The 72,089-nt window shown below is 37.7% G+C and overlaps 1 protein-coding gene across 1 annotated transcript; it reads left to right on the top strand.

Moving 5' to 3' along the window:
* Window positions 1-14,786: 14,786 nt before the first annotated feature.
* GTF2A1L (general transcription factor IIA subunit 1 like) lies at window positions 14,787-66,237 on the top strand. The gene is made up of 10 exons (XM_045885033.3): window positions 14,787-14,915; window positions 15,333-15,521; window positions 18,068-18,169; window positions 18,578-18,701; window positions 27,214-27,269; window positions 29,299-29,383; window positions 30,438-31,024; window positions 56,954-57,214; window positions 58,150-58,239; window positions 65,992-66,237. Exons 2-10 carry the CDS (start codon window positions 15,501-15,503, stop codon window positions 66,097-66,099), a joined length of 1,434 nt encoding a protein of 477 aa, XP_045740989.1. The 5' UTR covers window positions 14,787-14,915; window positions 15,333-15,500; the 3' UTR covers window positions 66,100-66,237.
* The last annotated feature ends 5,852 nt before the right edge of the window (window positions 66,238-72,089 follow it).

The raw sequence follows: 72,089 nt of genomic DNA, 5'->3' as shown, positions 1-72,089 counted from the left end.
GATGGGAAAATGTATCTTAACAACCTCTTTACCTGCCTTTTTTGTAAGAAAGCTGCCATGTGTTGAAATTCAATTTTTATCTAGCTAGAGAAGTTAAATCTCAAAAGGGCATCAGGAAATAAACTTGATGGCAGCCAGATCAGTGGGCACCGCGTTAACCACTACTGGAATGAACAGGGTTTGGCTCCATTTCTGCAGGAACAACAAAAGAATCAAATGGCATAAACTGATTATATTTGTAATCAGATTCCTCAAATTCCCATCAACCAGTTCTTTCCTGTTTTGTCTCAACTCCACCCAGACTACCCTGCCCGCTTTGTGTGTAGACACACCCTGATTCCACTAGCTTGTGCTGTGTCTCTCTCAGACCCTCTTCGTGCTTTTACCCAGGCTTCCGAAGCACAGGGCTGGGTGTATTTGATGTGTAGTGGTCAGTATTTAACCATTCTCGATGGCAGTTTCATGGGGCTCAACCTCATTCCCTGTATATTTTCCTGGTTTACATGAAACAAGAGATTTTTTCTGATTATAATTGTATTAATACGTTCCTGCTTAGAACTGGCATCTAAATATGAATTTGACAGTATGTTAATTTTTAAAGCAAGACAGGTTGCTAATCAGAAAGCAAATAGGAGTTGAGTTGCCAAGAATACCTTACAGAAAAGCTGCAGGTACCATTCTGCCTTTAAAATCATGTTCTGTCTATAAGGAAAAGGAAAACGAATTCGACTAGTTAGTTGCTCCATCTTTTAAAAGATTAAAGTTTATTTCCCAGAGATTTCCCGGGAATGAAATGCAAATTGCCATTAACATCTGGGGTTGCAACTTTCCCCTCATCTTCCCCTCCTCCCTGCTCCAGAACAGTCTGACAAACCTCAGGTGGGAGGACGGCATATTTAAATAATATGGTTGTGTGTGCTGACATTTCCCTGAAAAGCCCATGTTGTACTAAGAATTGCTGTGAATTCCACGTAATGAAACTTGTGGTATACTTTTAAGACAGAAGAGGGCGCTCGCAGGCAAGCTGCCGCTACCCAGAGTTAGAAGAACCCGCATTTGAGTTTGGTGGTGCTTGTATTATGATTAATAAAAAGATCTTGGGGGCATTTTGTAAAGCATTTCAAAGCATTGTGAGTCCAGTGGAGTGTAATTAAAATTAATGCAGTAGACAAACAATTTAAGTACTCTTAATGCCCTGTCTAAAAATGCTGTTGAATACAATTTTACACATCCTAGAGATTTAAATACCATGCTTATCTCTAAACGTTTCTAAGTACTAAAGACACAGAAAAATGGTGCCTTCCTTCTCAACAGATTTCAAACAATTTTTGTTTAATGAGAGTTAATAAACTCTAAATCTGCTCACTTTAAAATATTTATATTACAATGAATCCATCCTGTTTGACTTCTGATCTTTTTTTTTTTTTAAAGATTTTATTTATTTATTTATTTTGAGAGAGAGAATGAGAGACAGAGAGCATGAGAGGGAGGAGGGTCAGAGGGAGAAGCAGACTCCTTGCCGAGCAGGGAGCCCGATGTGGGACTTGATCCTGGGACTCCAGGATCATGACCTGAACCGAAGGCAGTCGCTTAACCAACTGAGCCACCCAGGCACCCTTGACTTCTGATCGTTTAGTGGATGTATATCAACTTGCATGTGGGCTGTAAAAAGCTCTAGCCCAGGATTGTACTTTTAGGTTCTGAGGTAAGCAAATACATGTTGCCAGGAGAATATTCCATACCGCCTTAACTCAGGGATAAGCCTTCACCTTGTGTAGTTCTCAGAAACCAGTAATTAACATTGTCTTTATAAGATGGGCTCTGTCTTTCAGAAATCTTTCTGGGTGGGTGTTGTCATTTTCTTATAAAGCCTGTTTGAACAATATATTTCCAAAAATCTTACAGCATGAGTAAGTATATGAATGTGGCTAAACACTTCAGGTGTCCCCGAAGGTGCCTTCCATACTCTGAAGTACAGAAGACTGGCTTGACATTGGCTGCATTAAGTGGTCACTTTGAATCACCTCAAAAAGCTATGGGACCATTGTTCCAATTCATTGTCTTGCTGACTCTAATGTTTATTGTGTGCTTACTATGTGCTTGCATTTTTCTAGGCACTGGGGATAAGCAATCACAAAACAACGAATTCCTGTAGAGCATATTTAATTGGGGGGGGGAAGTTGGACAATAAACAGTACAAATATTGTGATGCAATCATTGCTGGGGGTGGGGGCGTGAAGCAACAGAGTGGCAGAAAATGGAAACCTGTTTTAGATAGGTTGGCCAGGGAAGTCCTCTCTGATGAGATGATGTTCTAGCAGAGACCTGAAAGAAGTGAGGAGGCGAGTCACCAAGATCTCCCAGAGGAGGGTGTGTCCAGCAGAAGGAAATGCCAGGGCAGAGGCACTGAAATCTGAGTGTGCTGGGCCTATCAGAGAAATACTGAGGAGGGCAGATGGCTGCTGGGTGGTGGGAGCAGATGGACAGGAGGATGGTTGGGGGAGAGATCAGGGAGGTGGGTGGGTGAGGGAAGCAGATCATGCAGGGCTCTGTGGTCTTGGGGACGGACCTGAATTTTATTCTGAGTGAGACAGGAGACACTAGAAGGTTTGTGCAGGTGAGCAACAGGAACTGAATTACATGTTAAGATGATTGCATGGATGTAGATGGGGTTAGTGACAGAAGCAGCGTGTGGTTGGGAGGCTATTGCAGTAACCCAGGTGAGAGGTGATGGTGACTAGGAGTGGTTTTGGGGGATGGACTATGGCTGGACACGTCTGAAATACAGAGCCAGCAGTGTGTGTTGATGGATTGGATTGGCTCCCAGTGCGGGGGAAAGAAGGAAACAAAACTGACTCCCGGACTTTTGGCCTGAGCAACTAAAAAAAGGGAGCTGTCTTTTATGGAGAAGAGGAAGAATGTTAGCAGAGAAAATTTGGGGAGAAAGATCAGAAATAAATGCAGGTTTGGGTGTGTTGACTTTGAAATGCCTATCAGACAGACATCCAAGTGGATACACCAGGCAGGAAAGAGGGTTGGGCCAGAGATGGGACATTTAGAGACACTAGTACTTAAAGCTGCAAGACTGGGTAAGACCACCTAAGAGTGAGCATGAAGAGTAGAAGTGATCTGAGCAGTGGGCTTTTAGACTCTAAAGTTTAGAGGTCAGAAAAACGAGGATGATCCAGTAAAGGAGAGGGAGGAAGAGGAGCTAGCTAGACTAAGTGTAATCAGCTGCCTCAAATGCTGCTGATCTTACAAGCTGAGGAGTAAGAATTGGCCATTGAATTTAGTAACGTGGAAATCATCGGTGATGTTGACAGACAACTCAAGTAGGAGTGGAGACGGTGAGTAGTTGGCTTTTTTGAGGAGCTTTGCTGTAAATAGGAACCATAGGACAGTAGCTGGTGAGGATGAGATCTTGCTAACACCGTCCCCCTTAAGACCAAAGTCTTGGTCTTGGTCTTAGTAGTGTCTGTAGTTTCCATCTTTTTCGTCATTGTTTTCTTAAATCTGGTTGATGTTGACTCTTGCTAAAATTTCCCTTCTCTTCCTCATTGCCAGTACTTCTCAAAAATAATTCCTTGTCAACTCTTCGGTCCCATGTCATCTGAATCTTGCGTTGTTTCAATCAGGTGCTTTGGATGCGCCCGCTTGCGTGCTTCAGAGTTTCCATTAACTGTGCGTGTGGTGTTGAAGGCATTACGCAGCCATTGCTTTAATCGTCTCTTGTTTTGCTGTAAAATTTTTCTTGCTTAGGTTCCACCAGACAATGTTATTTCATGTTGGTATGGAGATCTCACTTCAGATTTTGTTATGAAATTTAGAACTATTATGAACGAGTTACTGGTTTCACAATCTTGTGAACACCCACCAGATTCCTCCAAGTTCCCTGCAGGATGAAAACAACACAGCCATTTATTCAGTAGTTTTTATATTTACCCAACGGTTTTGTACTTTGGTTCTGTGTTACAGTCTGGTGTAATAACATTCTATGTAAATAGTTGTCCAGTAACTAATACATGAATTTTAATAATACAGAAATACCTGCAGTAGGTACAATCTAGGCAACTGCTAATTTGATGTTTTATTTGCTTAATTCCTTCTTCAGTTTTAAAATAATTAATGATTAAGATAGAAGAATAAACTTCAATTTTAAAGGTCCTATTACTTAAGTACAATAAATATTTCATGTGTGAAGTAACCAAACAAAAACTTCCCAAGCAAAAATATTATATCTTGCCATACACACTCTGTCTCACTCTTTTATTCTTATTTATTTTCTAGGTTTATTTCTTTATTTTTAAGTAATCTCCACACCCCACATGGGGCTCGAACTCACAACCCTGAGATCAAGATTCTCATGCCCTTCTGACTGAGCCATTGGGGGAGGGGTCACTGTTTTACTCTTTTAAATTTAAAGACACAAATAGCAACTCCAAATGGTCACGCAGAATGACAAAAATGAAGTAACTCAAGTTTCATTTTTTCATCTTTACGATCATTGTTCGTTGTGAATCGATGGTTTACACCCAGGAATCTGTAATACCAAAGGGAATGAAGACCCGAACTGCACCTGAAGCAAGTTTGAACGACTCTGGACTGTTATGAATTCCCAAAATGAATATGGATATCTGAGTCCACAAGTGTCCTGGGTCCAACTGTATAACTCGGGGTTTCTCAAATTAACTTCTATGTAGACTACAACGTTCATTAAATGCTAAGAAGTTAGTATGTGCTGATTTGATGTTTACATATGTATTATTAAAACTCAACAGTAATTGTAGGAATTGTTTAGAACACTATACCCATAGAGTTGGGGGGGGCATTTTATCTCAGACATTGCTTTGGATTGCCAGCATGTAGTGATAAGAGCAAGCAGACTAACTTTTAGTCATTTTCATTCTTGTTTGTAGATTTTCTACAGACAATGCACATCTCATTGCTTGCATCCGGGGCTGACCCCTCCCTCTCCCACCTTTGGACTACCCCTGGGTGGTGGATGTCTGTATGTTGGCAGTGATCCAGGAGCAAAAGGAAAATGGATGGTGCTGAAGACAGAGAGAGAGAGAGAGAGAAAATTGCTAGGATCATATCCCACGGGCTGGGTTCTGAGGTGTCAGGGAGGGGCTGATATGGATAAGGGCATGCACAGTTCGCCCATTGCAATAGGAGGGAAGGCAGAGTCTATGGGTACAGATGCGAGTGGGCCTCTTATTTTTTAGTTTCTTTTCCAGAAATGGAATTTCATTCAGAAGCTTTTCACCCTCCCACAGAGGGTGGGTGTCTCTGACTCCCTTTAAGGGCCCTTTAGGAGGGACTTTAATTTATTTTCTGAAGAGTTGGGTTGTGTATCTCAGTTTATGAGTTCTTTACTAGTAGTAAGGCTTGGATATCAACTATACTGTCCCAAGTGGGGAAATTCGTGTGATTTTGGTATTGAAGATTATTAACCCCCCAACAGAACAGTTGTTCTGATTGGGGAAACCCAGTTGGGAACACTGTAGAATTTACTCTTTTTCTGCTGCCCGTCTCTGAGAGAGATGCTGGGGGTCTGTAAGTGGCTGTGTGGGGGTGGGAGATGGTGCTGGCAGCCACGTTTGGCCTTTCTGTGGGGCTTTATTTTGATATTTTCACACTGTTCAGACAGAATTTCACCCAAAGGTCCTCAAGTGCCATGAAAAGGACAAGGAAAGAGCATCTTTGAACAGTGGCATTGTTAAATGCCAAGAGCCTGCCTCTCTAGTGGATAATTTTGAGACCTTCTGAAACACTTTTCAAAGGCTTTGCTAAGTACTTATTGTGGAAAAGGACAAATTCTATATTAAACTCACACTGGGACCAGAAGTGGCCTTGGGTAAAATTGTGAACAAGATGATGTTTGTCGCCCTCTTTTTATTGCCCTTTCCCTGTCAGTGCATTTCCACCCCCTTCCGGTAAACTTGCTGAAGTCTCTTGGGGTCTTCCTCCTCTCTCCCTCTTTGCCTTATGTGACTGAGCACCGGGAAAGGATACACATCGGTAACTTCTATCTCGTTCTTCCCGCAGACACGACCTCTGCTGCAGGCTTTGCTTTGCTTTGCTTTCTTTCTTTCTTTTTTTTTTTTTTAAAGATTTTATTTATTTATTTGAGAGCAGGAGAGAGAGAGAGCACAAGCAGGGGGAGGGGCAGAGGGAGAAGCAGGCTCCCCGCTGAGCAGGGAGCCCGACTGTTGGGGCTCGATCCCAGGACTCTGGGATCACAGCTTGAGCTGAAGGCAGATGTTTTATCAACTAAGCCACCCAGGCGCCCCAATTCTTCCTTCCCCCACAGACTTGTAACTGCTCTTCTGCTTCTAGTAGCTGTCCTCCAGTCCAGGCTCCACACTGCAGTCAGTGGGGAGCGCCCGATCTGACACTGACCAGCCAAGCTTAGCTTTGCCTCAACTTGGCTTATTCTCTGTCCTCTGGCCAAACTGACCTGCTCTCATTTCCTCAAAACCCACCATGTCCTCCCTCACGAAGTACTCTCCCTTTATCCCTTCCTTTATCCCTGGCTCGTTCCACAGTTTAAGTTGAGGGGTCCTGCTCCAGGAAGCCTTCCTGATTCTCCCTGTTCAAATTAGGTGCTCCTCATGAGTAATTTTTCGTACTAATCTCATTACATTGTAATTGCTTGCATATTTTTCTTTCCTCTCTCCCCGTCTGGGATTTTGATTGGGGTGCCTCTGCCCACAGTAATTTCCCATTTTCTGGGAAGAAACCCAAAGACGGGTGGTGGTAGGTGATTGTTATATCAGTGTTAATGCTATGGTGTCGATCCCTTAGCCAGAGTTTATGACCTCTATGTCGAATAAAAAATATTGAATGAATGAATGGAGATATCACTACTTCTCCTATGGATAGTTCATTTTGGTCCCTATTTTTTTCCGCTACAAATAAGATAGAAATTCTGTTTTATAGCAGTTTAATGATAAAATCAAATCAATAACATTTAATGAATGTTTTCTGTAGTGGAAGTACTATGTTAGGAACTCAGGGGGCATATAAGCATAATAATACACAGCTTCAGTCCTCAAGAAATTAAAAATCTATCACACTTACAAATATATTTTTTCATAATAAACACATATATCTTCAAGGAGTTGAAAAAGTGTTTGTTTTAAAATTTGATTTAATCTTATTTTTAAAAGCCGCTGAAAATTAAGAGGAAGCACCTTTAGGCTTTAACATCTACTCTGTGCCAGGGGTCGCGTGTTTTTTCATTTAATACCCAACATCCAATAAAGTGGTATTTTTGGGTGTGAAATGAGTGTATCTGTCTTTTGTTAAACATATTTTGGAACCGTTTGGTAGCTTCAGAAGGCTTTCTTCCTGCATCTGAAACAACACCAGGCACTTAATTTCCTGGACCTGCCCCACAAGGATAAAATGCAATTCTAAGTTAAAATGAAGTGTTACTGTTTGGTGGGTACAGAGTTTCAGTTTTGCAGTATGAAAAGACTTAGAGAGATGGATGGTGGCGATGGTTGCACAGCAATGTGGATGGACTTAATGCTACTGAACTGTGTACTTAAAAATGGTTAAGATGGGAGACGCCCAGGGGACTCAGTCAGTTAAGTGTACGACTTTTGGTTTTGGCTCAGGTCATGATCTCAGGGTCACATGATCAAGCCCCACGTCGGGCTTCTGCGCTCAGTGGGGAATCTGCTTGAGATTCTCTCCCTCTGTGCCACACCCCCACTCATTCACCTGAGCTCTCTCTCTCTCTTCTTCTCTAAAATAAATAAATAAAATCTTTGAAAAAATGGTTAAGATGGCAAATTTTATGGTATGGGTGTTTTACCATAATTAAAAAAAATTAGATCCACCCTAGAGAAGAGAGCCTCCCCTGATTCCTTGATCCCTTGTAAGAGTTTTCTTGATGACTAGGTCTCATAAAATTCACCAGTTTTAAGTGTACAGTTCAAAGATTTTTAGTGCATTCACAGCATTGTATAACCATCACCCACAATCAATTTTAGAACATTTCCATCTTCCCCCAAAACTTCCTTGAGCCCATCTTCAGTCACTTCTGTTTTTCCTTTTTAAAGATTTTCTTTCTTTATTTGAAAGAGAGAGAGAGAGCACAAGTGGGGGCTGGGCGGGGAGAGGGAGAAACAGACTCCCTGCTGAGCTCGGAGCCCAACATAGGGCTCGATCCCAGGACCACGAGATCATGACCTGAGCCAAAGGCAGACGCTTAACCGACTGACCACCCAGGCGTCCCTTCAGTCACTTCCTATTTTCATCCCAGCCCCAGGCAACTGCTAATCTAATTTCAGTCTCTGTATATTTGCTTTTTCTGGATATTTCACATAAATAGATTTGAACAATATAAGTTTTTTGTCTCAGGCTTCTTTAACTTAGTATCACGTTTTTGAGGCTTATCGATATTGTGTATCTATGTTCATACAGGTTCATGCACATATCAGTGCTTCATTCCTTTTTATTGTCAAATAGTATTCCATTGTATGGCTATACCACATTTTATCTTCCTATTTCTCATTTGATGGGCATTTGGGTTTTCCCCACTTTTTTGCTATTATCAACAGTGCTGCTATGAACATTCATGTATCAGTGTTTGTGTGGACATGTTTTCATTTCTCTAGAGTATGAGTGGAATGGCTGGGTCATGTGGTAAATTTATATTTAACTTTTCAAGAAACTGCCAAGCTGTTTTCCAAAGTAGCTGCACCATTTACACTTCTTCACGTTCTTGCCAATGCTAGTCTGTGCCTGTCTTTTTCTGTTTCTTCCCTCTATTTTTTATTTCTCTTTTCTTTTCCTGCCTTCCTGTTGGTTACTTGTGCATTTTTTGTTTTAGAATTCCATTTTGATTTGTCTATAGTATTTTTGAATGTATTTCTTTGTGTAGCTTTTGTTAGTGGTTGCTCTGGGTATTATATTATACATACATAACTTATCCGTCAACATTTTTCCAGTTCCAGTGAATTGAAGAAAACTTATCTTCCTCTATCCTCCTCCATTGATAATAGAATTTGAGAACAATATGAGGCAATGTTATAATTTTTGCCTCAACTGTCAAACACACTCAAAAAGCCCAGAGAAGGAAGTCTATTACATTTAACCATTTTTACTTTTCTTTCTTTTTCTTCCTCCCTCCCTCCTTTCTTTTCTTTTCTTTCTTTTTCTTTCTTTCTTTCTTTCTTTCTTTCTTTCTTTCTTTCTTTCTTTCTTTCTTTCTTTCTTTCTTTCTTTCTTTCTTTCTTTCTTCTTTTTCTTTCTTTCTTTCTCTCTCTTCCTTCCCTCCTTCCTTCCTTATATTCTTCCTTTTATCATTTCCTTTCTATTTCAAGAATTTCCTTTAACAATTCTTTTAGGGTAGTTTTGCTGGTGATAAATAATCTTAGTTTCTTTTCATTTGAGAATATTTTGATTTTTTCTTTTTTCCCTGAATGATGTTATCACTGCATTTGGGATAGTGAGTTAACAGTTCTTTCAGCCCACTTTCTTCTGGCCTTTATGATTCCTGACCAGAAAGACACTTATATTTCAATTTGTCTGTTTTTCTCTTTGTTGTTCAAATTGGGCTATTGTTCTATTTTCAAGTTCATTGATCCTTTCCTTTGTCCTCTCCATTCTGCCGCTGAGTCTTGGATTGGTTTCCTAGGACTGCCATAACAGACTCCTATGAATTGAGAAACTTGAAATAACAGGAATGAATTGTCCTAGTTTGAAGTTTAGCTAGAAGTTTGAAATCAGGGTGTTGACAGAGCCATACTCCCTCTGAAACCTGTATGGGAGAATTTCTTCCTTGCTTTTTCTAGCTTCTGGTGTTTGCTGACAATCTTTGGTGTTCCTAGTTTATAGGTGCATCCCTCCACTATCGGCCTCGGTTGTCATGTGACTGTTTTCTTTCTGTGTGTCTTTGTCCTTCTTTTAAAAGGATATCTCTTAAAGGATCTTAAGCCATCTGCAATGACTCTATTTCCAAATAAGGTCACATTCTGAGTTACTGGGGTTTGGACTTCCACATACCTTTTTGGGAGATATAATTAACCCATAACAAGCCCATCCATAGAATTTTTTATTTTGGTTATTCTATTTTTTGGTCATAAAATTTCTGTTTGGTTCTTCTTTATATCTTCTATTTCTTTGTGGAGACTTTCCATGTTTTCGTTTTGTGAAATTCATTTCATTTCATTTCAAAGTGGTCATTAAATTGCTTGCTTAATTGCCCATCAAAACAGTTTTAGGAAGACTGCTTTAAAATCCTTGTCAGAAAATTCCAACACCTTAGTCATCTCTATGTTGGTGTCTCCTGATTGTCTTTTCTCATTCAAGTTGAGATTTTCCTGGTTCTTGGTAAGACAGATGATTTTCAGTTGCTTGCTGGACATTTTGGTTATTATGAGACCGAATCTTCTTTAAATTTGTTTTGGCAGGTCTCCTAGGACACCGGGTCAGTGGGGGAAGGTGAGAGTGCCATCTTGCTACTGCCAAGTGGAGGGGAAGGGCCTGGTCTCCTCTCACTCAGCCTCTGTGGACACCCCAGGGGAGGGAGGAGCTCTCATTACTGTTGGGTCGGGGAGAAGCTCAGGCTGCCCCCCAGGCTACCACTGACATCACCCTGGCTGAGACAGGGAGCGGTGCCTTGCTGCTCCTTCTCACCGGGCCTCCACGGGTGCTGCAAGGGGCAGGTCCCACTATTGCCAACAGAACCTTCTCTGACACAACCCCAGTGGGTGATGGGGATGTCTCATTGTAGCAGGGTGGCCTGCAAGTCCCAGTGTCCCATGGGGTCTCCAGTGACATTGTGGGAATGGCTGTACCTCATTACCTGTGGGCAAGAGTGGAAGTCTAAACTCCTTCCTTTGCCTTCGCTGACAGGGGTGGGGTGGAGCCCATCTTTTCTGTGTGTTTGACTGCAGTGTTGTTTAAGAATTTTCTGTCTTGTTGCCCCTTTCCTGGTCCTTTGGCTAGAAAGAGAAGGGTCTTGTGCTTTTTTTGTCTGTGACCTTTGGTATTTCTGGTTTGCTTACTTCACCAGCACCCAGTTTAGGATACATGAGGCAAAAAGAAAGCCAGGGAATTCACTACTGTGCCATTCTCTGGGTTGTAAAGTCCCTAACTGGGCTGGGCCCTTCTCTCTACCATTCAGGGTCTTCTTATGTTTGTTTTATATATAAAATCCAGAGGGTTTTTTTTTTTTTTTTTAGCTCTATTTAGCAGGAGGAATAGGAAGAAGTATGTCTACTCCATGTTTTCCCTGCCTCTCCTGATATTTGAGGCACCTAAGGAAACAATATAGAATATTCAAGATGCTGCCATTTACCTCTTATAAAATGAGACAAATTAGGTAAGAAGAAAAGTACAGTTATTGTGGGAACAAAGCTAGTTTGTTCTAACCAAATCATAGCCTTAAGCTCAGCTTTATTCGTCTTCACTTCTATCTTCTCTAAGTAGAAATTTAGGTTGGAAAATTCACTGGAGACAATGGATATTATCCTCGCTAATATTTCATGTTCATGTATGATTATACATATTGTGATTTAAAGAATGAAAATGGAATTATTTGTTAGCTAGGAAATTACTGAATCCTTATCAGACCCTGATGAGAATGTTGAAAAAGTAGCCATGGGGAAAATTGTGTTTGAAGTCATCCTCCACACTTTCAGTGAGTTAATTATAATCACTAATTTTCATACGTACATAATGTATACATCTCTTTAATAGTAAAATATTTTGAAAGAGGCGGTAATGCGATCATTAAGAGTGTTCCACCAGGGGATAAGGTCACCAGTTGGCCATCGCATTGTGAAACAGTCATTTTAACTGAAATCCTGTTGGAGTGGGAAGGGGGAATTTATTATGGAGAAGCAATATCTGATGTTCACATAATGTAAGTTGATTTTGGATTACAAAATGGAAAATGTTACAAAAGTACAGAATGTAAATAAATCAGAACTACCAACATTGTAACCATTTCAAAGTTACAAGGTGAGGCAGAGATTATCTGCATTTTCATTTCCTGGAAGATGTGAAGGATGAAACAGGCAGAGAAACACAACACTGCTGAGTTCAGTGCAGTGGTTGCAAAATGTTCAGAAACTAATTATGAATATTTGCTCCCTCAAGCCATATAATTCATAGACTAACTTGTATTTTTCATTACGGATTAAATATATAATTTAGAGTCTGTACAGTTACTGAAATGCCCTGAATTTGACTGTAGAATTTAATATGTAAAAGGTAATGGTAGTATCACTGAGACCTCCAGGCAAAAATAATGAGAATATACAGAATACAAAGAAATTAATCCAATTATTAGATTTGTTTAAATGTCGCAAAACTGGTGTGTGTTATAAATGAAATATTATGTATTATAGTCTGTAAACAAAGCACGGGAAAATGAAAATCTGATGCTCTGAATTGTGATGGGCAGCTAGGGAAGAGCTTTGTGCTTTGCTGCAGGTGTAATTTCAAAGAACTGAGTGCTCAAGGAAGGACAAAGGCCTCAGCATTCCTTTTTTATTTTCTATTTACTAACATAAAAAATAGTCACTGAAGCTTGGGGATCTTGAAATTTCAATTTTAGCATCAAAAGTGTTTTGTGTATGCAACACACTGCCCTGATGGGCTTGAAAAATTGACGAAAGAAATATGACCATCACATGACTATAAGAGTTTGCTTGTTTGATGATAACCTGGGATCAATGCCACCAAATATCAGTCTTTAAAGATTCTTTTACATACTTTTCAAATGCTTTTATGATTGATGAGGGTATTCAAAAAACTTTAAACGCTGAGATTACAATGAGGGAAAACTAAACCTTCGCTAGTCACAATCCAGTCAGACAATGGGTCCTGTATTAGTTATCTCATGCTGTGTAACAAATTATCCCCAAATTTAAGCTTAAATTGGCATGCATTTATTATCTCACACAGTTTCTCAGGATTGACAATCATGAAATGCCTAGAGGGTGGTTCTAGTTTAGGGTCTCTCAAAGGAATGCAGCCGAGCTGTCAGTTGGGGCTGCAATAAATAATCTGATCACCCAAAGGGGGAAGGATCGATTTCCAAGGTTACTCGTGTAGTTGTCTACAGACTTCTGATCTTTGCTGGCCATGGGCTTGAGTCTCAGTGCCTTGTCACACAGGCCTCTCCACACGCTACCTGAGTGCCCGAGTGTCCTCACAACATGACCTCTGTTGTCTCCCAAAGTGAGTGATCTGAAGGAATCTCAAGGAAGGAAGCCACAGTCAGTTTTAACCTCATTTAAGAGTGATACAACATCACTTCTGCTTTATTCTATTGGCCATCCAGACAAACCATAGTACAATGTGGGAGGGGACAACACAAGGTTGTGAATGCCAGGAGGTGAGGATCATTGTGGGCCATCTTGGATGGTGGCAACCACAGGTCCAGAGCAGGCTTACAACTTGGATTCACCTAGATTTCACCTAGAGGTTAAAGTATACCTCCTCTAAAAGCCATTGTTTATTATTGGGGAAAAATTACATCTGAGTCTACTGGTGACCATCCAGACAGAGAACAAGGGGCAAATGGAAAGCTGCTGACATTTCTCTGCCAAAGTTACATAACCTCTCTGTGCCCTGAGTCTACTAAGTATACAAAAGCATTAACAATTCAACTCTAAGTCACACTTTTTATGGGGACTAAGGGCCAAATTTAGTTTCAAAAATATGTATGATCTATGGTATAGCCTTGAGAAAGGTACAATATATGAAGAAGTAATATAAAAACAATGCGCTGTTAGGTGATTACCAATCATATGCATGTAAGAATAAGGTCTTAAAACTTGACTATGAAAAGTTAGAAAACAAGAGACCCTTCAGGTTTCTTATTTCTCAGCTTGAATAATTTAATTGGATTTTATAATATCAGTAGAAATCAATGACTGCTTTTAGCTTTTCTATTTTGGGTGACAGATAAGTCATTTTGAATACTTCTGGTAGTAAACTGCCAGGTAGAGGTACAATCATTAAAAGTTACTATATAAAATTCTTGGCATTTTGTAAAGGAAATCTCAGATGGTTTTTAATTTCAGAGTCTACTAAAGGGTTTCATATAAATCAGCTGCTTGAAACTCACAAATCATAAGGTACCTGACCCAGGCAAAGCAAATACAGAGTGGTAGGGCATAAAGAGCTCTAATGAATTTATACATACAAATAAATAAACAGCCAATTTTAAACTTAATATGATTTTTTTTTAAAGATTTTATTTATTTATTTGAGACAGAGAGAATGAGAGACAGAGAGCATGAGAGGGAGGAGGGTCAGAGGGAGAAGCAGACTCCCTGCCGAGCAGGGAGCCCGATGCGGGACTCGATCCCGGGACTCCAGGATCATGACCTGAGCCGAAGGCAGTCGCTTAACCAACTGAGCCACCCAGGCGCCCAAACTTAATACGATTTTTAAATCATTAAATAACCTAGCCATCTGGTTAAGTCAGGACCTATCTGCAGACTAGAAAGGCTATTTAAAAGGCAGAGTAGTGACAATAGATGACTTTTTCTTAAGACTCCACATTATCTATGCTTAGATTTACTCTCAGTCCTAGTCAAGGTATGCTCCTAAATGCTCTACCTTTCAGGGGGGAAGGGAATTATTGCAGGTCAAGAGATGGTGATTTTTACCTGAGGAGGAAAAGGAGTCTGGGTAGTGCCTGGTGCTGACTTTATTTTAGCAGTCGTTCTCCACCTAAGCTGCATAATAGAATCAGAGTCTCTGCGGCGAGACTCAGGTGCCAAATGTTTATTAAACTCTCCAGGTGATTTCACTGGAAGGCCAAAGCTGAGAATCTTCGTCTTGGGACAGTGAAACTCATTTCAGCGACCATCAGAATCATCTGGAGAGCATGCTGAGATTACAGAATGCTGGGCCCCATCTCTAGAGCTTCTGATTAGGTAGGTCTGGGGTTGGCCCAATAATTTGCATTTTTAACAGGTTCCCAGATGATGCTGATTTGCTGTCCTACACTTTGAGAATCAGTCACAGACGAGTTGGCTTTTGTTATATTTTTACTGGAGTTCAGCTGTGCGCGGGGCGTAGTGGGAGGGGAGAAAACTGGTAGAAGGAGAGGACAGAAGCGGCTAGTCTCCCCACTTCCCTGGCCCAACCCCCGCCCCCTCAAGCTGAAGGTGAACTGGAATCTACCACTGCATCGCGTCCCCCCTATTTTCTCAGTCTTTACTTTACAGACTGAGGAAATAAAGTTTCCTCAGGGGTCCGTTGAACGGTCCAAAGCTGTTTAGATCGCACTTAATCAGCCCGGTTCAGCCGGCGTCTTTGCTCATGCACACCAACCTCTTCCCTCTCTCCAGGGAAGCCTGCTCCGCCCACCAGCTTTCTCTCCTCCCCTGCCCCGCCCCCAGCGTCCCTGCGTCGTTGCGCAGGCAACGTGCAAGGCGTTCAAAGCGAGCGGCGAGGAGGCCGCGGTCGGGCACCGCGTGTCGCGCAGGCGCGAGGGGAGAGGCGCCGGAGCCGCTGCCATGGCCTGCGTCAACCCCGTGGTAAGGAGGACCAGCGCGGCCCCTAGGCCTGAGCTCTGTGTGGAGGGAGGGCTGGTCCAGGTGTCACGGCAGCCCAGTCCTGCGCACACATTTCCCCCTCCTGGCCCTTCACGGCCTGTCAGAAACCCTCGCCTCAGTGGCCGCGGCTGTTCTCCTCCGCGTTGGCGGAAGCCGATGAGGCCCAGTAGCAGCTCAGCGGAAGTTGGGATCCGCCCGCTGGGGGAACCACGGCCTCCTCCTCCGCGCGGGCCTCACCGCCCTGAGGTTGTCGGGCGGAGGTGGTTAGAGCTGAAGCTCACGTTAACCCTCCCAGTTCCTGTGGGTTTAGAAAATTCCCGAGTTCGGTTGTACTCCCACTGTAATTCTTACTTTCGGTATGGCCTTTGTTGATTGGGAGCTGTGTTATTTACCTGAAGTGACAAGTGATGTGATACTTCGTGTGACCCCACGCATGTTCTCTGAGGTCTCTCCGACCCCCATTTCCCCATCCTGAAGGCCTAGGTATACAATGGGAATTAAACACAAACCTTGGTCTCCTACCCTTAGTGAGAATTGACAGGCTAAAATGGCGCTTGTGAAACGCTCTATCGATTTTAAAAAGCTGAATTAAAGAGAAAAACGAGGAGTCCCCTTTATTTTCAGTTCACCTGAACCAACTTCATATTTGGTGAAAGGCAGTGGGCTTGTCCGGGTCTCTCATTTTACGGGTTCCATGTACACATCTGCAGCATAAAGGGTCCGTTTTTAGAGACACGTTATTTCAGTGTGTATCCTTTTTTTGATAATGTATTTTAAGATATGTAAAATACTCAGGCTTGAATATAATTTTACCCCGTGTACCGTTTTATCTGATGGTGAACTTTACGGAGGGCTGTGTGTGTTTTCTTTTAAAAAAGAAGAGGTTAAGATGTACTTCCTGGACTATGCGTAGTTCTAATGAAGGTAACAGGGAGAGGGTATAGAGTCTAACCTTAGTTCCAGAAGAGGAAGTATGTTCAATACCTGTTTTGCTTTTGAAAACTTGTGTTCTCATGGTTTATTTTTGACAGCTGCTTTTTTACTCTGAGGGTGGATCTCAAGGAAGTTTTTAGCTCTAGGAGTTTTTTCCTCTTGCTGTAAATGTGATCCAGCTAGCTGGGATGAACACTGAAGTAGCACTTTATATGCCTTTATCGGGGTAAACTGAGAAGAAGCAACTAATCTGGGGCACTTAATCTTAACGGGTAGGCCCGTGAATAACGTGTTACTGATTGGCCTATTCAGAAGCTTACCCAGGATCTTTAGAGGGATTAGTTTTAAGCCTAACTACTCTTGGTGTGAGCAGGAGTGTTTAGAGTGTTTACTGGGTAGTATGAAAGAGCAGTCCTAGAATGCCACAGTTTTTATTGCCAATCTTGTGGAAGGGTATGGTTCATTGATGTTCTGTGTACGTTCTGTTAGGAATCCATTTTGGTGCAGTAGTACTTTTGCTTGACAGTGGTTCACGATAGTTTTTGGACTACCTGTATTTTGGAAGGGGGATAGTCTTTGGTTACTCTGTTGTAAGTGCTTGTCTCAATCTTATGGCTTGCAACTTAGTCACATATGTGGAAGTAATATAGTGAACTCTAAATTTTAAACTCCTTTGGCCTCTGAGAAAAAAGTAAGTTGAAGACAGTAGGTTCGTTTCCACCTGCCTTAAATGAATTTATTCTAAGCGAAATAAGTCAATCAGAGAAAGACAATTATCATATGATCTCACTCGTGGAATTTATGAAACAAAACAGAGGATCAGAGGGGAAGAGAGGTAAAAATAAAACAAATGAAACCAGAGAGGGAGACAAACCAGAAGAGACTTGTAATCATAGGAAACAAACTGAGGGTTGCCGGAGGGGAGGGGTGGGGGATGGGGTAACTGGATGATGGACATTAAGGAGGGCATGTGATGTAATAAGCACTGGGTGTGATACACAACTGATGAATCACTGACCTCTGCCTCTGAAACTGGTAATACATTATATGTTAGTTAGTTGAATTTAAATAAAAAAATAAAAGGAGGGGGAAGTTAAATTCTTTTTTTTTTTTTTTAAAGATTTTATTTATTTATTTGACACAGAGAGAGACAGCAAGAGAGGGAACACAAGCAGGGGGAGTGGGAGAGGGAGAAGCAGGCTCCCCGCTGAGCAGGGAGCCTGATGTGGGGTTAATGCAGGGCTCGATCCCAGGACCCTGGGATCAGGACCTGAGCCAAAGGCAGACGCCCAATGACTGAGCCACCCAGGCATCCCGGAAGGTTAAATTCTGACAGAAAAACCAAGTAACTGTAACCTACCATCTTGATGAATTATCATCTCATATTTGATTGTAGTTCTGTAAGTCAGCCTTGTAGATAGCCTGAGACTATGGGTCAGAATTTATGGACAGCTGAGACTATACTGGGAGTAGATTGCACTTAGTAAAAATCCTTATGGTGGTTTTTCTTTAAACCATAAGAAAGTATACACTGTATGTATACTGAATACATTCAAGCTTGAGAGTGTAAAATGTTAACAATTGCTTTTTTGTAGCCTAAACTCTACAAATCTGTAATTGAAGATGTAATTGAAGGAGTGCGGGATCTATTTGCTGAAGAAGGTATAGAGGAACAAGTTTTAAAAGACTTGAAGCAGGTTTGTAGACAATACAAGTTGACCTTTCTGTTTTCTTTTTTTTTTTTAATTTTTTTAAAATTTTATTTATTTTTGAGAGAGAGAGAATGACAGAGAGAGAGAGAGCATGAGAGGGGGGAGGGTCAGAGGGAGAAGCAGACTCCCTGCCGAGCAAGGAGCCCGATGCGGGACTCGATCCCGGGACTCCAGGATCATGACCTGAGCCGAAGGCAGTCGCCTAACCAACTGAGCCACCCAGGCGCCCCATCCCTTTCTGTTTTCTCAAAAAACTGATAAATTACAGTTTTAACCCCTTAATTATAGTTTAATGTTTACCCATTCATTGTGCCATCAGCTGACATTTTATTATAAAGTTAAAGACCTAGATATCCCATTTTTTTTTTTTAACAAACTTTTTTTTCTCCACAGCTCTGGGAAACAAAGGTTTTGCAGTCTAAAGCAACGGAGGACTTCTTCAGAAATAGCGTCCATTCACCTGTGTTCACCCTTCAGTTGCCAAACAACTTGCACCAAACATTGCAGTCATCAACAGGTTGGATATAGCTAGTAAATTAGTACTATTGTGGTCTTAAGAACAAATTCTCATTTGTGGTGGCTTTATATTAGACAGGGTAATGTTCTTAAGGTGAGAGGGCTTGGACCTCAAAACCATTACTATTAAATGAACACAGAATGAGCCATCATCCCATAATTATTGGCGACAAAATTAGGTTATTCAAGCTAGCTTTTCAAAATATTAAAGTCCACAAGGATGACCAAGTGTTACTTCAGAGGAACAAGTTACATTGTTTGTGCTATTGGGAGTACCCACTAGTTATTTCAGAGAATTTGATTGGGTTGAGTCAAGGAGTAACCCAGCCACCGTTGCTGAAAAAGCAGAGGGAAAGATGGGTGGTTGCATGCTTGTGCATTCTTTATCTTTCTCTTGCTTGTTGTATATATTATAAATCTGTTATTGTATTGGAAGCAAAATGGAGAGTTAACAAGAATATGGAGATTATCCAGGCTACTTCACGGTTTGGATATTACATAATGATGGCTAGAAATTAACCCTGCGTACTTTTCATTTCTTGGACTTGAAACTTCTGCTTTTGAGGGAAATAATTTTCCATATTATGTGTATCAATTTAAACTGGAAAAAAGTGGCTAAGAAAAAAAAATGATACTGTGCTATCTTTCTAGCATTTATTCCTTCTTTTCTGATTCTTACAATTTTTATGCTATCCTAATGTGTGTATGTGTGTGTGTGTATGTATGTCTACATCCAGCACACACACACATAGGTTTTATTTGGTTTAGTTGAAGTAGATTAATGTCTGCCAGAAGTGAGGGTAGATTTTGGATTAGATTTTGGATTGGATTGTCAGTAATAACTAGACTGTTCATTGCACACTTGGGAAAATTCAAAGGAAAATCACATGGGCCAAGGTGAAGAGAAAATAGTAAGGAGGCTAGTATCTTGTTTATTACAAAAGAAGAGAATAACTTAAAAAAAGAAATAAGTTAACAATGAATATTGAATTACCAGACTTAACTTTTATCTAATGTTAACGCTTATAAAGTATAACGTTGCTCTATAAGAATTAGCCACAGCAGTTTTAATTACTAAGTTGACACACTGAAACATTTTACATCAGTTTCTAGAGTTTTGGTTATGCTTTTGTTTTTAACTTAACTATTTTATTAGGTCATCCCTTTTATTTCTCTATTTAAATAACATTTTTTCTTTATTGAAGAACTTTAAAGAATTTTTTTTTTTTTAAACCTCGGAGTGACTTGGAGGGTGGCCATGTGGAGGAATGAAAGACTAGACTGTTTTTTATCAAAAGCAGTTAACACTGCTCAGGTTCTTTGTCATTCAAAATTGCAATACTTGATTTTGCCGCAAGATGGTAATATTACCAGTGATTTAAATCACAAAATAGTCTTGCAACTAATAAGTCTAGCTGGCTTTCATTCTGTACTGTATTCTTATTTTCTTTCTTGGAAGTTAGAATAATAGAAATAATTACATTTAAACAAGACAGTTTTTATTCTTTTCTACATCATTTATAATGAAAAGGTTTAGGAGGCAGTACATGTATCCTTTAAAAACGCATTACAGGCCTTGTTTTTATCCCTCTTCATTTCTAGGTTCCCTATAATAAGATTCTTAAAGTAAATAGCCTCATAAAATTGAAGTATTTCTTAATTATATCTTCTCATTGTAGGCTTTTGAAAGCCTGATTAAAATAGCCTAAACTAACTTCTACAGCCTTTTTATCTCTTGATAACAAGTTCAAATTAAATCTACAATGGAGTGAGTTATTTGCCTTTGTTCTATCTTTAAAGCTTTTGCCCTGTCATATTTTCTTTGACTCTATTATCCATTTGCTTAATAATTTCCTGTATCTTCAGTTGTCAACTTTTTTTTTTTTGGGGGGGGTCTCAGGACCCCTTTACACTCTTAAAACTTGAGGACCTTGAAGAGCTTTCTTTTATGTGGGTTGTTAAGTATCTATCATATTAGAGATTAAAGCTGAGAAATTTAAAAAATGTTTTATAAATTCAAAAAATTCATTATATGTTAACATAATAACATATATTTGTTAAAAGTAACTATTTTCCAGGGGCGCCTGGGTGGCTCAGTCATTAAGCGTCTGCCTTTGGCTCAGGTCATGGTCCCAGGGTCCTGGGATCCAGCCCTGCATCGGGCTCCCTGCTCGGCGGGGAGCCTGCTTCTCCCTCTCCCACTCCCCCTGCTTGTGTTCCCTCTCTCACTGTGTCTTTCTCTGTCAAAAAAAAACCCCAAAAAACTATTTTCCAGAACAAAAAGTATTTAATGAGAGGAGTGGCATTGTTTTTCTTTTCTGTAAATCTTTTTAATGTCTGGCTTAATACAAGGCAGCTGGATTCTCATATCTATTTCTAAATTCAATCTGTTGTGATACGTAGTTTTGGCTAAAGTATATGAAGAAAATCTAGCCTTCCACGGGTGTATAATTGGAAAAAGAGGGGTATTTTAATAGCAATTTCAGGTAACTTGATACTATACTAAAACTCAACAAGTGGTAGTTTCTGAGAGCTTAGTTACAAGGTGGAATCTGAAACTTAATCAGTGGACTTTTTGTAATGTTAAAGTTCACTGGTGTGTCTTGCACTTTGAAGGACTCCTTAACCTGTGTGTGATTTTTGTAACATACGTTAGTTATTTGGAAAATATTGTTTCACTCAGTTACGCACTTGACACTTTCATTATACAAGATAAAAAAAATATGGGGCGCCTGGGTGGCTCAGTTGGTTAAGCGACTGCCTTCGGCTCAGGTCATGATCCTGGAGTCCTGGGATCGAGGTCCGCATCGGGCTCCCTGCTCGGCAGGGAGCCTGCTTCTGCCTCTGACCCCCCCCCCCCCCATGCTCTCTCTGTCTCTATCTCATTCTCTCTCTCAAATAAATAAATAAAATCTTTAAAAAAAAAAAAAAAGATAAAAAAATACTATTAATATCACCACACATTTCATCAGAAAAGTATTGGGAAGCTATCAAGCTCACTGTGGTGGATATAAAGTTTACAAAATTAAGATTTTTAGTTGAAAGCTTGAATTTTACCATTGCCAAATAAAGATTGTCAGTTTGTTTTTCTTGAAGTGATGGGCACACTTGGTTCATTTAAAAAAAAAAAAAAAAAGACTGCCAAAGAGACATGTCTGAATAACCATAGTTTGTGTCACTTATTCTTTCAAGTAAAAATAGTGTTTCTTGAAGAGGTGAGATCAGCTCTCAACTTAAATAGCAGCACCAGTTCTTTTCCATATACTTCCTTGTGTATCTGTATGCTGCAGAAATGCTTTGTGTTCTTCCCATTTCATCCCACATTATTAAGAGGAAGTATCCTTGAGGGTTGAAATTTCATAAAAATAATTCTTTATGGTTACATTCAGGAACTTCTTTAGTGAAACTGTTTTATTGTTGCTGTTTTTTTTTTTTTTTCTCTTTTTTTACTGTGAGTGAGCGGTGATGGAGAACAAATAAACTGACCACTAGTCAGGTTTGGTAATACTGCCTTAATTCATGCTAAGGTGCCTTCACTTTTTTTTTTTTTTTTTTAAGATTTTATTTATTTATTTGACAGAGACACAGCAAGAGAGGGAACACAGGCAGGGGGAGGGGGACTGGGAGGTAGAGAGGGAGAAGCAGGCTTCCCACTGAGCAGGGAGCACGATATGGGGCTTGATCCCAGGACCCTGGGATCATGACCTGAGCCACCCAGGTGCCCCAATTACTTTTTTAAAAAATTTTTTTAAAGTAGGCTCTACACCCAGCATGGATCCCAACACAGGGCTTGAACTGATGGCCCTGAGATCAGGACCTGAGCTGAGATCAAGAGTCAAATGCTTAGGGCACCTGGGTGGCTCAGTCTGTTGAGCCTCCGCCTCTTGGTTTCGGCTCAGGTCATGATCTTGGGGTCCTGGGATGGAGCCTTTCATTGGGCTCAGTGGCGAGTCTGCTTGAGATTGTCTCTCTTCCTCTCCCTCTTCCCCCTTTGGTGCACATGCAGTCTCTCTCTAAAAAATAAAATCTTTTAAAAAAAAAAAGAAGTTGGAAATTTAACTGATTGAGCCACCCAGGAGCCCCAAGGTCCCTTCACTTTTACTCATCAGTGCTCTGCACTGTAAGCGCAAATGTCAAAGAACAAAAAAATTGAGAAGTGAAAAAATAATTTTTATTGTCTTGGTATTATAAAAATATTTTGACCTTGTGAACACATTGAAAGGGTCTCATGGACCCCTGGGGGTTTGCAAGAACTGCTATTCTATTCTTAGGATGATTATATATAGTTTATAATCCACTTTTTGAAAAAGACGTAATGTTTTTAGAACTTTACATTCACAACAAATTTAAGAGAAGGTACAAAGATTTCTCATATACCTCTTGCCCCCATTCATGCATAGTCTCTTCAGTTATCAACATCCCCCACCAGAGGGGTACATTTGCTACAATGAACCTACATTGACATACCATAAACACCCAAAGTCCATAGTTTGTTACTGCTCTTGGTGTTGTATATACTATGTGTTTATGCAAATTTATAATGACTTGTATCCATCATTACAGTATCATACAGGGTATTTTCACTGTCCTAGAAATCTTCTGTGCTTCTCCTATTCATTCTTTCCTACCACACCAACTCAGGGCAACCATTGATATTTTTATTGTCTCCATAGTTTCACCTTTTTCAGAATGTCCTATAGTTGGAATCAATCATGTAGTATCTAGCCTTTTCAGATTGGCTTATTTTACTTAGTAATATGGTATTAGGATTCCCTCATATCTTTTTGTGGCTTGATAGCTCATTTCTTTTCAACACTGAGTAATATTCCATTGTCTGGATGTGCCAGTTTAATTGTTCACCTACAGTTTGCCAAGTTTTGGCAGTTAGGAATAAAGCTGCTGTGTGGAGGTTTATGTGTGGATGTAAGTTTTCAGCTACCAAGGAGAGTGACTACTGGGTTGTATGCTTAGTTTTGTAAGGAACCACCAAATTGTCTTTAAAAGTGACTGTGCCATTTCACATTCCCACAAGCAATGAGTGAGAGTTCCTGTTGCTCCACATCCTTGCCAACATTAGGTGTTATCAGTGTTCTGGATTTTGTCCATTTTAATAGGGATGTAGTGGTATCTCATTGTTTTAATTTGCATTTTCTTGATGACTTATGTGGAGCATATTATATGATTATTTGCCATTTATATCTTCTTTGACGAAGTGTCTTTTAAGGTCTTTGGCCCATTATTTAATTAGGTTGTTATGGTTGAGTTTTAAGAATTCTTTGTGTATTTTGGATAACAGCCTATTATCACATATGTCTTTTGCAACATTTTTTTTCAACCTGTGTCTTTTCATATTATCCTCTTGTTTTTTTGAAAGGAGTTTTAAATTTTAATAAAACCCAGCTTATCAGTTATTTCTTTCATGGATTGTACCTTGGGTGTTGAATCTAAAGTCATTGCCACACTCATGGTCATCTAGATTTTCTTCCATCTTCTAGGAATTTTGTAGTTTCACATTTTACATTTAGGTCTGATCTATGTTTAGTCATTTTTTTTTGAAGGGTGTAAAGTTTATGTCTAGTTTCATGTTTTTTGCATTGGATAGCCAGTTCAGCCATTTGTTGAAGAGACTATCTTTGTGCCATTGTATTGCCTTGGTTTCTGTGTTAAAGATCAGGTTGACTATGTTATATGGGTCACTTTCTTGGCTCTCTGTTCTGTTCCATTGATGTATTTGTCTGTTCTTTCACCAGGTAACTCTTGATTACTGCAGCTTTCTAGTAAGTCTTGAAGTGGGGTAGTGTCAGTCCTCCAACTTTTTCCTCCTTGAATATGACACTGGCTCTTCTGGGTCTTTTGCCTATAATCCACTTTTGAGAGAGAAATGGGATTTCATTAATAATAACCTCAGAATAATAGGTGTAAACTAGGACTGTCCTGGGTTAACTGGGACATGGAGTCACTTTGTCTATGATTGTCCTATTTCTAGAGCAATTCAAATCTGTGTTATTTGGTCTTCATGTCACATAGTTTTTTGATGAAACTATCATCAGTCATTGTGGGAGCAAGAAAGGGAAGAATAGGAATTTTGAGAGGTTTGTGATACCTTTCATCTTTGAGCATTCAAACTCCTTCAGATACAAACTATATGTCCAGTTCTTGAATTTAGATCTGGTGAAAATTTCAGCAATGCTGTTGGTTCTTGATGTAATTTGAGGAATATTCAATTTGGTTATCAGAGATGGGCATATGTTAATGAGTAGCCACAAAGAATATTGACCAGTCTTTGCACCTCTTGAGTCATGTGACTTGGATATTAAGATTTGTAATGGTTTAAAGCAGGACCAGGAATTGTGAAGTTAGTAACTGCCTTTAATGTAGCAAAGACTTCTTGTTGTATAGGAAAAAAATAGCCTTGTAAATGTTATTATGTAACATTATCTCTTTCTTAATTTACACTTATTAAATTACATTTGTGGGATTGAATTCTTTCTATATCGTAAAGCTATTGTTTGTGAAATTTAATATTTCTAGAATATATACATGAAGACCAAAATTCTAACACTATTAGTTTGTTTTTTTTTTTTAATTTTATTTATTTATTTGACAGAGAGAGACACAGCGAGAGAGGGAACATAAGCAGGGGGAGTGGGGGAGGGAGAAGCAGGCTTCCCGCCGAGCAGGGAGCCCGATGTGGGACTCGATCCCAGGATCCTGGGATCAGGACCTGAGCCGAAGGCAGACGCTTAACGACTGAGCCACCCAGGCGCTCTCTAACGCTATTAGTTTAAGTAAAGACACATATTCAGTTAAAAGTTAATTGGTTATTGAAACCATCTTGAATATTTTAAAAAGCGTGTTTCAGGCACATATAATGGTATATATAATTTGTGAAAGTATGCAAATGGTGCATTTAGTATCAAAATTAAGTAGGAGCTGCATGAAATTTCACTATAAAACTGTTCAATGCTTTTACTCTGATGACTATAAAGAAACTCTTAAACTCTTATAGCTCTATTTGATTTATATAAGATTAGAGAATTATCCTTTAGGATTTATTGCAAGGTATTTAAAAGAGGAGGGTTGTTGCTATTTTTCCTCAAGAAATTAATTTAACTGCTTTGGACAGCATGTTAACAGATTTTTATTTCCTCTCCGGCTATGGCTTCAGCTGTACTAGCTTAAGCTTCGCTCACTTCAGCTAATTAAGACTAATACCCTTGTGTTCCTGCCACACCAGTTCTTTCTAATTTAGCCTTTCTAAAAGAATGCCTGTTAATAAGCAAAGCCATAGATGAACAGAGGATAAAAATAATTTTCTGCTACATTAATCATCAGTCTCTGTAGCTTCACTTCTGTTGTTGTAACGTGGGAAGAATGGTTAGTTTAAAAAAAAATTTGCTCTTCTGAGTGACTTGTTCATGATGGAGCCATTTTAGTGTCAAGCAAATTTTGGGGACAATTTAATGTGGTATGTGAAAAAACACCATAATAAACATTACATTTAATATTATATGTGCTGCATAAACACGCTAAAACATTCTCTTTTTTATTAAAAGGCAAAATGATACTATCATAGTCATGTTCAGCTAGATAAAATGAACCTTGAGGTAAACTTTAAGGTTACATTGATCAACTGAGGTCTTTCTACTATAGTTACTATTTGTTCTTTACACTTATTTTTTAATGCTTCCCTTTCCAACCATTAGGTCAATATTTTAGCTGTATTATAAACAAAGAGATAGCATAGAAAATTGGTAGGTAATAAAGAAAAGATATGTGAGGTTGCAACTTTAATGCAGGTTGGGGTGGTCTTTTCCTAGGAATTTGTTCTCGTAATTTTTTTAGTAGTCATACTTGTTTCATGCAAAGACTTGTGGGGACGTGTTCTTACTCATTTATTCCTAAAACTGTGTAGTTGTGCTGGCTTAGTTGGCTAAAGTATTGTAAATAACTTTTTCATGAAATGAATGAATTGGAAATTCTTTTGAGCCTATAAAATTTAGAATGGTTTATGTTGGGTTACATTCTTTGCTCAATAGTACAGTCTTTGGGAAATGTGCTACTTGAATAAATACTACTTTTTCTCCCCTATCAAAAGTTGTAATGGACATCTAGTGCTACATCGACTTAATAAAAATAACCTAGGTATTTTCTTACGGATTTGGATTTCTGTATACGGTATACTTTGTAACAATGAAATATTTTCTTTCGGTACTTAAAACAGGTTAGTTGTAAAATCTTTATCTGAAGTTTTTGGGGAAAAATATAATTAAATTCATTTATCTCACTTGCAGTTAGGAAGTTTAGAATTCATGGTCAGACATGTTAGTGATGGAAAACATTTTTTTAAAAATTTTATTTTATTATGTTAATCACTATACATTACATCATTAGTTTTTGATGTAGTGTTCCATGATTCATTGTTTGTGTATAACACCCAAGCTATACTTAGCAGTTTTATTAAACTGGCAAATTGTAACGAATGTATAATGTTTATTTTGTTTTCTATACAGCATCATTAGTTATTCCTGCTGGTAGACCTCTTCCCAGTTTTACTACAGCAGAACTGGTATGTAGCCTATTTGATATATATTTTTAAGTATATGCCTTACTTTCAGTGAATGGTAGCAGGAGGCTGGGCATAGATGTAATTCGTAATCCCCCATTTGAATGAGAAAAGATATAGTAAGGGATGGGGAGACAGGAATAACTTCTAAAACATACATGTTGCAAAAACTGAGGAGTTTCAGAATTGACATTTTCTTTACCAACTTTTCCTGTCTTCCAGAGCAGTTGTTAGCAGTAGTATCTATAAATACTATTGTTAGTATCTACAAGTTCAGGAAATTTCTGAAGTTAAATTCTATGGAGTTTTAATACATAGTATAATGTTATATACTAGGTAGATCCTAAATAGATGATGTTGATACTTTCTGATTTTTTTTTTTTTAATAAGTTGAGCCATATAATAGTTCTTTTTATTTAAGTGGAGTATTTTGGTCATTTTTTATCTTTGTGTTGTAGAGATTTAGAGTATAGGTTTCTCCCCAAAGATTTGGGGCAGAAAATAAAATTACAACTTGTATATAGAAAATTGAGTAGTTTTCAGGTGGGGAAAAATAGCACTTTTCCTCTTTTACCTTTCTCCAGTGGTATATAATCCATTGTTTTTCATCTTCTTTCAGCCCACTTTCTGGCCCAAAAGGTTTGGTGGGCCATTAATTTCCATTTCTTCATTAAAAACAAAACCACACCCCTTACCAGGATTTTTGGAAAGAATGGTGTTGCTTTTGATAGGAGACCAATCTGCTGAAAAATGCATCTGCCTTTGAAATTCTAGGGACTACTTTTTCTACTGGTTAAAGAAATAATACACTTCTAAATAGTAAAAACAAATTTATAAAGTAGAAAGTGAAAGAGCCCTGAAATATTGTACCCCAAAGATAACTGTTTTAACTATTTGATGTATATCCATCTAGCATTCTTTTGTGAAAATTACATTAATTTTCAGGGTAAAAGTAGGCTCATTCTCTGTGCTGGTTCTGTAATGTTTTTACTTAGTAATATAGATGGATCCTTTTCACTGCCAGTTATATATTGACCTTAGTGGGTGTATCAGTTTCATTAACTGATATTTTATTAAGGGACATTTAAATTATTTTTAGTTTTTTTTCCTAATATAATTGATTATACTTGTAGATAAGTTTTTGTGTATTTGTGTGATAATCAGGTAATGAGGAGACATTCCTAGAAGCGGAATGTTTTCAATTGGGTTATATATTATATAATTGCCCTCCAAAAGGATGGTACATACATACTCATATAAGCAGTGGTCTGAGAAAACTGGTTTTTATCACATCCTTACCAACACTGGGTGTTACTAATCAATCTTAGAAATTTTTGTAGGTCTGGTAGGCAAAAACTTTTTTGTCTTTTGACTTAGCATTTGAAAAAATTAAAAACCCTGAGGTTTAATTCTTTTTTTAAAAGATTTTATTTATTTATTTATTTGAGAGAGAGAGCACAAGCAGGGGAAGTGGCAGGCAGAGGGAGAGGGAGAAGCAGGCTTCCCAACGAGCAGGGAGTCCAAAGCGGGGCTTGATCCCAGGACCGGGAGATCATGACCTGAGCTTAACCGACTGAGCCACCCAGACGCCCCTGAGGTTTAATTATTCTAAAAAAAAAAAATTGTACACTATTGTATTAACTAATTTAAAGTACCATTAGTGATCAACCTATGGATTAGAGGACTCCTATAAACAGCTGTGGTTCTTGTATCTGACAATTTGAGGATCACGGACTCGGGCAAACCTGTGTAGTGGAGAAGTTATAGGAGTCAGCGTTCCTACTGTTTACTAAGACTTTACTGGCTTCATTGTGAATAGCTGTAGAACAGAATTCTTTTTATCCTTAATGAGATGATCTAAATCAAATACTGAAAAGCTGTTTTGTTCAAAGAACTTAGCCCCAATGTTAAATGTCCAACCATTGTCCTGTTGTCCTGAATCAGACTTTTTTTTTAGTCCCTGTGAGATCAGGAAAAAAAGATAAAAAGGAAAGCCTTTTTCTAACTTTCTAATTAAATTTCTCATATCTAGAGCACCTCAAACTCTAGTGCAAGCTTCACTTTTCCTGGTTATCCTATTCATGTGCCAGCAGGTGTGACACTGCAGACTGCGTCTGGTAAGAGTATAGTCCCCATTAAGTTCTTTTTTTTTTTTTTTTTTTTTAGCACTGGTACTGAATGCTGGATGTTAATTTTCATGATTTTTAATAAACTGTATACCAGAAGTTACTGAAGTTACAGGAACTTTTAATACAACTTATTTTAAAAACAATAATAAATGGTAGTTATTCCTGTTGTGGAGGGCAACCTACCATAAAAGACACTGTCCTAGGTCTGTCCTGTAACTTATTCCCATTTCTCTTTCCCAGCATTATAAAAGATGCTTTATATATGTTTTTAAAATTCAAATCAATCATCTAAATTTTGACAAACACAAAATAACATATCTGTGTCCCTGCTAGCTCTAATCCAGAAAGACTAAAGATGACATTGATCAACCTTTGCCTCCTTTCTTCCTGGAGATCGTGTAATAGAATATCCAAGAAGTTTAGAGATTAACCAAACTTTGCTTTTTCGAGTACTCTGTCTTGATTTGAAAGAGAATCCTATCTATTCTTTAGGTTTTTACAACGTTTAAAGCACCTAACTCAGTGCTCAAAAAAATAAATTTCTTCCTCCTCCTTTTTAGTGTTGTTTTAAAGGAAAAAAGTGGGGGAGGGGATTTGATAGCTTTTGAAATTACTAAACTCTTTTTGGATAGCATTGTCTTACAGTAGTTACATGGTATCTTAGATCTTAAATTTATGTGAAATACACTCTCCATTATGTTTATTAAAATCCCAATTTGGGTTGGTAACATAGTAATTTATCAGACGATGGGATAGGTCCATGGAGTAAATATTAGTGGCCTATATGTATCTCAAAATGTGCCATATAAGCAATAGTAAGAAAAGGCTAGAGTTCAAGTGAGATGGCTTTCATTGGTAAGAATAGAGTAATACATGTTTATTGTCGAAAACACAATCTGAAGAATAAAATAAGAACTCATAGAGATAACTATGGGCATATTGATGTGTTTTTGGATAGCTTGTTGTGCCTGCGGGTTTCTTTTTTTTTTTAGAGGAAATTAGGTTGCTATCATACTTAAGGTATTGTTTTCTCCTTTTTGAGGTCACCTTTATAAAGTCAATGTACCAATTATGGTGACACAGACTTCTGGAAGAGCAAGTATTCTCCATCCAATCCAGCAAGTATTTCAGCAGCTCGGGCAGCCTTCAATAATCCAGACCAGTGTTCCACGACCGAACCCATGTTCTCTCCACGCGGCTGCTGAAAAATCAAAGAGAATAGAAACTGTGCTCCAGCATCCCACAATTGTTCATTCTGGGACAGTGGAGAGGAAACGTTTAGAAAATGCCACCAGTGATATACTTGCTCCTCCTGGAAATGAGCGTGAAATCATGTCTGAAGCTTTGTTGAGTCAGCCGGAAAGCTCTCAGTACATCCGTCTTCCAGGTGTTGTGTTTCCTCCACAGGTCTCTCAGACAGACATGCACGGGGAGCCAGGGCTCGGTGTTGCAGGCAGCATGACTCAAAATCTGAATGGTGGGCCCCTCTCCACTGGCCGACAGGGGGCCCAGCACCAGCACATGTCTGATATTCAGCTTCGTGTTCTTAAAAATAGGATGCTTGGATGTGGTTCTGTAAAGCAGCCAAGAAATACAGAGGAGCCCAGCAGCCTACCTGTCTCAGAGAAGGTAGTTCTCTGTTGAAGTGAATGGTATTAGGGGACAGACAGTGGCGGGTGATTTGACATCCTGAGGTTCTTTTAAGCTGTAGGGTACTCAGAAGTATAAGTGTTCTGTTTTTTCCTTTAGAAGATTATTTATTACTGTTTTTAGTATAGCTATCAGTTCTTATAAATGCCCAGCATTTCAAACTTTTAATTTCAGTTAATGAATTAGAAGAGTCTTCAAAGAAAATGGATTTGTTATAAAGTAACCCATTTTACCTCTCCCTTACATTGTGAGGATGTTTGTGTATAAATTTAAAAGACCCAGAGATCAATCCTAATAATTAAATGAAAATAAATGAATATTTTGAGGTAATTCTTAATATGCAAAAGAGGTCCAAAGTATTTTTTTAGAAGTTGCTCTACAGAATTTTCCTAAACTCCCATAGGAAATTTTCCCTTATCTTGCTAGTACTTTATTTCTCCCTGCTTGCTGAAATATGAGTTAATGTCTTTTGGAATTCAAACTACTAAAAAATAGCTTCTAATTAACTTTGCGTATTGAAAATAGGTTCGAATTATTAATTTCCAAGGAATTCATAGTGAGGGCAGACAGATTCATGGAGAATTTTGGATGGTAAAATTTAGAAAAAATACTGAATTCTTTTTACATATGTGAAATATGTCTTACAGCTAACTCCATTTATACAGTTTAGTCACATATGCCAACTAATTAAATGTTTATGTGTCTAGCTAATGGTTTAGTGGTCCTCTAGAACTGCTGTACAAACCTGTAGCAGTGGATAGTTAAGTGCTACTTTAACATTTTCCTAGATGGAAGGGGAAGGGACTGGGTACAGTGAAGGGTAATGAATGAAGAAAATGACTGTCAGAAACTGTTGGACCTGTTTTAGAAAGTTTCTGATGTTTGATGAAGCCTGTTCAAAATCTTGTAGCAAGTGGAGTTTTGGTATAGAGTAGAAAGATTAAAATGTTTTTTGAGTATTTTTTCATTATATTTTCCGCATAATATATAAAATTTGAGAAATGTAGGCTAAACTCATAATTAGGAAACGTTTGTTTTTGAGGTAAAAAATAACTGTGAATTTAAAATAAGTGTGTGTTTTCATCACTTAAAATTTTTGGAGGCATTTTTCTCCTGAACTCTGTATGAACTTTGCAGAGTTTTGGTGTGATGATTCAAGGACTTATTCTCCTGTTACTTATGAGATGTCATCTTGTACTTTGTTCTGAAAGGGCAAAATAGATTAGTTAAGGGGGATTAATCAAGAATTGTTTAGGGGATAGTGGTCGCGAACTTAGGGTGAAGCCACAATAGGTTCAAATTCCAGATTGACCATTTACAAACAAGCTATGTAAGTTACTCTCTGAAATTCAGTTAAAGTCTGTAAACTGGGCATGAAATGAACCTCATAATTTTTAGGATTATCAGAGATGATTTGTATAGAGTTTGTAATAGCTTCTAAGCTTTAGATTAGTGCTATTATGCTTTGCAGACATGAGATAAATCAGGTAACTTTTCATATAATTCTTTGGTTAGTTTTAAAATAGAGCTATATTTAAAACACAAACATCCAAATAGTCAAAAGTATTTACTTCATAAGGTGTTTTTTTAATTAACATACAGCAGGGACTTTTCAAATAGTAGTAATCTGATAAAGTTTATGCTGATAAAATTTTCGAAAGAATTATAAATAGGTTTGTTTTTTTTTTAAGTAGCTTTTCAGTAATTCTTATTGCTTAAAGCAAGTTACAGTTAAGTACACGTTTACTTGTCCTGTGTAGACTACCAGAGATCTAGTTTCTATGTAGGTTTAACATTCTTACTGTTGCATAAAATATATTCCTGACAATTTTTGATGTGCTCCTATTTTAAAGTATGTATTACTATGTTAGGTTATTCTTATGTGTGGAAATTTTGTTTTATAGTCTTAGAAGGCTACAGAGAACTAGAAACTCAGGTTTTTATTTGAACTCAAAAAGTAGGAGTAGGAGAGAAAGGGGTATGGTAATCTATCTTCTTTAACTATTTTTTATCTCTTGTCTGCCCTCCCCATCATCGTCATTGCCCCACCTCCAAATACTGTCATTTCTGCTGCCTCAACTTTTAATTCTTTACCTGACTGCAACCTCTTAACTTCTTTCTGAGCTCTTTTTCCTCTCTCCTGTTTCCAAAGGTTCTGTCCTCAGACCATTTCTCTTCTTACTTGAAGTTTTCTTTGGGCAACCTCATGGATTATTACGGTTTTAAATACCACCTATTTGTTGATGACTAGGTTTCTAACCGTATTATTCCCTTGAGCTTTATTCTCATGTCTATTCGCCTTCTAGACAGTGCTACCTGAATGTCACAGTAATTCACTGGTCCTCTTCAGAGGCACTGCATGGTACCACTGCCCAGCTGGTTTCCCACGCTAAGGACTTACAGTTAACTTTTGGCTCTTTTTCCCTCTTATTCTCCTTATATCATGTGCTTTTTAAAAATTATCTTTAAAATTGCTGTAGAGTGTATACAATGTACTGTTTATCATTTTAACCATTTTTAGCTGTACTGTTGAGTGGCATTAAGTACGTTCATGGTTGTGCAACCATTACTACTATCCATCTCTAGAACTTTTTCATTGTCCCAAGCCAAATCTCTGTTCCCATTGTATAATAACTTCCCATTACCCCTCCATTCAGCCCCTGCTAACTTGTACTTTCTGTCTCTGTGAATTTGATACCTCATAACTGGAATCATAAAATATTTATTCTTCCGTGATTGGCTTATTTCACTTAGAAAAAGATTTTCAAGGTTCATCTAGGTCATAGCATGTGTCAGAATTTCATTCCTTTTTAAGACTAAATCATGTCATTTGATAGCTTTATTCATAACTTCAGTACTAAATATTTCGGGACTCTCTTCCCTTTTCTCCATCTCTCCTGCCGTTGTCCTCATTGTCTCTCATTTAAGATAATATAATAGTCTCCTAACTAATTTATTAGCCTGTAGTCTGCTTTTTTCACTCCACTCCTCCCAGTCCATCCATTTTAGAAGTTAAAGGCTTAGGCTTCAGGGATCAGAATTATTGATCCCTTCTGCGTCCCTTAATAACTGTGTGACTTGGGCAAGTTGTTGTCTCCTCACATGTAATAAGGGTAATGGTATCCTCGGTGGAGTCCCCGTGGGAGGATTGCAGGAGATGATCAGGGGGAAGTGCTCAGCAGCACACTGCCTAGCACGTGGTAGTGGTCAGAGTGTGTTAGCTGTTACCTCAGGGCTTCTGATGGCTACCAGAGATTTACCCAGAATGCAACCTGCTAAACAGGTCACTGGTGGTTATTTGCCTGCAAGGTAAAGTTCAAGTTCCTTAATGTGGCATGCAAGGACCTCCATGTTCTTTCTCTGCCAGAGTTTCTTACTTTTTCTTCATTTCTTGCCTACTACTTTATTTTTTAAAATTTTTTATTGTTATGTTAATCCCCATACATTACATCATTAGTTTTAGATGAAGTGTTCCATGATTCATTGTTTGTGTATAACACCCATGCTCCATGCAGAATGTGCCCTCTTTAATACCCATCACCAGGCTAACCCATCTTCCCACCCCCCTCCCCTCTAGAACCCTCAGTTTGTTTTTCAGAGTCCATCGTCTCTCATGGTTCATCTCCCCCTCCGGTTTCCCCCCTTCATTCTTCCCCTCCTGCTATCTTCTTCCTCTTCTTCTTCTTCTTCTTTTTTTTTAACATGTATTATTTGTTTCAGAGGTACAGATCTGTGATTCAACAGTCTTGCACAATTCATAGCGCTCACCATACCACATACCCTCTCCAATGTCTATCATCCAGCCACCCCATCCCTCCCACCCCCCACCACTCCAGCAACCCTCAGTTTGTTTCCTGAGATTAAGAATTCCTCATATCATTGAGATCCTATGATACATGTCTTTCTCTGATTGACTTGTTTCGCTCAGCATAACACCCTCCAGTTTCCACGTCGTTGCAAATCATTTTTGCCTACTACTTTAGTGGGAATGCAAAACTGTGAGTGCTTCTCCGTTAACCTTGGCGTATCCTCCTCTCTATTGCTTTTGTTATTCCCTCTGCTTGGTGCCTGAATCTTCTCCTCCCATCCTCCCCATCCTCCTCTCTGGCTAGTTGCTTCTTAGCCACTTAATACTTCCTCCAGAGATTTTACTTCAGTGCCTCTCTACCCCCCTGCCCTTCATTTTTGGACTGGCTATATCTCTTCTGTGTTATCATTGTACCTTAAGCATGTGTGTGTCATAATGTAGTTAAAAGATACATTAAAGTGTCCTGTTTGCATTGAGCGGTACATTTTATTAATCTTTGTATACATAGCGCCTAAGAATGTATACACATTCATGTATACTAGAATATACTGTGCCCAAGGTGGGGCTTGAACTCATGACTCTGAGATCAGGAGTCACATGCTCTACCATCTGAGCCAGCCAGGCACCCCTAAAATGTAAGCTTTTAAAGAACAAGATCTATGATTAATTACTTGGCTCAGTAGTTCTCAATCCTGGCTAAATATTACAGTCATTGGGGCATTAGGGGTGCCTGGGTGGCTCAGTCCGTTGGGTGTCTGCCTTCTGCTCAGGTTGTGATCCTAAGGTCCTGGGATTGAGCTGACGCCCCCCCCCCCCCCCTTGGGCTCCCTGCTCAGTGGGAAGTCTGCTTCTCCTACTTCCTCTGCCCCTCCCCACACTTGTGCTCTCTTTCTCACTCTCACTCTCTCAAATAAATAAAATCGCTGGGGCATTAAAAAGTTCCAGTCTACCCCCAAGAGATTTAGATCTAATTAGTCTGGAATAGGGTCCACTCATTAGTGTTAAAGAGCTTTCTGAGGTAGTTGTAATAACGTAGTTAAGATTAGGAACCACTGACTTAGATCAATGTATGAATGAAAAATGGATGGAGTGAGGGAGTAAGAGAATATATAACTTCAAGAGCTTTAATTTTTCTTTCAAATCCATTCTGATACTCCTCTAAAAGATCAGTCATATAAATAGTAAGTTGAATTCAGAACTCAGTTAACTGAGCAAATATTTTTTGAGTCACTGTGTGTCACTCCTAAATATTTCTAAATCAAAGATTTTTAAACTAGATGTGATATTTTTCTTTATAGGAAAAAAGCCAATTTAACAAAATACTTCTTTGTGTTTGTCAAAATAAGGTACATTTCATGCCAGATAAGAGTGGAGTGACATGGGATGCAATTGTACATGATCAGGTAATAGGTAATCATTATTGCCACTCATTATGTTATGGTAAATATCTGGATTAAATTTCTGTTAGGAATGCAGATGTACGATGCCATTATGATTATAGGCAATTCAATTTTACATAGTTTAGTTAGAAAATGTGAAAAAGGGTGTTATAGCTTAGGTTTCTCTTATATTTATCCCCACATATAGGTGTGAAGTTCTGTTAGTCCTCACTAGCCATTGGAAAAACGCCGTTCTTTAATTAAAAGAAAGCTTAAATTGAAAGGATTGGAAACTGGATTTGGCAAACAAAGCTTTATCTTGAAGCCTCCTATGCATTTGCTTATTGTAGTACCGAAACACAGAAGCCATATACAATTGAAGAGACCTTGGTGAAGCTGAGAATCTTGGAAATTACTGAGCTGCCGTGTCTTAGAGCAGAGAAAGAAAGCTGAAGTAGTGCCTCTGTCAGATGACGTCATCTGCACTAGATGACATTTCTTCACATTCAGCTGGAATTCATAGAAGAATCAGCAGTAACTTTCCTTTAACATTCAACAGGATGAAAATACGAATGCTTCTCGGCAGCTAGCATTTGATTTTAATCATTTGTATGCTGGCACCATCAAAAAAGTTGCTATGTTGTGCAACTTTTTATTATTTTTTCTTAACAAAACTTGGTACTGTCTATAGTGATGGAGCTTCTGAGATGGTTGGCAACAAATGGTTTTGCCGCTTCAGGAAAGAGAACATTGCTATCTATTTCAGCACATGGCATACGTTAATGCTAAGACACAGCCAATAATTCTAAAAGAAGTCTCATCAGCTGCCATGAAACTCAGATACATTAGAGCAAAAGTACTGAATTATTGCCTTTTCCAAGACATTTGTCAAAAAATGTGGGCAAAATGTTAAGTTCTTCTTCATGCAGAATTTTTCTTTTCAAAGGACAATGCTTGAAGTTCTTAATTGATTGTTGGGGAGACATTATTTTTGAGAGAACGAAAACCCCCTTGTAAGAATTTGACAGGGAGAAGTCCATTGATACAACATGTAGTGGATATCTGGCCATATGAAAGACTTAAATCTTCGTATTCATGATCCTATGGTATCAGTTTTGGATGTTGCTGCAAACCTGCTGGCTATTTTGGTCAAATTACCATCTTAGAAGAAGATTGGAGTCAGATAAGCATATGAACTTACCAGTGCTTGGTGGAAGTGCTTCTGAAGAAGTTGAGAACAACAAAACTCTTGTAATTACTGATACTAAATTTGTATTTGTAATCTTACTCCTGTCCCAAGTAAACAGGACCTTACTGATTTAAGATAAGATGATGCTACATGAATTTAATCAGAAGAGTCCTAGAATCTTCAATATTCCTTAATAAGCTTAAATTTTTCTTGCAAAGTACTGTGGGAGCTCTGATTAATTTTGCAACAAAACATCTTTTGGGTTGAGGTTTTCAGTACTTGCCACTATTATTTATTTTTTTAAAGATTTTATTTATTTGAGAGAGAGAGAGCATGAGAGAGCACAAGCAGGGAGAGAGGCAGGCAGAGGGAGAAGCAGGCTTCTTGCTCGCTGAGCAAGGAGCCCTTTGTGGGACTCCATCCCAGTACCCTGGCATAATGACCTGAGCTGAAGGCAGGTGCTTAACCGACTGAGCCACCCAGGCATCCCTACTTCTCACTATTAAAACCAAGAGCCAATTTCAACCTGTGGTTTAGGCCTAGGACTAACCTAATCATAATTTATATCACATTTATTGAGGTGGAATTTACATACAATGAAGTTCATGCTTTTTTAGGTACACAGGTTTTAGGTGTACAGTATGAATTTTGACAAACACTTGCAGTTATATAACCAGTGCCAAGCTGAGATACATAACATTTCTGTTACCCCAAAGAGGTTCCTCATGTCCCTTTGTAGTCAATATCCTCCCTCTGCCTCCATTCCCTGTTAGCCACTCACTGATCTGTTTTCTTTTGGTATAGGCTTGCCTATTCCAGAATGTCAAACAACTGGAATAATACAACATGTAACTTTGTGGTTCATCCATGTTGTTGCATGTATCAGTCCATTGTACCACAGTTTGTTTATTCATTCACCATTTGGACATGTGGATTCTTTCCAGTTTTTGGCATTTGTGAATAAAGCTCCTAAAAACATTTGTGTGCAGTTTTTTTGTTGTTTTTTGGTGTGGATGCAGATTTTCTTTTCTTTTGAGTAAAAATACCTAGGAATGGGATTTCTAGGCCATATGATACATGTATGCTTATAAGAAACCACCACACATTTCCAAAGTGATATTTCCACAAGCAAAGTATGGTAGAATTTTTCATTTTTCCTAGCAATGTATAAGATTTACAGCTACTTGACATTCTTGCTACTTTCATACTGTTTTCTGGAGAAGAGAAGTTTGTGGTTTTGATGAAGTCTACTTATTTTTTCCTTTTGATTTCTGTTTATATATATTAGCTAACCAAAGGTTGCAGAGATCTCATGCATCAAAAAAATTTTTATAGGTTTTACATTTGGGGCTGTGATCCATGCTGGATTAATTTTTGTATATAGTAAAAGGTTAGGTTCTTTGTTCTTTGCATGTGAATGTTCATTTGTTTTAGTATCACTTATGGAAAATACTAGCCTATCTCCACTGAGTTGTCTAAAGCTCATTGAGTGTTTGAGCACTTCACCTTCAAAGAAAGTAAGTTACTATATGTGTGTGGGTTTATTTCTGGACTTTCACAGTTTGATGAATTCATGTGTCTATCTTTTCAGTCATACCACTGTCTTAATTGTGGTAGCTTTATCGTGTATCTGGATATCAGAGAGTACAAGTCTCTCAACTTTGTTCTTTTTCAAAGTTGTTTTGGTTATTCTAATTCTTTTGCTTTTCCATATAAATGTGATAATGTGTTTGTCGATTAAAAAAAACTGCTAGGACATTGATTTGAGTTGTGTTGGATCCATAGATCAAGGGGAGAATTGATAACATCACAATAATGAGTTTTCCAATTCATAGATATGACACGTTTTCTGTTTAGATCTTTAACTTTTCTCATTAATGCCTTGTAGTTCTCAACATACACAGAATGCACGTGTTATTTTTTATCTAAGTATTTTATGGTTTTGGGTGCAATAGTACTAAATAGTACCAAAAGATAGTACTAAATAGTACTAAAAGATAGTACTAAAAAGTACTAAATGGTACTAAAAGACACTATAAAGAACAACTTTATTCATATTTTATGCTTCATTTGCATTACTTATAAAAATATATTTTCAAAGATAGTGTTATTGAGAAAAAAAATTTCCATGGTTCTTTACATACATTGTAAATTTCAAAAGGTTGTGCCAGTTTTCCTGCTACCAGCACTCTGTATCACTGTATTTTATTACATACTTGACAGTTCATTATCACCATTGGTTTTGTTCTATTTTTTCTATTATGGTAAAACTTTATCATTTTAACCCTTTTTAACTGCACAGTTAGGTGGCAGTAAGTGCATTCACATTGCTGTGCAACTATGACCACCATCCATTTTCAGAACATTTTAGCTTTCCCAAATTGAAACTCTATGCCTGTTAAATAACTCCCCATCCTTCTCTCACCCCATCCCTGGCAGCCACCATTTTGTTTTCTATCTCTATGAATTTGACTATTTCAGATACCCCATAGAAGAGGAATCAGATAGTATTTGTCCTTTTGTATCCCTTCTCACTTAGTATAATGTCTTCCGTGTTTATTCGTGTTGAGGCATGTATCAGAACTTCCTTTTTAAGGTTAAATACCACTCTGTGTAATGTACATACCATATTTTATTTATCCATTCATCTGTCCATGGGCATTTGGGTTGCTTATACCCTTTGGCAATTTTGACTAATGCTACTGTAAATTTGGGTGTACAAATATTTCAAGTCTCTGCTTTTAGTTATTTGGGGAGGGTATATAGCCAAATGTGGAATTGCTGGATCATATGGTAATTCTATTTAAACTTTTTAAGGAACTACCATACTATTTTTCCATAGCAGCTGTACCATTTTACTTCCCACCAGTGCACAAGGGTCCCAATTTCTCCACAGGTTCACTAGCACTTGTTAGTTCCTGTTGTTTTATTCCTTTGATAATTGCCATCCTAATGGGTGTGAGGTGGTATCTTATTGTGGTTTTGATTTGCATTTCCCTAATTGTTAGTAATACTGAACATTTTTTTAATGTGCTAACTGGCTATTTGTTTATCTTCTTTGGAGAACTGTCTATTCAAGTCCTTTGTATGTTTTTAAATCAAGTTGTTTTTTTGTTGTAGGATTTCTTACATATTTTGGATAATAACTCCATATATGGCTTGTAAACATTTTCATTTTGTGGGTTGCCTTTTCACTTTGTTGGTAATGTCCCTTGATAGATAAAGATTTTTAATTTTTGATGCAGGCCATTTTATCTATCCCCGCCGCCCCTCCCCCCCCTTTTTTTTGCCAGTGCTTTTGGTATCCTTTTTTAAGGAATAATTCTCAAATCCAAAGTCATGAAGATTTTCCCCTATGATTTTTTCTAAGAGTTTTATAGTTTTAGTTCTTAGGTTTAAATCTTTAATCCATTTTGAATTAATTTTTGTATATGGTGTAAGGTAAGGGTCCAACTTCATTCTTTTGCATGTATTCCCACTGCCATTTGTTGAAAAGACTGCCCTTTCCTTATCGAATGGTCTTGTCATCTTGACAAAAATCATTTGACCATATAATGTGAGGATTTGTTTCTGGGCTCTTTATGCTATTCCACTGGTTTGTTGTCTGTCTGTATGCCAACACCACACTGTTTTGACTACTGTAGTTTTGTAGTAAGTTTTAAAATCATGATGTGTTAGACCTCCAACTTACATCTTCTTTTTCAAGATTGTTTTGGTTATTCAGGGTCCCTTAAGATTCAATATGAATTTTAAGATGGATATTCTATTTCTACAAAAGAAATAGGGAGGGTGCCTGGGTGGCTCAGTTGGCTAAGCATCTGCTTTCAGCTCAGGTCATGATCCCGGGGTTCTGGGATCGAGTCCCACATTGGGCTCCTTGCTCAGCAGGAGCCTGCTTCTCCCTCTGCCTCTGCCCCTGCTTGTATTCTCTGTCTATCTCTCTCTTTCTCTCTCCCTCTCAAATAAATAACATCTTAAAAAAAAAAAAGAAATAGGGATTTGGGTTTTGATAGGGATTGTAATGAATTGTGTAGATGGCTTTGGGTGGCATTAGCAATATTAACTTTTTTTTAAATTTAATTTTATTATGTTAATCACCATACATTACATCATTAGTTTTTGTTGTAGTGTTCCATGATTCATCGTTTGCATATAACAAACACCCAGTGCTCCATTTGCAATATTAACTCTTTTAAATTCATGAACACAGAATGTCTTCCCATTTATTTCTGGCTTCTTTAATTTCTCTCAGGAAAGTTTTATAGTTTTCAGTGAGCAAGTCTTTGGACTCCTTGGTTATGTTTACTCCTAAGTATTTTGTTCTACTTGATGGTATATTAAATGGAGTTGTTTTCTGCATTTTTTTCAGGTTGTTAATCGTTCGTGTATAGAAATGCAACTGATAATTGTGTGTTAACTCTTGTCTTTTGCAGTTTTGCTGAATTCATTCATTAGTTCTGACATTTTTATGTGTGTGGAATCTTCTGGGTTTTGTACATGTATGAGATAGTATTTTATGCAAATAGGTAATATTACTTCTTCTTTGCCAGTTTGGATGCCATTTATCTATCTATCTATCTATCTATCTATCTATCTATCTATCTATCTATCTTGACTAATTGCCTTAGCTAGGACTCACAGTACATTGTTGAATAGGAGTGGCAAGAGTGGTCACCTTGCCTTGTTCCTGATCTTAAAGGAAAAGCTCTGAGTTTTTCACCACTGAGCATGCTGTTAGCTGAGGGCTTCTCATAGATGGCCTTTATTATAGTGAAGAAGTTTCCTTCTAGTCCTAGTTGGAGTGTTTTTTAAAAATCATGAAATGAGGGGCGCCTGGGTGGCTCAGTTGGTTAAGCGACTGCCTTCGGCTCAGGTCATGGTCCTGGAGTCCCGGGATCGAGTCCTGCATCAGGCTCCCTGCTCAGCAGGGAGTCTGCTTCCCCCTCTGACCTTCATGATTTCGCTCTCGATCTCATTCTCTCTCTCAGGTAAGTAGATAAAATCTTAAAAAAAAATAAAAATCAGGGCGCCTGGGTGGCTCAGTTGGTTAAGCGACTGCCTTTGGCTCAGGTCATGATCCCGGAGTCCCTGGATCGAGTCCCGCATCGGGCTCCCTGCTCGGCAGGGAGTCTGCTTCTCCCTCTGACCCTCCCCCCTCTCATGTGCTCTCTCTCATTCTCTCTCTCACAAATAAATAAATAAAATCTTAAAAAAAAAAATCATGAAATGGTGTTGAATTTTGTCAGATGCTTTTTCTGCATCAATTCAGGTGACTGTGTATCCCCCTTCATTATGTTAATAGGTTTTATTACATTGATTTTTCATATGTTGAATCATCCCTGCAATAAGTCCCACTTGGTCATGATGTGTGATCTTTTTAATGTGCTGTTGAATTCTGTTTGTGTTAGTATTTTGTTTAGGATTTTTGAGGATTGGTGTTAATTCTTCTTTAAATGTTTGGTAGAATTCTCCAGTGGGGCCATCTGGTTCTGGGCATTTCTTTGTTGAGAGATTTTTGATGACTAATTCTATCTCCTTATAGATCTATTCACATTTTCTATTCATGATCCATTCTTGGTAAGTTGTGTGTTTTTAGAAATTTATCTGATTTAGGTTATCCAATTTGTTGATATACAGTTCATAGTATTCTCTCATAGTATTCTCTCATAATTATTTTAATGTAAAATCAGTAGTAAAGTTTCATTTCGATTTTAGTTGAGTCTTAGTTTTTTCTTAATCAGTGTAGCCAAAAGCTTATCAATTTTGCTGATTTATTTTGAAGAACCAACTTTGTTGATCTTTCTTTTTTTTTTAAATTATTATGTTGTTGATTTTTCTCTATTGATTTTTTTTTCCTATTCTTTACTTTATCTCTGCCCTAATTGTTATTATTTCCTTCCTTACACTAGCTTTGGGCTTTGTTCTTCTTTTTCTGGTTCCTTGCAGTGTAAATTTAGATTATTAATTTGAGATCTTTTCTTTTTTTTTTTTATAAGCTTAGTGAGCTTTATTTTTTATTTATTTATTCATTTATTTTTAAAGATTTTATTTATTTATTTGAGACAGAGAGAATGAGAGACAGAGAGCATGAGAGGGAGGAGGGTCAGAGGGAGAAGCAGACTCCCCGCTGAGCAGGGAGCCCGATGCGGGACTCGATCCCAGGACTCCAGGATCATGACCTGAGCCGAAGGCAGTCGCTTAACCAACTGAGCCACCCAGGCGCCCGAGATCTTTTCTTTTTTAATGTGAACATTTATAGCTATAAATCTCATTCTTACACTGGTTTTGCTATATCCCATAAGTTTTGGTATGTTGTATTTTCATTTTTATTTGTCTTAAGATACTATCTTTTCCTAAAAGATTTTTTGTTTTTGTTTTGTTTTTCTTTTTCAAGTTTTTATTTAAATTCCAGTTAACATAAAATGTAATACTAGTTTCAGGTGCAGAGTTTAAGTAATTTATCTCTTACATACAGCACCCAGTGCTCATCACAGCAAGTGTCCTCCTTAATACCCATCACCCATTTAACCCATCCCCCTGCCCACCTCCCCTCCAGCAACCCTCAGTGTGTTTCCTATAGTTAAAAGTCTGTTTTCTGGTTTGCCTCTATTTTTTTCTACCGCCCCAACCCATGTTCATCTGTTTTGTTTCTTAAATTCCACATATGAGTGAAATCATATGGTATTTCTCTTTCTCTGACTTATTTTGCTTAGCATAATCTCTCTAGTTCCAGTCATGTCATTGCACATAGCAAGATTTCATTCTTTTGAATGGCTGAGTAATATTCCAGTGGATACATGTATATGTGGATAAAGAAGACCCATTCATCAGGTGATGGACATTTGGGCTCTTTCCATAATTTGGCTATTGTTGATAATTCTGCTATAAACATTGGGGTGCATGTGTCCCTTGAAATCAGTATTTTTGTATTCTTTGGGTAAATACCTAGTAGTGTAATTGCTGGATCGTGGGGTAGTTCTATTTTTACCTTTTCAAGGAACCTCCATACCGTTTTCCAGTGGCTACACCAGTTTACATTCCTATCAACAGTGTAAGAGGGTTCCCCTTTCTCTGCATCCTCACCAACATCTGTTGTTAATTTTAGCCATTCTAACAGGTGTGAGATGATATCTCATTGTAGTTTTGATTTGTATTTCCCTGAAGAATGATATTGAGCATCTTTTCCTATGTTGGTTAGCCATCTGTATGTCTTCTTTGGAAAAATGTCCATGTCTGCCCATTTTTTAACGGGATTATTTGGTTTTTGGGTATTGAGTTTTATAAGTTCTTTAAAGATTTTGGGATACTGACCCATTATCAGATACATCATTTGCAAGTATCTTCTCCCATTCTGTAGGTTGCCTTTTAGCTTTGTTGATTGTTTCCTTCACTGGGCAGAAGATTTTTATTTTGATGAAGTCCCAATAGTTTATTTTTGCTTCAGGAGACATATCTAATATGAAATTGGTATGGCTGATGTCAAAGAGGTTACTGCCTATGTTCTCCTCTAGGATATTGATGGTTTCCTGTCTCACATTTAGGTCTTTCATCCATTTTGAATTTATTTTTGTGTGTGGTGTAAGAAAGTGGTCCAGTTTCATTCTTTCACATGTTGCTGTGCAGTTTTCCCAATGCCTTTGTTGAAGAGACTGTCTTTTTTTTCCCATTGGATATTCTTTCCTGCTTTGTTGAAAATTAGTTGACCAACACATTAATAAAAGAAAGGATAAGAACCATATGATCCTCTCAATATATGCAGAAAAAGCATTTGACAAAGTACAATATCCATTCATGATAAAAATCCTCAACAAAGTAGGGATAGAGGGAACATACCTCAACATAATAAAGGGCATATATGAAAAACCCATAGCTAATATCATCCTCACTGGGGAAAAACTGAGAACTTTGCCTCTGTTGTCAGGAATAAGACAGGGATGTCTACTCTCACCACTGTTATTTAACGAAGTACCGGAAGTTTTGGCCTCAGCAATCAGACAAGAAAAGGAATCCAAATCAGCAATGAAGTCAGTTTCACTATTTGCGGATGACATGATATCCTATACAGAAAACCCAAAAGACCACCAGGAAATTGCTAGAATGGATACATGAATTCAGCAAAGTTGTAGGATACAAAATCAACATGCAGAAATCTGTTGCATTTCTATACACCAGTAATGAAGCAGCAGAAAGAGAAATCATGGAATCAGTTCCATTTACAACTGCACCAAAAACCATAAGATACCTAGGAATAGACCTAAACAAAGAGGTAAGAGATCTGTACTCTGAAAACTATAAAACACTTATAAAAGAAATTGAAGATGACACAAAGAAATGGAAACACATTCCAAGCTCATGGATTGGGAGGACAAATATTGTTAAAATGTATATACTACCCAAAGCAATCTACACATTTAATGCAATCCCTATCAAAATGTCACCAGCATTTTTTACAGAGCTAGAACAATCCTAAAATTTGCATGGAACCTCACAAGACCCCGAATAGCCAAAACAGTCTTGAAGAAGAAAAGTAAAGCTGGAGGCATCACAATTCTGGACTTCAAGTTATATTAGAAAGTTGTGGTGATCAAGACAGTATGGTGCTGCCACCAAAATAGACACATAGATCAATGGAACAGAATAGAAAACCCAGAAATAAACCCACAACTATATGATCAAAATTGATTTTTTTTTTTTTGATTTTTAAAAATTTCTTCTTTGACCCATTCATTTTTTGAGTCTGTAGTTTAATTTCCACATCTTGTGTGTTTTCCTCCATTTTGATCAGAAAAGATGTGTGATTTCAGTCTTTTTAAATATTAATATTTGTTTTGTGGCCTAACATATGGTCTTTCCTAGAGAATGTTCTGTGTACACTTGAGAATAATGTGTATCCTGCTATTGTTGGATGGCATGTTTGTATATGTCTGTGTATGTGTTTTTATATGTCTGTTCAATATTATATTGAATATAATATTCAAGTTATTTCCTTATATTTTATCTGGTTCTATTCATTATTGAAAATGGGGTATTGAAGTTTCATACTATTATCGTAAAGCTACCTATTTCTCAAATTCTGTCAATGTTCTGTGTGCACTTGAGAATAATGTGTATCCTGCTGTTGTTGGGTGGCATGCTTTGTATATGTCTGTTAGGTCCAACTACCCTATAATATTCAACTTCTTTATTTCCTTATTGATATTTTGTCTGGTTCTATTCATTATTGAAAGTGGGGTATTGAAGTTTCATACTATTATCGTAAAGCTAGCTATTTCTCAAATTCTGTCAATGTTACATGCATTTAGGAGCTATTAAATTTGGTGCTGATATGTTTATAATTGTTAAATCTTCTTAGTGAATTGATTCTTTTTTTGACTGTATGATGTTTTCCTTTGTTTCTTCTAAGGTGTTTGACTTAGTCTATTTTGTCTGATAGTAGCGTATCCTAATTCTTTGGTTGCTGTTTGCATGAAGTATCTTTTTCCATCCTTTTACTTTCAACCTATGTGTATCCTTAGATTTAAAGTGAGTCTCTTGTAAACAACATATGGTTAGATCCTGTTTTTTTATCCATTCTGCCAATTTGCGTCTTTTGATGAGGAGTTTAATCCATTTACATTTAAAGTCATTACTTAATAGGGTAGGACTTTTGTCATTTTGTTACTTGTTTTCTCTGTGTCTTTTATTTTTATTTTTTAAACTTTATTATGTTATGTTAGTCACCATACAATACATCATTGGTTTTTGATGTGGTGATCCACGATCCATTGTTTTCGTATAACACCCAGTGTTCCATGCAGTACGTGCCCTCCTTAATACCCATCACTGGGCTAACAAATCCCCCCCCCCCCGCAAAACCCTGTTTGTTTCTCAGAGTCCATAGTCTCTCATGGTTTATCTCTCCCTCCAATTCCCACCCCCCCTCATTTTTCCCTTCCTTCTCCTAATGTCCTCCATGCTATTCCTTATGTTCCACAAATAAGTGAAACCATATGATAATTGACTTTCTCTGCTTGACTTATTTTACTTAGCATAATCTCCTCCAGTCCCATCCATGTTGATGTAAAAGTTGGGTATTCATCCTTTCTGATGGCTGAGTAATATTCCATTGTATATATGGACCACATCTTCTTTATCCATTCATCTGTTGAAGGGCATCTCGGCTCTTTCCACAGTTTGGCTATTGCGGACATTGCTGCTATGAACATTGGGGTGCATATGGCCCTTCTTTTCACTACATCTGTGTCTTTGGGGTAAATACTCAGGAGTGCAATTGCTGGGTCATAGGGTAGCTCTATTTTTAAATTTTTGAGGAACCTCCACACTGTTTTCCAAAGTGGCTGTACCAACTTGTATTCCCACCAACAGTGTAAGAGGGTTCCCCTTTCTCCACAACCTCTCCAACATTTTTTGTTTCTCTCCCTGTCCATTTTTGCCATTCTAACTGGTGTAAGGTGGTATCTCAATGTGGTTTTGATTTGAATTTCCCTAATGGCTAATGATGATGAACATTTTTTTCATGTGTCTGTTAGCCATTTGTATGTCTTCTTCAGAGAAGTGTCTTTTCATATCTTCTGCCCACTTTTTGACTTGATTATTTGTTTTTTGGGTGTTGAGTTTGAGAAGTTCTTTATAGATCTTGGATACCAGCCCTTTATCTGTAGTGTCATTTGCAAATATCTTCTCCCATTCTGTGGGTTGCCTCTTTGTTTTGTTGACTGTTTCCTTTGCTGTGCAGAAGCTTTTTATCTTGATGAAGTCCCAAAAGTTCATTTTTGCTTTTGTTTCACTAGCTTTTGGAGATGTATCTTGAAAGAAGTTGCTGTGGCCGATGTCAAAGAGGTTACTGGCCTATGTTCTCCTCTAGGATTTTGATGGATTCCTGTCTCACATTGAGGTCTTTCATCCACTTTGAGTTTATCTTTGTGAATGGTGTTAGAGTATGGTTGAGTTTCATTCTTCTGCATGTGGCTGTCTAGCTTTCCCAGCACCGTTTATTGAAGAGACTGTCTTTTTTCCATTGCATGTTTTTTCCTGCTTTGTCAAAGATTATTTGACCATAGAGTTGAGGGTCCATATCTGGGTTCTCTATTCTGTTCCATTGGTCTGTATGTCTGTCTTTGTGCCAGTACCACGCTGTCTTGGTGATCACAGCTTTGTAATATAGCTTGAAATCGGGCAACGTGATGCCCCAGCTTTGTTTTTCTTTTTCAACATCTCTTTGGTGATTCGGGGTCTTTCTGATTCCATACAAATTTTAGGATTGTTTGTTCCAGCACTTTGAAAAATGTCATTGGAATTTTGATCGGGATGGCATTGAAGGTATAGATTGCTCTGGGTAGCATAGACATTTTAACAATGTTTATTCTTCCGATCCATGAGCATGGAGTATTTTTCCATCTTTTTGTGTCTTCTTCAATTTCTTTCATGAGTGTTCTGTAGTTCCTAGAGTATAGATCCTTTACCTCTTTGGTTAGGTTTATTCCGAGGTATCTTGTGGTTTTTGGTGCTATTGTAAATGGATTCATTTCTCTAATTTCTCTTTCTACAGTTGCGTTGTTAGTGTATAAGAAAGCAACTGATTTCTATGCATTGATTTTGTATCCTGCCACATTACTGAATTGCTGTATGAGTTCTAGTAATTTGGGGGTGGAGTCTTTGGGTTTTCCACATAAAGTATCATGTCATCTGCGAAAAGAGAGAGTTTGACTTCTTCTTTGCCAATTTGAATACCTTTTATTTCTTTTTGTTGTCTGATTGCTGTTGCTAGGACTTCTAGTACTATGTTGAACAATAGTGCTGAGAGTGGGCATCCTTGACGTGTTCCTGATCTTAAAGGAAAGGCTCTCAGCTTTTCCCCATTGAGGATGATATTCACTGTGGGTTTTTCATAGATGGATTTTATGAACTTGAGGAATGTTCCCTCTATCCCTATACTCTGAAGAGTTTTAATCAGGAAGGGATGTTGTATTTTGTCAAATGCTTTTTCTGCATCAATTGAGAGGACCATGTGGTTCTTCTCCCTCCTCTTCTTAATGTGTTCTATCACATTGATTGATTTGCGAATGTTGAACCACCCTTGCATCCCGGGGGTAAATCCCACTTGGTTGTGGTGGATGATCCTTTTAATGTATTGTTGGATCCTATTACCTAGGATTTTGTTGAGGATTTTGGAATCCATATTCATCAGGGATATCGGTCTGAAATTCTCCTTTTTGATGGGGTCTTTGCCTGGTTTGGGGATTAAGGTAATGCTGGCCTCATAGAATGCGTTTGGAAGTTTTTCTTCTGTTTCTGTTTTTGAAACAGCTTCAGTAGAATATTTCTTCTTTGAATGTTTGGTAGAATTCCCCAGGGAATCCATCAGGCCCTGGACTCTTGTTTTTTGGGAGGTTTTCGATCGCTGCTTCAATCTCGTTACTGGTTATTGGCCTATACAGGTTGTCAATTTCTTCCTGTTTCAGTCTTGGCAGCTTATAGGTTTCTAGGAAGACCTCCATTTCATCCAGATTGCTCAGTTTATTGGCATATAGTTGTTGATAATAATTTCTAATAATTGTTTCTATTTCCTTGGTGTTAGTCATGATCTCTCCCCTTTCATTCATAATTTTATTAATTTGGGTCCTTTCTCTTTCCTTTTGGATAAGTCTGGCCAGTGGTTTATCAATCTTATTAATTCTTTCAAAGAACCAACTTCTAGTTTTGTTGATCTGATCTACTGTGTTTCTGGTTTCTAATTCATTGATTTCTGCTCTTATTTTAATTATTTCTCTTCTAATGCATGGCTTAGGCATCGTTTCTTGCTTTTTCTCTAGTTCTTTAAGGTGTAGAGTTAGTTGATGAATTCGGGATTTTTCTCTTTTTTTGAGTGAGGCTTGGATGGCTATGTATTTCCCCCTTAGGACCACCTTTGCAGTATCCCATAGGTTTTGGACCGATGTGTTTTCGTTCTCATTGATTTCCATGAATTGTTTAAGTTCTTCTTTGATTTCCTGGTTGACCCAAACATTCTTGAGCAGAGTGGTCTTTAGCTTCCAAGTGTTTGAATTTCTGCCAAATTTTTTCTTGTGATTGAGTTCCAGTTTTAAAGCATTGTAGTCTGAGAATACGCAGGGAATAATCTCAACCTTTTGGTATCGGTTGAGACCTGATTTGTAATCCAGTATGTGGTCTATTCTGGAGAAAGTTCCATGCACGCTCGAGAAGAATGAGTATTCTGTTGTTTTAGGGTGGAATGTTCTGTAAATATCTATGAGGTCCATCTGGTCCAATGTATCATTCAAAGCTCTTGTTTCCTTGTTGATTTTCTGCTTAGATGATCTGTCCATTGCTGAGAGTGGAGTATTGAGGTCTCCTACAATTAATGTATTGTTATCAATATGACTCTTTATTTTGGTTAACAGTTGGCTTATGTAGATGGCTGCTCCCATGTTGGGGGCATAGATATTTACAGTTGTTAGATCTTCTTGTTGGATAGACCCTTTAAGAATGATAGAGTGTCCTTCTGTGTCTCTCATTACAGACTTTAGTTTAAAATCTAATTTGTCTGATATAAGAATTGCTACCCCAGCTTTCTTTTGAGGTCCGCTGGCATGGAAGATGGATCTCCATCCCTTCACTTTCAGTCTGGATGTATCTTTAGGTTCAAAATGAGTCTCTTGTAGGCAGCATATGGATGGGTTCTGTCTTTTTATCCAATCTGCAACCCTGTGCCAATTTATGGGAGGATTTAGGCCATTCACGTTGAGAGTGATTATTGAAAGATGTGAATTGGGCGCCTGGGTGGCTCAGTTGGTTAAGCGACTGCCTTCGGCTCAGGTCGTGATCCTGGAGTCCCGGGATCGAGTCCCACATCAGGCTCCCTGCTCAGCAGGGAGTCTGCTTCTCCCTCTGATCCTCTCCCATCTCGTGCTCTCTCTCTCTCTCTCATTCTCTCTCTCAAATAAATAAATAAAATCTTAAAAAAAAAAGATATGAATTAATTGTCATCATGTTGCCTGTGAAGACGTTGTTTTTATAGATTGTCCCTGTAAATTTCTGTTGTAGATCACTCTTGGGGTCTTTCTCCTTTTATAGAACCCACCCTTAATATTTCTTGCAGGGCTGGCTTAGTGGTCACATATTCTTTCAGTTTCTGCCGGTCTTGGAAGCTCTGCATCTCTCCATCCATTCTAAATGACAGCCTTGCTGGATAAAGTATTCTTGGTTGCATGTTCTTCTCATTTAGTACCCTGAATATGTCTTGCCAGGCCTTTCTGGCTTGCCAGGTCTCTGTGGATAGGTCTGACGTTATTCTGATGTTCCTCCCTCTATACGTAAGGAATCTCTTCCCCCTAACTGCCCTTAAGATGGTTTCCTTGGTTCTAAGATTTGCAAGTTTTACTGTTACATGCCGGGGTGTTGGCTTGTTTTCCTTGATCTTGGGAGGGGTCCTCTCTGCTTCTAGGACACGAATGTTTGTTTCATTCCCCAGATTAGGGAAGTTCTCAGCTATGATTTGCTCAAATACATCTTCTAGTCCTCTCTCTCTCTCCACTCCCTCCGGGATTCCAATTATTCTGACATTGGAACGCTTCATGGTGTCACTTATTTCTCTGATTGTATTTTCATGGATTCTGAGTTGTTTTTCCCTGGCTTCCTCTTTTCCCTTTTTATCTATTATATTGTCTTCCAGGTCGCTTATTCTCTCTTCTGCCTCACTTACCCTAACTGTTAGATTATCTAGATTGGATTGGATCTCATTGATAGCATTTTTAAGTTCTGCCAATTCACCTTTCATTTCTGTCCTTAGAGACTCTATGTTGTCATTAATTGATTTCTCCATTCTAGCCATTGTCTTCACAATTGCTAGCCTGAATTCCATCTCTGACATCTTGGTTATATCTGCATCCATTTATAAATCTGCCAATCTCTGAGTCTTTTTTATTTTGGGGGTTCCTCCTCCTAGTCATTCTGTTGATGGGTGTTTGAGGGAATGTATAGAGTCCAAATTATTGGCCAGAACCCAAGCAAGATGCACCTGTTTTCTTGGGACCTTAGGGTTGCTGGCTTCTTGTTTTCCCAGCCTGTCTTCTGGGGGAGGGGCCTGCTGCGCTGTTACTCAGGCAACCCTGTTTGGGTGGAGTTGCCCTGCCCCCCTGTGGCAGGAGATGGGCTCAGCGGGAATCAGTTTTTGGGGCTTTTGTTCTCTGGTGGCTTTCCCTGGTGGCTTTCCACATCTCTTCCGCGAGTCAGAGCAGAAGAGACTGTTTCCAGCCCTCTGCCTCAGAGCAGAGAGACCACAGTCTGTTCTTCAGTGAGCTCTCCAGGCCACACTGTCTCCATTTCTGTCTGTGCTGCTATAAACGGCAGCATCCTGGGTTGTGTGCCCTTCCGCAGCACCCCCAGTCCTGCCTCCAGGTTGGGGCACGTCTCTGCCCTTTGTGCTTCTAAAACTGCCAGCGGCTCCCAGTTCGCCCGTGTGACCCCACCGCTCCCGGTTTCTGCCCCGGGTGCTGCCCTAGAGTCCTTTCCCCGCCCATACCGGTCTGCAAGTCTGCGCCCCATCCCCAGCGTGCGAGGCTGTCGCTCATCGGCAGTGTAGGATCCCCACGGCCAGGCACCCTCCCTCTGCCGTTTATCCTCCAGTATCTGCCCACAGAATCAGGGCTCCCCACTTCGTACCTCGAAACCAACCGCCTGCGATATTGTGCTTGTAGAGATCCAGATCTTCTTACATCTTAGGCTGGTTTTCTGGGTGCTCAGAGTGGTCTGGTAGATATCCAGCTCAATTCTGGGGACCAGTTGAAATAGGGTCCCCTACTCCTCTGCCATCTTTCCTTCTCCTCTGTGTCTTTTAGCTTTTTTGCGCCACATTTCCTCCCTTATTGCCTTCCTTTGTGTTTAGTTGATTTTCTTGTAGTGACACATTTCGATTCCCTTTTCATATCTGTGTATATTCTATAGATATTTTCTTTTTGGTTACCATGGGGATTACTTGTGGCATCGTAAAGATATTATAGTCTTGAAGTGATACCAACTTAACTGCAGTCTCCTATAAAAATTCTGCTGCTCTTCAGCTCTGCCCTTCCTTACTTTGTTAATGATATCCCAAATTACATCTTTATAATTGTGTTCCCCTTATTATAGATTTATAATTATAAATGTTTTTATGCTTTTGTCTTTTAATTCTTGTACAGGAATAAGAAGGAGAATTACAAACAAAATTATAATGTCAGTTTTTATATTTCTTTATTTTTAAAAGAAAACTTTATATTTTTGTATGGCTTTGAGTTATTTTCTGGTTTCCTTTCATTAAAAGACTCCCCTTAGGGAGTCTTGTAGGACAGGTTCAGTGGTAATAAGCTCCTTCAGCCTTTATCTTAGAATCCTTTAATTTTTCACTCATTTTTACAGGACAGTTTTGCCAGATATAGAATTCCCAGTTGACAATCTTTTCCTTCAATACTTTAAATATATATCATCCCACTGCCTTCTGGCCTTCAAAGTTTCTGCTGAGAAATCTGCTTGTTACCTTATTGAGGATCTCTAGTATTTGATGAGTTTCTTTTCTGTTGCTGCTTTAATTAGTGCTGTTTTTATTTTTTTAAATTTCTAAATTTTTTATTACTTGTTTTGCACCAATGACCATTTATTGTTTCTGTAAAGTAGGCATTGTGCTAGATATCCACATAGACACTCACAGAACACTCAAAACTGTACGAACTAGGTCTGATTTTAATGGATTGCCACCCCCAACCTCACCTCTGCATTTTGACTTTTGGGATAGTCTTGTGCTTCTTTTTTTTTTTTTTTCTTCAGTTAGCCACTGTATAGTTTTTGATGTAGTGTTCAATGATTCATTAGTTACACATAACACAGTTCACATCATAACACATGCCCTCCTTAATACCCCCTCCCCCTCCCCCCCCTCCCCTCTGAGAACCTCAGTTTGTTTCCCGGGGTCCATAGTCTTTCATGGTTCATCTTCCTCTCTGATTTCTCCCCCTTCAGATTTCCCTCCCTTCCCCTATGGTCCTCCGTGCTATTGCTTATGTTCCATATATGAGTGAAACCATATGAGAATTGTCTTTCTCTGCTTGACTTACTTCACTTAGCATAATCCCCTCCAGTTCCATCCATGTTGATGCAAAAGGTGGGTATTCATCCTTTTGAGGGCTGAATAATATTCCATTTTATATATGGACCACATCTTAATCCATCTGTTTAAGGGTATCTCGGCTCCTTCCACAGTTTGGCTATTGTGGACTTTCTTAAGCAGCATTCTTGCAACTATGCCTGGAGTCACAGGGAAGTGAAGGATATTCCCTTGTTGGTTTCATGGTGTTAGTTATAAGACACCTCTTTTCATATATAACCCAGAAATCACACCCCTAACTCAAGGTAGTCTGTTTTTAAAGACTTTTGGGGGGTAAAAGTCCGCTAATTTCCACACTCACCTGCTCCTGTTTTCCTTATCACACTTTCCTGCATTTCCTAGTTTCCATTAGGATGGAAAGCATGCACTACAATCGCATGAGCATAGCTTCTCAGAGAGCTTCCCTCTCCACAGAGGAGGCAGCCCTTCATCTCTTCAAGGAGGTCAAGTGCTCATTAGACTTCTTCCCATTTACTGGATATGCAGACTATTAAAAACTGGACAACTTTTTTATGATGAGCACTGGGTATTATAAGTAAGTGATGAATCACTAAATTCTACTCCTGAGACCAATAGTACACTAGATGCTGAGTAGAATTTTTTAAAAAATTTAAAAACCCACAAAACTTAAATCCAACGGGGCAACTTTTGGAAACTTCTCTAAAATTTGAGGTAAATATTTAAATTAATTAGTGCTGTTTTTAAATTTCAGTTTCCAATCATTTATTGCTACTACACAATTTTTGTAAACTGACTTATATCAGTCTGAATGTTTGTGTTCCTCTGCCTCCCAATTCATATGTTGAAATCCTAACCCCCAAAGATGATGGTAGTTAGGAGGTTGGGTCTTTGGCAGTGAGTAGGTCAGAGTGGAACCCTTATGAGTGGGACTAATTGCCTTATAAAAGAGACCCTACAGAATTCTCTAGCCTCTCTGACATTGAAGACACAGTGAGAAGGCACTGCCTGTGAACCAGAAAGTGGGCTCTCACCAGATACTGATTTTGCTGGTGATTTGATCTTGAACTTCCCAGCTTCTAAAACTGTGAGAAATTAATTTCCATTGTTTATAAGCTACCTAGTCTGTGTTACTTTGTTATAGCAGCTCAAATGGCTGAAGACAATTTCCTTATCCTTTTAATATCTTCAGAATCAATGGCAACACCCCTTCTTTAATCCCTGATAGTGTTTGTTTTTTTTCTCTTTTTTTCTTTGTCAGTCTGGCTAGAGGCTTATCAATTTTATTGATCTTTTTAAAGAATGAACTTTTGGTCTTTCTCAATTTTTTCCTGTTCTCAAATTCATTTATTTCTCTTTTTATTGTTTTCTCTTTTGCCAGGAGCTTAATTCAGTCTTCTCTTTTTAGTTTCTTATGGGTAGAATTTTAGGTCATTGATTTGAAACTTGATTCCTTTTGAATATAATCATGTAATGCTGTAAATTTCCCTCTAGGCACTGCTTTAGCTACATTTTACAAGTTTTGAAATGTTATGTTTTTGTTTGCATTCAATTAAAATTATGTGCTGCTTTCCCTCATGACTTACTCTTTGATCCATGGGTGTTTAGAAATGTGTTAATTTTTAAATATTAGAGGATTTTCCAGATCTTTCTGTTACTGATTTCTGGTTTAATTCCTTTGTGATTAGAGAACATACTTTGTGTGTGTTAAATTTGTCAGGATTTGTTTTAGAGCCCAGAATATGGTCCATCTTGGTGAACATTATGTGTGCTCTTTAAAAAAGTGTGCCTTTTGCTATTTTGGGATGGAGTATTCTGTAAATGTCAATTAGGTTAAATTGTTTGATTGTGTTTTTCAGGTCTTTTACATCCTTACTAAATTTCAGTCTACTTTCTCTATTGTTCACTGTGAGAGGAATGTTGAATTTTCCAACTATAATTATAGATTTGTCTGTTTCTCTTTTCACTTTTTTCAGTTTTGATTTCTTTCTGTTCTTTTGTGCTTGGTTTATTTCAGCTAGTATAATCTTTTGTTTTTTGTTTATCCATTGAGCATGATATCACTTTACTTTCTGCTTCATTGAATTATTGTTTAAAATAAAATGAAAGAGTTAAAACCTAACAAGTACTGTATAAATTTAAGGTGGTATATATAAAAATGGACAGTTATTACCTGAAACTGGTAAACTCATTTGTTGTCTATGTATGAGTGTAAGTGGGTTTACTTTATTTATGGTTTAAAACTTACCCCATTTTGCACAGAAATGCTGGGATTGTTCTAAAATACAAAATTAGGGAACATACATAGGAAAGGAAAGAAATATAGAAAAGTATATTTTAAGATCACTTGTGAAATGTTTAACTTTATATTTTGTGTGATAAAATGTATTATACACCTTTTTGACTTGAAAAACTTTATTGCATTTCTTTCTCTTTCTAGGATTCTAATTCTCATATGGATTTAAGCATTCAGGTAACTGATGATGATATTAATGAAATAATTCAAATAGATGGAACTGGTGATACATCTTCCAATGACGAAATAGGAAGTACAAGAGATGTAGATGAGAATGAATTTCTAGGGATTATTGATGCAGGAGGCCTGAAGGTACTTGAAGAAGAAGCTGACAGTATATCAAATGAAGATTCAACTGCCAACAGTAGTGATAATGAAGATCCTCAAATAGACGTTGTAGAAGAGGTGAGGATCACTTTTGAGCTGAAACTTTTTTTTTAAAAATTAAATTTATAGCATTTGTACTTTAATATACTTCTAATATACTTGGTTCTTTAACATACTTTAATCAAGAGGAATCGCAATTAAGATTAACCCTGTCTTTAGTCTTTTAAAATGAGACTTATTTGTACCCTTGTATTTAAACTTTTAATCTTAAACTGTAATTCAAGCAGTACTAAGTATTTGGGAATCGGCTACTATATTTGTTGGTCTTAATTAGGGATAGTGGGAGGTTTAGAGGCCAGGAGTGGAGGTACAGAAGGCAGGCAGGTTAGAAGCATACAGTATCTGCTCTGATTCTAATAAATGCAGTAAATTTTTGTGGAATGTAGTAAGTAGTACTATCACTTATGGTGGCCTTACAGATGTGCCAGGTATCACATTAAGTCTTACTTTATGTTATTTAACATTCCCACCGCCCTATAGGTCTTATTACTGTCCTCATTTAACAGATGAGAAAACTGAGATATGAAGAGTTTTAGTAAATTGATGAAGGTCAATCGTGTAGTTACTAAATGTCCAACCTGGGATTCAAGCTCAAGTTATTTGACTTTTTAAGTAAAATACTATTCTCTTTCCAAGTTTGTTCGTTCGATCCTTCCTTCCTTCCTTTTCTTTTTTTTTTTTTTTTAAGATTTTATTTATTTATTCACACGTGAGAGAGAGCACATGCGAGAGAGCACGAGCAGGGAGTAGAGGGAGAAGCAGATTCCCTGTGAGCAGGAAGCCCCATGTGGGGGTCGATCCCAGGACCCTGAGATCATGACCTGAAGGCAGACACTTAACTGACTGAGCCACCCAGGCACCCCACCAAGTTCCTTTATTTCTATATGTATCTTTGTCTTTAAAAAATTCAGAGCATCGTGAAATTCCTTAATGTGACCATATTTCATCTTTAGGACCCTTTAAATTCTGGAGATGATGTTAGTGAGCAGGATGTGCCAGACCTGTTTGACACGGATAATGTAATCGTCTGCCAGTATGACAAGGTACTGTATTCACCTTTTAAACTGTGGGTTTATTAATTGCATTTATGGTAGAAAGGTATGTAAAATGATGGACAATTATGGTGAACTACAGTTCATAGTTAATCTTGAAAAAGCTAGTTATGTATATTTTATATCTAACACTGTGTTGTGTTCTCAGTGATACCAAAAAAATGATAGTTCTTATCTAAAGGAGGTGACAATCTTATTAAAACAAGATGTTTCTGTATGTAATAAAAGAATGGCATACAATAAGATGGTAGGTAAATCAGAAGCTAAAATCTGTGACAGGCAAATCAAATGCTAAAATACATGGCATATAAATCAAATGCTAAGATGAGTGACACGTAAATCAAATGCTAAGATATGTGGCACAGTGAGTCCAAAAAGTAGCTAGGAAATACAAGAAATCATTTATAGTTGGAGTTCTCCACAAATCCTTCATGGGTGATGTGGGGCTTTGAAATAGGTCTTAAATGATTTGTAAGATATAGATAAGTGTGGAGAGTAGACATTTTGAGTAGAACAGCTTAATACAAGACAGAGAAATGAATGCATGTAGAATGTACAAGGAAGCAGTGAAGAGACAGCTCTGCCTTAAATGAAGTATTCTTCTTTTGGATTTATTAGGAAATGAGGCTGGGTTGGGGACAGAGTTGGCAGCAGACTGGAAAATCCAGAATCCTGGTAGGAGAATTCAAACTTGATTTGAAGGACGTTAGCATTCTGAAAATGTTACTGAGAAAACTAATTGGTTTTAAAACTGGCTATACTTGCTGATTAGGCAGAGGCAAATGGTAAGAACAGGGATAGTGCAGACACGAAGTAACCAGAGCCCAGAATAAGGATGGCAATGTGGAACATGGAAGAGTCAGAGATAGAAGAATCAATGGGACTTGGTGATTATTTGGACATTAGAGAATGATCAACAAAGAGAGTTGAGGGGCACCTGGGTGGCTCAGTCTGTTAGGTGTCCAACTTTTGATCTCAGCTCAGGTCTTGATCTCAGGGTCATGAGTTCAAGCCCTGCACTGGGCTCCATGGGGCCCACTTAAACAAATAGTTGAAGGTGTGTCAGTTTTCAAACCTAGAGATTAAGTTAGAAGTAATTTAATTTTACAACTAAAAGAGAATACTGCCTTTTCTTCTTTTTAAATACTGTATCTGTGATTATGTGGTAGAATATTCAGCTTTTGTCTTTAATTCCTGCATATTTACTTCTTTGTTTTTAGCAGCTTTGAGATACAATTCACATATTATACAACTCACGTTTAAAGTGTACAATTCAGTGGTTTTGTATATTCATGGATATGTACAGCCATTAACATAGTCCATTTTAGAGCATTTAATCACCTCAAAAAGAAACACTATTTCCCTTTAGTTCTCACTCCTATATCTCCCCATTTCCTCCCATCCCCCCCGAGGCCTAAGAAACCACTAATCTACTTTCCGTCTCTTTAGATTTCTCTATTCTGGAGTTTCATATGAAAGGAATCATATAATAAGTGTGTTTTTTCTGTGCCTGCCTGCTTTTACTTCACACAGTGTTTCAAATACATCCATGTCATAGCATGTAACAGTTCTTCATTTTTTTAATTGCTGAATCCTAGTCTATTGAATAGATGTGCCGCATTTTGTTTATCCAATCATCTGTTGATGGACATTTGGGTTGTTGTCGTTTTTTGGCTATTATGAAGAATGCTGCTTTAAACATTCATGTACAGGTTTTTGTGTGAACATGTATTTTCATTTCTCTTTGGTATATACCAAGGAGTGAAATTCCAGGGTTACATGGTAATAATTTGAGGAAGTACCAGACTGTTTACCAAAGTGGCTCTACCATTTTCCATTCCTATCAGCAATGTATGAGGGTTTAGATTGCTCCACGTTCTCACTAACACTTGTTATCTGATTTTTTGATTCTAGCCATTCTAGTTGGTATGAAGTGGTATCCCATTGTGATTTTGATTTGCATTTCCCTAATGACTAATGCAGATTTACATCTTTGCCTTTTTTTCAGTAACAATTCCAATATACTCGGGAGAAACAAAGGATGGTGTTTTGAATTGCTATAAAAATAAATCCTTTTTTTCTAAAAATAAGATCATTTTCCCTCCTATAACATTTTATGTAGATAGAAAATGGCAATTGAGATGCTGGTAAACATAAACACAAGAAGGAATAGGTAATAGAAAAGGGACCATTCTTAGTTTGAAACTTACTTTAGCTTCGTATAAACAGTATATTGCCTTCTATGAAGAAAACACTATAAAGCAGTAAGTTATGTATGCATTCCATAGAGTCACAGAGAATTTTCTAGACCATTATGGATATAGTATCCTTTGTTGTATTGCATTGTGGGAAATAGCTTGTAATTAATTACATAGTGCTTTGTATTTTTCAAAGTGTGTTTTCATATATTGTCTTTTGCTTCTTATAGGGCAGGTAGAAGGAGTGATAGTAGGTGTATAGTGTTAACAAATCTAGTTGTCTGAGAGTCCTCTCTGATGAATATATATTTTTTTATTTTTAAAGATTTTTATTTATTTATTTGACAGAGAGAGAGATAGCAAGAGCAGGAACACAAGCAGGGGGAGTGGGAGAGGGAGACACAGGCTTCCCGCGGAGCAGGGAGTCCGATGCAGGGCTTGATCCCAGGACCCTGGGACTGTGACCCAAGCCCAAGGCAGACGCTTAATGACTGAGCCACCCAGGCACCCCTGATGAATATTTTAAAAACAGTACTGAACATTTTAAGTCAAGGCACTGGGGAGCCATTGCACTGGGGAGCCATTGAATTGTTTTTAAAAGGGGCTGATGAAGTTAGCAAAGAAAATGTATCTATAAAGTCAAAGTGGGATGCAAGGGACCACTGCCAACAGTGGATTTTTATGAGAAAATAACTTCCCAGTTCTGGGCATTGGTTGGCCCATTTCAAGTAGCACTTAATATAACCAGACTCAAGTAAATTGAAAGAGTTTTCAGTAACCTTTTAGGAGCTTTACTAGTCAGTGTGTGTGTTTTTTTTTTTTTTTTTTAAAGATTTTATTTATTTATTTGACACAGAGAGAGAGGAATCACAAGTAGGCAGAGTGGCAGGGAGCGGCAGAGGGAGAAGCAGGCTCCCCGGTGAGCAGGGAGCCCAATGTGGGACTCAATCCCAGGACCCTGGGATCATGACCTGAGCTGAAGGCAGACACTTAACGACTGAGCCACCCAGGTGCCCCTAGTCAGTGTGTTTTGAAGGCCAGTATCTTCAGTTTGCCTGGGAAAGTGTTACAAATGTAGACTTTTGAGTTTTACCTCAGAGTATGGAATCAGAATGTGCATTTTAACAAGACCCTGAGGTGATTTGTATGGTTATTAAACTTTGAGAAGTTTTTTTTTTTTTAATATATTTTATCTGGCTTTGATTGCCATATGGAATTTACCTTTAAAATTTGTAAGTTAACAATTAGGGAAAAACTTGAAAATATTAAGATGTGCCATGAAAAAGGGTTAAATGAAGGTCATTGGTCACCATGCTGAGTGGAGAATTAAAGGGTGTAATTATGTTATTTCAGAGGCTTAGAGAATGTCTGAGATTAATATACAGGTTAAAGTAATAATGCTATTATAGGGAGATTAATGGTGAAATGGAAGCTTTAACTATAGATGGGAGTGTTCTATGCCATAATTGGACACTATAGTGGAATGTAAAACTACTTGAATATGTTGCATCTTCATGTAACAGGTTAGCAAACTTTAGTTGCGTATTCATAGTTGGCTTTGTCTGTTAGATGCTGGTACAATGAATAATTGCTAGGTGTGTAACAGTATCTATCTATCTATCTATCTATCTATCTATCTATCTATCTATCTATCTATCTATCCATCCATCCATCCATCCATCCATCCATCCACACGCTTTGTTTTCTAAATAGATACTGCATACATGCCTGGTAAAAAATCAAAACACTATAAAAGATATACCATGAAAAGTCTGGTTCTTACTCCTACACTGTTTGTGCTTCCTCCCAGTAGCTCCCTGTCTCTTCCTTGAGTGTAAAAATGTAACCAGTTATAATAGTTTCTTAATATATTTATAGTGTCTTTTTATTCAAGTACAAGCCTAAAAGATAGCATAGTCAACACTGTATTCTGCATCTTGTCTTTTAAGACAATATATCTTGGAGATCTTTGTCTTAATATTTTTATAGCTGTGTAATTTTCCGTTGCAGAGTTATTAAAATTTATTTCACTGATCCCCAACTGATGAATATTTGAGTTATATTTCAGTCATTTGCTATTGAATGACCACATCCACAAGACATTTCATATGTGTGCAGTTATATCTATTTAAAAAAAATCCCCAGCAGATGATTTTGGAGTTATTGTAAATTCAAGCCCCACATTGGGTGTGGAGATTACTTAAAAATAAAATCTTTAGGAAAGTGGGATTACTGGGTATTGCTCTCCTAGACTCTATTCCAGTATATATTCCCATTACAGTATTTGAGAGTGCTGCTTTTCTTACAGCCTTGCCAAGGGAGTGTAATAAAATATTTGAATCTCTGCTATTATAAAAAGTGAAAAATGATGTCTTGGTGAAATTTTTAACTTTTCATGTGTCTAAGGACTATTTCTATTTTTATGTGGACTGCTTGTTCCTATTTGTCTATTTTCTTAAAGATTGGGTTATTGGTGTATTTACTAATTTCTAAGAGCTCTATATTGTTTGGGGGGAGATTAGCCCTTATATGCAGGAATAGTTTTCCTCACTTGTTTGCTTTCAGTGCTTTTTCTTTCTATTATGCAGATGTTATATTTGTCAACCTTAATTTTTATGGCTTCTGATTTGGAGTCATGAATAGAAAGCTCTTTCTTAAGATTTTAAAGGGATTCACTCATGTTTTCTTGTAGTATTTCTTTGGTTTCTTTCATTTTTCTTTTCCAGGCAGCTACCCAATTTTCCTAACATCACTTATTGAGAAGTCTATTTTGTCCACACTGATAAGAGAATGATTCCTTTATCACCTACTACATTTACCACTATATTTGGGTCTACTTGATTTCTTTTGTCCTATTGGTTTGTCCATTGGCCTGTACTACATTGATATAATTATTAAGGTTTTTAATATCTGGTAAAGTTAGTACTTCTTCATGAAGCCAAGTCAGGAAAATATTTAAAAGAGGAGAGAGTGTTGAAGGGTGCCAGTAGATCAAATATTTTAAAAATTTATTGCTAGCTATTTTATCTCTTTTGTTGCTCTGGTAAAAGGGCTTTTTCACTGTATCTTCTAATCAGTGCTTATATAAATGAAGGGTATGGATTTGTGCATATTAATTTTGTATCAATACTGAATTATTATTTAGTAATATTTTAAAAGATTTATTTGAGAGAGAGTGTGTGCGCACGCACTAGTGAGTATGGAAAGGGGGCAGAGGGAATCTCAAGCAGACTCCATGCTGAGTGTGGAGCCTCAATGGGACTTGATCCCACAACCTGTGAGATCACAACCTGAGCCAAAACCAAGAGTTGGATGCTAAACTGACTGAGCCACCCAGGTGCTCCATTATTTAGTAATTTTTTACTTGATTATCTTAGAATTTTCAGACATGCAGTCATTGCATCTGCAAATCTTTATCCTTTCCAACTTCTGTACCTCTACTTTTTTATTTTTATTTTTTAAAAAAGATTTTATTTATTTATTTGACAGAGAGAGAGATAGAGAGAGAGGGAACACAGGCAGGGGGAGTGGGAGAGGGAGAAGCAGGCTTCCCGTGGAGCAGGGAGCCCGATGCGGGGCTCCACCCCAGGACACTGCTGAGCAGAAGGCAGACACTTAATGACTGAGTCACTCAGGAGCCCCTCTACTTCTTTCTTCTTGTTTACTTGCATCGTCCACTGCAAGTTGTACTTTCTCTTACCTAATTGTATTGGCTAGGATCTCTAGAATAAAAACTTGGATAACCCTTGTCTGTCTTGATTTTAGCGGGAATACTTTTAGGGTTCCCCACTAACCACTAAGACAGCTTTTAGGCTAGGTGTGTGTGTGTGTGTGTGTGTGTTTATGATGCAGTCTTTGATTCTTATAGAGTTAAAAAAGTAAAATTCTTTAATTTATTTAATGCTTTCTCAACATTATTGGAGATTATTATATGATTTATCTCCATAGGTCTGGTAATACAGTTTTTATATTAATAAATTCCTAATATTGAACCATTTTTGCATTTTTAGAATAAATGTACTATTTATGCACTATTTCTAGAATAAAATTACTAGGATGAGTTGCTGCTGTTACAGTTGTTCTCCTCTAGTTATGGTCAGATTTTATCACCTATGCTGAGTTCAGGATTCTGAATACTCTCAGGGACTTTTTTTTTAAAATTTATTTTAATTATTTTTTTCTAAGGACTTTTTAAGATATGTCCAAGTATAAAATTGAGAGTGAAACTCAGAAGAAATTTTCTGTTATTAGGACTTCTTTCCCCCCATACAAATAAGGGTTTATCATTTGTGTTTTCTTATGCTTCACAAAATGCATCTGAATATTGGTCACATGTTTTTCTTCTTTGACTTGACTGTTTGCAATAAACATCTGGGTTTATTTTTATTTTTTTTTAAAGATTTTATTTATTTATTCATGAGAGAGAGAGAGAGAAGCAGGCTCCCAAGGAGCAGGGAGCCCGATGTGGGACTCGATCCCAGGACCGTGGGACTCGATCCCAGGACCCTGGGATCATGACCTGAGCTGAAGGCAGATGCTTAACTATCTGAGCCACCCAGGTGCCCTAAACATCTGGGTTTAATTTTTATCCTTGATTTCAGATCATACATATCTAAGGTTTTTAAATAGTCACTTGTGGTTTATCTAGAGGTAACAATGATTTTATGATTTCTTACCTCTTGAAGTAGTAGGATTTTCTAGTTTTTATTTTCTCTGTATTTAGACTGATTTATTAAATCCAAGGAACTGCCAGTAGAATCTAATAGGTAATAAACTGTATCTTCTGACCTTGCTCAGTACTTTAACTTTCTCCTTCAAAATGAAATTCCACTTTTTTTCATTCCTGATAATATTAACTACATCTTCTCTGTTTATTCCTTTGTAGACATACTGAACTCTTTGTTGTTCTTGAACAATCCAGGTATCCCCCTCCTTAGGACTTTGGTGCTTCTGTTCCCTTTGCCTAGAATGCTCTCTCTGGTTAATATCTTCCTGGCTTTATCCCTTACCTTCTTTACGTCTTTGCTCAAATGTTACCTCATAAGTCAGGCCCCACCCTGGCTTTCTTATTTAAAATTATAACCCACCTCTGTATTTGTGATCTTCCTTTTCCTGCTCTAGTTTTCATAGCACTTCGCATCTTTTAATATTCTTTATAATTTAGGTATTTATTAGGTTTCTGTTCCCCCCATCCTTTCTAAAATATAAACTATTCAAAGTCATGAATTTTTCCAGTTTTTAAAAAGTAATACATAAAAATATATATACATATATATGTGTGTGTGTGTGTGTGTGTGTATATATATATATATATATATATTTATTTATTTATATTTTAAACTGATATATCTACAGTGCCTAAAACAATACCTGACTCATAGGAACTCAAATATTTGCTGGGTGAATGAATAAAATATCTTGAGGAGGTCTTATTTTTAAAGAACTCCCATTTAGGGTCAGAATAATCCCATACGATGTGCAAAGAATGGTAAATGATCCTTTAACTTATGAAATTAATTAATTTAGACTATTTTTCTCCCTCCAGATTCATCGAAGCAAGAACAAATGGAAATTCTATTTGAAAGATGGTGTTATGTGTTTTGGAGGGAGAGACTATGTATTTGCAAAAGCCATTGGTGATGCAGAGTGGTAAAACTTGAGTTCGATACACCATAAACATCAGTGGGACTATATTACATATTGTGAAACTTATTTTTATTTTAAATATAGTCCAATACAGAGCTGCTCAAATTTTTAGTTCACTGTATGGAACTTAATAAAACAATAATTCAGATGCAGATACAAATATCCAATTTTATATTTCATTTGTTGTTTTAATGGGATTTCTTTTTTTAAAAGCCCTCATTATTGATAGCATTATGAAGCATAAATGAATCACATGTGATGGAACATGAAGAAATGTTATGGTTCTTTAATCTTGAGGTAAAATTTAAATCAGACTCCAATTCCCCTTCATGGTAAGGTTGGTATCAGTTATTAGATCGGGGCTGGTGTCCTCCCATCTCTCCCCAAACCATGTTACAACAGATCCTGGAGAGTTTTGTAGTTAGAGGGATATTCAAGAAGCCTTCTCTAGGTTTTCAGTCTACACTGATCACTAGTGATAGGCTGACCTTGCAAGCCGAAGTGGTCCCTTGGAAGCAGATGTCTGTTGAAACCATATTGTACTGGAACATGGAAATCTGTGTTGAGCCCAGGATCCCTGGAGCTAAGGATCAGCCTCTCTAGGTTTAGCATGTGACTGGGCCATTCTTCATATTCTGCTATCTCCCTGAGAATTGTGAGGAAGTGGTTAGGTTCCCATTCTATTTCTTGAAATTTTAGACTTCTTTTTAGTCTTGGTGGGTTTTTCCTTCATCTGTCATTTTTTTCTATTTTTCTTAACAGTGGAAGATTCCTTTGTAGACTCTTTCCCCTGAAAGACACCATCTCTTTTCCTTTGCCCTCACAGGGAATTCCCTCACTGAATTGAGATTTTCTAAAGCAAAAGTTGAGAAGAGATGTTCTTTTCAGGAATCTTCTGTTTTGGCTAGGCAATCTCATTTGACACAGGAAGAGCTAGATAACTGTCTTAAAATCAGGAAGAGAAAACAGAGTGCAAAACACAAATAGCTCTCATTTTCCTGCAGCAATAAAAACAAATTAATATCCCAGTAAGCTGTTTTGTACTACTTTTTGCCTTAGTAGATTCAAATTCATCAAGGGAACATTTTCCCTATCATTCTGCTTCTCTTAACAGGTAGAGTAAACATGGTCTCTAAGATCCTACTTTCAGCCCTGAATGGTGTTCTCTAGGATGGTAACTCTCATAGAAAAAACAGTGCTGAGATGAGTGGGTTATGGTCTCAGAAAGCTCCCCAAGGATTGGATACCTCGGTTTGGCTGGTCACGAGACGAATTCCTCATTTCTTTTTTTTAAATTTAATAGTTTGTTTTTATACAACCTTTTTTTTTTTTTTTTTTTTAAAGTAGGCTCCATGCCCAAAGTGGGGCTTGAACTGATGATCCTGAGATCAAGAGTTGCATGTTCTACCGACTGAGCCAGCCAGGTGCCCTTAATTCCTCATTTCTTTTTCAGAGACAAGCCCATTTGGAGAATTTGATTTATTCCAGTACTTGTCCTGTCCTACCCAAGGGACTCAGCTACTAGTAGATCTTTCCAAAATCTGGATTAATCTCTTCTGGGCCTTGGACAACATTTGTGGGGTCCTGTCTTTGGCCTAAAGTTGGCAGCTGCAAGAGGATTCAGTTAATACTAGTGAATGTGCTGCTCTCCTAACCGGATTCCCCAGCTATGCCCTCTTCATCCTCAGAGTAATTATCCTTTTCCCTATGACCCCCACTGTCCCAGATCCTTGTCTGGTTTTTGAGAACTTCCAGGAGCTATGGGTCCCCTTAATGAATGTTGTCCTTCATGAAATGTCCATCTTTTCTACACAGAAGGCAAAAGTTGACACTTACTTCTTGTGTTTATTCTTAAAATGTACCTCATCCAGGACTGAAGAGTATACTTTCTAGTGTTGTTTTTGCTTTCTTCCCCCCAGTGTTGCCCAGTCATTCTGTATTTGTCCTAAGCAAACCTTACTGCAAATTAAGGGCTGAATTTATTGAGAAGGTGCATTCACTTGGGTGTTGGGGTTTAATGTATTGATTCAAATGTTTGGCAGAGGCAGTAACAGTTGTTTCTAAAATTCCTTACCTCTTACCCACTGTGGATTTTAAAATCTCACTTTGCTTCAGTGATTTTTTAAAATGGCATATCACAAATACTATTATATTAGTTCTCTTTATTTATGTGGTCCTCTTTTTTTAATCAGAGAAAAATGTCATACTTGTTCCATTTGTGTGTCTGCGTGCCTTCATGCCCCTGATCTTTTAGAATTGCAAAAAATCAATTTAAAAACTAAGCTTACCACAAAATAAAATAAAGCCAACAATAATCTTGGCATGCTCATATAAATGATAAATTTGGCAGTGGCTGCAGAGAGAATTAAGAGAGTCTCTAAATTATTTTGGATCTGGTGCCCTTTTATTAGTTTCAAATAACACCAGAAAAAAATTCCTACTTCCTGAAAGTTGTCAAAACCAGAGGTTTTGAAAATTTTTTGGCTACTATTTACACTAAAAAATTAACCAGTATATGTTTGCATGTACATAGATACACGTAATACGAGTTAAATAAAAGTTTCGGAAAATCATGCTTACCTCTAGCACACGATGGCCTTCTATATTTTCTATTTGATTTTGTTCTGTTGCATTAAAAATTAATGGTCTTGAGCTATAAATTGATATCACTACCCACTGATGGGTCATGACTCATAAAGTATTTTCAACTCGTGCTAAAGAAAGCAAGACAAGTGCATTTTAAAAGAAAAAATTATTCTATAAACCTTATAAGGTGGTGTTTGAGACTTGGCTTTGATATGGTATTACTTTTAATTTCAGAAACCCTTCATCATGTCCAAGTTGAGCATTTCTTTTTGTATGTTATAACAAAATTCCATAAGGTAGGTTGTAAATACAGTACCTTGGCAAATGTCATCCTGTGCCCTTTTATAGGCAGAAAAAGTGTCTCTATTATAGAGGTTACAGTTTGCTGTGTTAAATGAAATTTGTGAAAGTATCATGTATCCTAATTCCTATTTCAGACTTTTTCTCATGCTTGCATCCTACAGTGCTTTCTTACATACTTTCCACCTCTCCCTACAGTCTAAGAAGATCTTGCTGAATTTGCACAGTTAATCTCTTAGGGGCTGACTGATTGACCTTGCCTAGAATACTTCTTTACCTATTTTATTCAGTGTGCTATCATATGTGTTACTAATCATCTGTACAGCTCAGACTCCACAGGGCAATGAGGTTCCAAGTCTGGCTGAGGCACTCAGTTTCAGTAATTTTAGTTGTGTAGGAAAATGAGTATCTTTAGAATGAATAGCAACAGTTAATTGGGGTGGTAAGCAGGGGAATTTAGTGGGAATTTTCTTTTGATTCCTGTTATTAGGTTAATATTATGCTGTTTTCATGTAAATATACTGTAATATGCCACATGGGAACTTTGTGATTTATAACTAGAAAACTAAATTATAAATACGAAGGCTATGGTAATAACTCTTAGGAAGAAATTCAATATTAATAAAAAATATTGCACATTTCAAAGAAGAGATTATTCCAGTTAGGAACACATTTATTGAAATCTTTGTGACATAAAGATTCTTAATTTACATGTGGACTTAATACATTTTTGAGGAAACTAAAACCAGGCCCTTTATAGCAAATGTTAGGAATGGAGGACATAGTAACTTTTAAAAAGATTTTGTAAGTTTAGCTGAGTGATTCTTTTCTTTCTTTTTTTAAAGATTTTATTTATTTATTTGACAGAGACACAGCGAGAGAGGGAACACATGTGGGGGAGGGTGGGTGTGGGAGAGGGAGAAGCAGGCTTCCCGCCGAGCAGGGAGCCCAGTGTGGGGCTTGATCCCAGGACCCGGGCCATGACCTGAGCCGAAGGCAGACGCTTAAAGACCGAGCCACCCAGGAGCCCCTAGATGAGTGATTCTTGCTGATTAATCTTTCTTCGTCATTTTGCAAACTGCCAGTGATAATATCGAACATGGTAAAGAAAAACAAAAACAAAAACCCACAAGATAGAAATGAAATTTCCTGAGCATTTGATGTTTTTATCATTTATGTATGAAGGATTACACAGATTAAGAATATACAAGACCATCTCATGAGGGAAATACTTCTTCATAAGGATTGGTCTTATATTTTAGTTATAAAAGGGAATCAGCTGAGAAAATTATTAATCACCTACTATATATAAGACTTGAGGATAGATATAGTGGGAGAAATCAAGTAAAAGAAATGAGTTTATCACAAAAGAAATTTCTAAGATAGGTGAAATAAGAGGTATATGTGTAAGGATAATAACACCCAGTGTGTAGCATAAAAGACAGATAGATGAGTGATAGGGATGAAAAGGCAAAAGAAGTCCAGAGAGATTGTTGTGGGTCACATATTTATTATTTATGCCTTTGTATTTCAGGTAAAGGAGGTGTCTTAAATTCAGTAGATTAGGGAGGAGGTGGATTAGGAGAGCTTGGGAACAAAGCTAGACCTGTGGCTGGGGTGCAGGAGGAGGACAGGTAAGGAAGAAGGCGTTCTGGATGGAAACAGTGGCAAGGACATCAGAAGAGAGATGCGTGGGGCATGGTTAGGGAAAAGCAAGTGGAAGAGGTTGTTTCATGCAGAAGAACAGCAGGAGACCAAGTGAGCAGACTTGAGAATGGATTCTGGAGCTCTTTGAATGTTAGTCTAGGAGCTAAAACTTAAATTTATAGGTACTGATGTGCTGCTCAGGATTTTGGCATGTATGTGATAGGATGAAATAGGATTTTAGGAAGATTAATCAGTGGTGAGTATGAGAGTGTAGACGTGGCAAAGATTGGATATGAATAAAAATGAGGGAGATATGATAGGACTTCTGAGGTAAGGGGGAATGGCCTGAAATGACGGTGTGGCAGCAGGAATGCAAAATAAAGACTTGATACAGAAGACATTCAAAGACACTCAACAACTGGTAGGTCTTCAGGAATGAAAGGATATGAGGATGAGGGAGATAGTAAACTATAACTCTATGTTGAAACTTAGAAAAATCAGTATTTGTGGATAAGGCCACAAAAGTTATTTTCAGAGGATATATACAAGTACTTTGGCTCAAACAATATTTAAGAAGACATAATTTAAATAGAATTTCTCTGCAAGGATATATTTTACTTTTTTTGACTTTCTGCTTTTTTGCTTATTTAGTTGTTTTGGTTCTGGGACTTATGAATTAAAAAGTTTATTATGAATTAATCAAAAAGTTTATTATGTATGTATATAGGAACATGACTAATTAGTATTCTTTCATATCACTGAGACAACTTCTAGAACACTAGTTTACCAGAGAGGATTGCATCTGAGTAAAGAGAAGTAACTAGTTCCAAGTAGAAAAGTCAGAAATGTGAAAAACATACAGAGAAAAGAGATACTTTGTAATGCTTATGATCTTTTATGGGCTATTTTGAATCACTTTGCACAGTGGCATAAAGGTGGAAGGCAGATTAAATACAGAGTCTAGTTGTGACTATACATTTATTTAATAAAATGTTGGAGAGCTAAAAACTGGAAATAGCCCAGATTTCCATCAGTAGGAAAATGGAAAACAGTGTTAGAGCCCTACAACTCAGCAATGAATTGGAATTGGAATAAAAATATTTTTATAAAATACCACAATGATTCAAGCAATAGCCTGGATGAATAGCAAAAACATTGTGTTGAATTAGAGAAGGCTTACACAAGAGTATATACTGTATGATTCTATTTATATGAAGTTTTAGAACAGGCAAAACTAATCTATGGGGGAAAAATCAGAACCATTGTTACCTTTGGGGGGTGGGAGTGAGCGGTTAATTAGGAAGGGGCATGAGGGAATTTTCTGAGGGCGATAGAGTTCTATGTCTTCACAGAGGTTTGGGGTCGCATGGATATATGAATTTCTCAAAACTCATTAAATGGTATGTTTAGTATTTGTCCATGTAAGTCTTACCTAAAATGTAAAATATTGAGCCTTGGTTAGTG

The sequence above is a fragment of the Mirounga angustirostris genome, unplaced genomic scaffold, assembly GCF_029215605.1.
Source record: "Mirounga angustirostris isolate CCGP_5_RB_7025 unplaced genomic scaffold, mMirAng1.0.hap1 SCAF_10, whole genome shotgun sequence".
In the NCBI taxonomy this organism is placed as follows: Eukaryota; Metazoa; Chordata; class Mammalia; order Carnivora; family Phocidae; genus Mirounga; species Mirounga angustirostris.
This window is presented reverse-complemented; position numbering and strand designations above follow the sequence as displayed.

Bases quoted from the DNA above. Each gene is read 5' to 3' on its own strand.
- GTF2A1L (XM_045885033.3), top strand. From the start codon at position 15,501: ATGGCCTGCGTCAACCCCGTG. The intron at 18,702-27,213 runs GTTGGATATAGC...TTTTCTATACAG, and splicing joins AACATTGCAGTCATCAACAG to CATCATTAGTTATTCCTGCT. The intron at 31,025-56,953 runs GTAGTTCTCTGT...TTCTCTTTCTAG, and splicing joins GCCTACCTGTCTCAGAGAAG to GATTCTAATTCTCATATGGA.